The sequence below is a fragment of the Strongylocentrotus purpuratus genome, unplaced genomic scaffold (assembly GCF_000002235.5).
Source record: "Strongylocentrotus purpuratus isolate Spur 01 unplaced genomic scaffold, Spur_5.0 spur5_scaffold_10, whole genome shotgun sequence".
Classification (NCBI taxonomy): domain Eukaryota; kingdom Metazoa; phylum Echinodermata; class Echinoidea; order Camarodonta; family Strongylocentrotidae; genus Strongylocentrotus; species Strongylocentrotus purpuratus.
In genome coordinates this window covers 3,171,401-3,243,489 of record NW_022145595.1, presented here as the reverse complement: position 1 = coordinate 3,243,489, position 72,089 = coordinate 3,171,401, and the positions used below count along the sequence as shown (strand labels likewise).

At 36.6% G+C, this 72,089-nt stretch overlaps 3 protein-coding genes across 3 annotated transcripts; all 3 read left to right on the top strand.

Moving 5' to 3' along the window:
• Positions 1-3,658: 3,658 nt before the first annotated feature.
• Wnt8 (protein) lies at positions 3,659-9,187 on the top strand (the record flags this gene model as incomplete). The annotated part of the gene is given in 9 exon segments (NM_214667.1): positions 3,659-3,985; positions 4,544-4,580; positions 6,105-6,228; positions 6,972-6,976; positions 6,978-6,986; positions 6,988-7,011; positions 7,013-7,097; positions 7,668-7,810; positions 8,467-9,187. Coding segments are annotated over 9 exon segments (1,077 nt in total).
• A 6,368-nt stretch (positions 9,188-15,555) lies between these two features.
• LOC100890071 (cyclic nucleotide-binding domain-containing protein 2) lies at positions 15,556-52,127 on the top strand. Its single transcript, XM_030980049.1, has 12 exons — positions 15,556-15,878; positions 17,428-17,486; positions 41,611-41,728; positions 43,993-44,067; positions 44,849-44,937; positions 45,640-45,713; positions 46,281-46,453; positions 47,351-47,418; positions 48,265-48,342; positions 48,918-48,978; positions 50,954-51,083; positions 51,994-52,127. Exons 1-12 carry the CDS (start codon positions 15,858-15,860, stop codon positions 52,125-52,127), a joined length of 1,080 nt encoding a protein of 359 aa, XP_030835909.1. The 5' UTR covers positions 15,556-15,857.
• Positions 52,128-52,866: 739 nt separating this feature from the next.
• Positions 52,867-55,210, top strand: LOC115921559. Its single transcript, XM_030979103.1, has 3 exons — positions 52,867-52,925; positions 53,575-53,637; positions 54,748-55,210. Exons 1-3 carry the CDS (start codon positions 52,902-52,904, stop codon positions 55,093-55,095), a joined length of 435 nt encoding a protein of 144 aa, XP_030834963.1. The 5' UTR covers positions 52,867-52,901; the 3' UTR covers positions 55,096-55,210.
• Positions 55,211-72,089: the final 16,879 nt, after the last annotated feature.

Sequence of the window (72,089 nt, the reverse complement as noted above, 5' to 3'; positions counted from 1 at the left end):
ACGTGTCCATAGTGTCCATTTTCTGTACGGAATCGTTTCAATTGCGATCTTTTTCTGACGCACTGAGAAAATGCGTCTCAAAATAAATGTTATAGTATAAGAACAAAAACACCGTTTCTTCAAATCGGTTTTAAATGGTTTAATAACATGCAACAAAACTTTGGGCACTATATTTCGAAAAGGGAAGCAAAACAAACGAAATATAAGATAATCGGTTTTCATTTCTACTTTTATATTAGAGTTTGGCCTTTTCTCATCAAAACAAGGAATATACTATAATGAAACATGTTACGATTTTACTCCCGCCACCTATCCTCTCCAACCGGCGCTATAGTTCTCCTTAGAACTATAAGCTAAGATAAGAAATAGTCTTTTTCAAGACTACACCAACAGTCCTTTTCAGGACTACACACACTCAAGACAGAAAGTTTATCGAGAGTCCTTTTCAAGACTTTCCAATCCTCCGTCTCTCTCACATTGTGCAACCACAAGCCTACTGCATATTTACGTATTTATGTTTTTTTTTTCTTCATTTGTTAGAGAAAAAAAAAGAAGACGTGTGCTATATTTCAATGATTGTCGTGCATAGAGTTTCAGCCCCTCCCAGCTTTTGTTCGAAAAAAAAAATAGAAGAAAAAAAAGACGAGTGCTATAATGTGTCATGCATAGAGTTTTCAGCCCTACCACCCCCTTAATTAGCTGTCTATCCCAGCTCCCATTCTTACCCCGATTATATACACAGTCATGGCAGCCTCGCTATTGGTGCGGTCTTTACAAAGTTCCCTTTCACTTATGCTAAATTGACGACATCAAACACATGCGATGGTCTATTGTTCAGATACCTACCGGACCTGACAGGCTTGAACTTGAAAAGATGCAATTTTCTTACTAATTAAGTTAAAGGATGACTCATGCTCTTGATATTCATCAACACGTGTGCGATGGCAAATAGAACCCATGTTCTCCATATCATAAACATGTAGACAAAACATGTTTACGTTTACAATACAGTTTTTAAATATCACGAGATTATTGTTAGCGAAGAATAAAACTTGTTAACACGAATATAATGTTAATTTGTATTGCATGATAATTATGTACAATTTGTATGATTATTTTGAAAATGGTAATGATTCTTATGAACAAAATATCGAATACATGAAATATGTAAATTAATTAAAGACTGATAAGTTAGATTAGTAAAAGAAACTACGTACAGGTGCTAGAAGGCAAAGGAAAACAAACATTATATTCAAATTTCATCATGAATTATACTCTACCAAAGTCTTTCTGCAGAGGTTTGGTATGAGTCTTAAAGTCAAACTTCTCCATTATCATGATTATTCATGTCATTTCTCAAGGATTGCAATATTTCGGTAGGTATCAACATTCTATAATGGCTGTAACAAGATTGTGAAGTTGTAATTAAACTTTTTGAAAATGAAAGTGAATTTTGGTATCTAATTGCAATAAAAATGTAAAAGTAATTAACGATAGCGAGGGAGGGAGGGGATCAATCAGACAAAAATAAACACAAACAAATAACATCGAATATACGTTTGCAGCATTTGGGCTGTTTTTAAACATTATATTAAACGTAATGTACAGTGATGACAAATTACTGAAAGGCTTAAAAAGTTGTACAGTTGTACATTATAAAACAACGAACGAGATATTATGGCATTGCCAATTTATTGGTTATCACGCAAAAGAATGACATGTAGGGTGTTCCTCGAGTATCACCTGGAAGTTCTATGCTTATGCTATTTCGATTCGAGAATTGTACAATACATTTGCGTTTACTTATTAACATTCAACTTTATTTGACATGTTTATTTGGAAGTTATGGTGCTGTATCAATTATTGCATGAATATCTGGACAGCTTCTTTTTAAGACCACACAAAAAGAATCGAAACAAGTCGCTGTTACATACAAAATATTTGTGTACTCATAATACATGCTGTGTCTTTCTTTGAATGAAATATTGGTCACAAATCTAAATTGTATGAAAATATTGGTCGATATGGTCATTCATTCCAATAAGAGGAAAGAATAACATCCGTACAAAAGTCATATTTTCAAATTCCACTTTATTATTCACGCGCTCTGTATATATTATACAATAATGCCAGTGAAAGTTTATATATATGCCTATACTTAAATAGGCCTAACTTTACAATAATTAGTTGAATTTTAAAATGCTTTGGGATAATCGGTCTGGTATTTTTGCAACGATTCCCTTCTATATATTTCAATATTATTCTTATCCTGCTTGTTTTTATGTATTGACAAATCAGTTATGATTTTCTACCTGCCTTCACGGCCAACTTCTTAAAAATATGTATACTTTATATTCTTCATATTCTAACATTACGATTTTACTTCCATTAATGCGAGTTTTTTGTTATACGATTATACAATACGGTATACACAATAGCACTTATACACTTAATATTTAAAACCATGTGAAATTTCGTCATTAATAATTTTGTAATCATTATCCCATCATACCAACAATATTCTTTTTCTTCTAGCTGAGAGACAGCTTCATGAATAAATATGTTTAAACTGAAATTTCACTGAATTCCAACAACAAATCTTTCTCAAACTGTTGAATTGTCCATAGAACGATCATAACGGGGACATTTAACGGGATACGATGCAACTCGAATAAAATGATGACGAATATGGCACATTATCAATAGGCGCGTATACAAACTTTGTAGTATGGATGCAGTTATGAATAAACAAAATGTGGATTGAGGAACTATGATTACAAAAATGGGCACCGTGTTATACACCTACAAGTCTTAATATTAAGTCTCTCATATCGATAAGTTTACGAATAGCACAGCACACGATGAACACAAGTGTCAAGCAGGCCTTCATCAATAAATTCCTCTTACAATATTCAACCGAGCAGAGTAAGATATCGACAAATTACCCTTTTTACAAATGGTAATTTGTAAAGGAGTGTTTTCTTATCGGACAATAAAGCGTCCCATTTGCTGTGAAAGAAACGGAGGTATTAGATACTTAGAAAGCTCTTAATCGTACACTCCAAGTCTTTTAACTGCATACAACTCTCGTCAGAAAGCTCTATCCAGAGTTTAATCTTTAATCTTAAACTATTATTAGTGATTGAATATCTGTCTAAATGCATGCTCTTACGCTTCATCATCTTTTTGTTCGCTTACTCCTTCCTTTTCAAACCAGCTACCGCCTCGAGGTCACTTTAGGTTCCAGTTTGAAAAAAGGAAGTTTAAAGAAACGCTACCCAAACTTTGAGAAAGCCTGAAATCCCCTTTTGTTCCTGCAAATTGAAAGCTCGGTGGGCGATCTATTCTTCTCTTGCTCACGAGAGCGCGTCCTTGCAAAGAGCAGACGATGCGAACAAAAGTGCCCCCAATTTAGCCGCCAAAACAATAGCGATGCGCCTATTGCTTTGATCATCCCACGGATCTATTCATGCGAACATGAGCTGCATTCTCATTGGACCACTCATGCCTTATTATGCTCGCCGCTCCAATGGCAAGCCGTCATCCAGCTGTCATGTCAAGGTATCATTTATGCTCTTTTTTGATGAGGAGACAAGTCAAAGGTGTGTCGATGTAATTTATAAGAGCTACAACTCTGATAAACTTCATTAGCTTTTGAGAAGTTCGAATCGTCAACAAGTGTCTGGTCAGCTCTCAACTTTTGTTAGCCTCACAGCAGGAGATAGTAATTGATACACATCTTCTGTAAACACCATCTCGCATCTTATCCTTAACCCTTATCGTGTTTGAAATACATCACCATTTATTTTCTTTTGGACTGTACGTGAAATATTCGGGATTTTAGTTAAGTTTTCGAGACGCAATTTAAAGTTTTGATTTCTTCTATTGGAGTGTACATCATGGATGTTTTTACGGAATTTGTTCGTCATCTTCTTCTGATCGTCGTCCTCCTCGCCAACGTGCCCGTCTTTCAAGCAATCATATGGTAAGTTTGTCTCTTCTTTAAATTTACTTATCTTATCATATGTACGTTGAGAGAGCATTCGGTCCTGAAAAGCGCTATATAAGAACTAGCTATTATTATTACTATTATTCATTCAAACTGATACAACTATAACAAAATAAAACAAAACACGTTTTGTGAACTATTACCGTCGCAAGCATCATCATCATGAAAGTATTCTTTTGCAAACAAGTTTACCATTTCAGGCGATAATGTCTTTTTTTTTAAAGGACACCATGTTAATTGTCAGTGTCATCTCATTTGTTTAGAATAAAAAACTGATTTGCAGAAACATTTTATTTATAATCTTATATTTTGATCGCAAAAGTAATAGCATGTTTAAATTGGGATAATACAATAAATTTATGTCTTTGTCTTTATGTATGGATAGTGAAATAAATATATTTTTTTTTTTTTTTTTTTTTTTGGGGGGGGGGGGGGGGGGTGTGAAAGTGATACAGGTCAACTAAAAGGTAGTGTAACGAAAGTTGGGGTTACACATTAATCTGACCGATAAGTTTTGTCACCCTTTTTTAACAGGTCACCAGCAAGCAACGTTCTTCTAGCGGGATCCAAGGTAAGAAAAACACTTTACTTTGCAAATCGTTCAATATCACCCCTTTTAATTACTCGGTAATTTGGGATTTCTAAAAAGTAATAAAGCTGAAAGTTTCTTTCTCTTTCGATTTTCATGCGGAAATAGGGTTTCCTGTCAGTGTTTGCAATCCCCTCCCATGATGACGTCAAGGCTTTCAAAAGCACAACATTCTGATTCATCTTAAGATAACTTGTTCAAGCACGTATCATCCCTTACTGCTTTTTACTCTCCCTCTTAATTAAAAACCGTAATGGGCCTTTAGAACCCGAGTATCAATATAATCAGACCACAAACTCTCAACTTTAATTAGCCGGTGACTCTAAGAAACAACTTTGCTTTTTAGTTACCGTGTTGTCCCCGCGATTAGCCGGCTTGTGTTAAGAGGTTTACGCTTTTAGAAGGAGGATCTTGTCTATTGCACCTCTTTCACGCACCCATGTGAACCCCTTTTGTACCCCTCTCCTGCACACCGTAATCTTCCTGCGTACAAAGGCTATAGTTTAGGAAATCAATAGAAGTTCCATTAAGGTCTCCTAAATCCAAAGGTCTGTTTGGAAGAGCGACAAAATCGTGGTTAAAATGAACCTTTCTTTTCGGAATGGAATTACTCGTGGGAAAAAAGCTGCTTTGTGTAGAGTTAGTATTTAACACCGTGATATGGAATTCCAAGTGGGGGGTTCCTCCTAAGGAAATCACATTCTTCTAAAAATGTCAGTAATACGTTTGCCTGCTATATAGTTACAAGCCTTGGTTCGAATTAATATGTAGTTAATGACAAACTTGAACGTGTTTTTAAAGCAAATTTTGTCAGAGTTTGTGTATGCATAGGAAGGGACCTTTTTTGTTAATACGGCCTTTACAAATCTGGAATGGATATTTAAGCGACGAAACCAGGTAGTACATACAGAAAGAGAGAATAGTGTCTGCAAAATTGTGGAAGAAAATAAGTCAGCCAGACCTTACTAATATAGGAGAACAAATGTTATTAGACCTACATTGTGTTCATGTCTATTGATATTAGGCACGATGTATTCTCAGTTTACTAAGAGTGCATTTAAGATACTCTTCTTGAGCCTTCTCAAAAGCGCAGTAATAATCTACGCCCCTGCTGGGAATATCGAAATTTCTCCTAAAAGACAATCTTCTGTTTTCTGTTTAATGTTGACTTTATGTTTAATTTCCGGTCTATGACAGTTTACTCCTTTTCTTCTTTTCCCTCTTATATGGAGGCTTATATATTTTTGTTTGCGTATACTCTGTATTCGTTGGAATCGTTTGCTACATTTTTGGGTGATATCTCACTATCAGAAATGTCCTATTTAAAAAAAGAAGTAAAACAAATCCAGGCTATTTGGTAAAAGAATGACAAATATCGTAATCATTCTATATAACACTTATATAATATCTTAATCAATTATCGAGGAACGTGGATACATTGTTTGAAACTTTAAGTAATGACATACATGCTGACCTTTAAATCTCTTTCTTTTTCTCCCTTTGCAGAGGCACATCACATATATCGACAGCGTGTCTGCTGGTATCCAGAATGCTGTAAAGGAGTGTCAGTTCCAGTTCAAATGGGATAAGTGGAATTGTCCTGAAGTCTCCGTCTTCACAAACACTCAAGGTATATATTCTGTTTTTATTATTTTTAATAAGTGATTTAAGTGGGCCCATCCACTCCCATTTAATTATTTATTAATTTATGTGATTATTCATATTTGTTTATTCATCTATTAACATGGTAGATAATCCAACTTAATATGATTCGTCACCAGTGGAGCCCTGTATTGTACAGTCTCAATAAAGAATACAAATAACCATGGTATTGCTTCGTAATTTTATCATTGTTCCCCTTTCGAATTCAGGCGCAAAAGTCACGTTGATTTCCTCATTATCGAAATTGTGTGCCCTTTGTCCCTGATCATGATTCCGCCCCTGAAAAATAAAATATGATGTTAATTCAGATGGGGGGGGGGGGGGTATTTTCACTTCGGAGATCGAGCACACGATGTTCAACAACAATGACCTATTAAAGTTTTATATTTCATTGTGTAATTTTCTAAATAATTATAGGTTATCTTTAAAATTCAGAGGTAGGTATGTATGAAATAGGAATGCGTACAGCGGATGTTAAAATGTTAAAAAGTCCTACAGAAATATGCAAGTCTAAACGAAATATGACAAAATAGTTCGCATCAACTTGTTATAAAAGAAAATATTTATGAATGTAATATATGGTATTGTGAATATTGATATGAATACACTGCAATTCTGTTTTTATCTAGTATGTTTAACTTTATCGAGTTATCCCCCGCCATGACTGAGTTGCATATAATTTAACCCTGTGTTTTCTTTCTCTTCTTTCAGCTAATCGTGAGATGTCGTTCATTCAAGCCATCGCGTCTGCTGGGGTCATGTATTCACTTACTAAGAACTGCAGTCAGGGGGCTTTTGATGACTGCGGATGTGATAAGAGACGAAACGGAAATAGTGGTACGTTTTTTTTTTTTGGAGAGGTTTTTTAAAGATTTTTTTTCAATTGTTTAAATTATAAATGAATAATCAACACATCAATGGCGATTCCGATATCGTACTGTATGTCTCATAGCATCATGTTCGGATAACGTAATAATTGCGTCATTGTAATGTTCGCTAAATACAAAACGTGACCCAGTGCGAGGTTATTGAAAATTCCTCAGGTTGATTTTTCGTAAATAGTTGTGATCGTGTTAATCCTTATTATCATTATTATTATCATCTATGGATAACAGATCAGTCATTTATTAAGAAACCCCTTCATTTTCGACAATCAGTCCATACTTTGTGGTATATAATTAGCACAGTCGTTTTTTATTCACAGTCCTGAAAATATACTAAATACACGACTAGAAAGGTCGAGAATTTCTGCACCCACTGCATCGATTTTTTGTTTCACAAACTCGATTGTGTTTGATGCAAGGAATATATTTGTTGTTCAATACTTTTGTTTGCTTAATGATTAGCGTTGTTAATTCAGCTTCAAGTTCAATCTATAACTTATTTAATTTCTGTGATATTTTTCAGGTGGTGAGGGCTGGACTTGGGGCGGCTGCAGCGACAATGTACGATTCGGTGAACGAATGGCGAGCGATATCATGGACGACGCAGAGAGTTCACAGGGCGCCATCTCCGTTATGACTCTACATAACAACGAGGCTGGCAGAAAGGTGAGTACCAAAAGTGACGTCGAAGTGCAATTCTTATTCCCAGGATATCGAATCACCAGTGGTCTATTTCTCTCTTCTTAAAAAAAAGAAGTTAATTCAACTGTTAGCATAACTTCATGAAATTCATTCTCAAAATTGTCCAAGAGTGAAGCATTTTCACAAATATCAAGTGATAACTCGTTTTTAATTTTGAAATGGTAAGACTTTATGAAAGTCAGACTCTCAAAGTGCATAATTACCAGCCAATTCATACTATTTGCGTATAACCTTTTTTTTCTTTATTAAAATAACCATAATTTTAGTTGTTTTATGAATTATGTATTGTTCATTTCTTCTAAATTTATTTTGCCGAGTAAATCTGTGATGTTTAAAAAATTGCAATTTGTAACTTATATATATATATATAAATGTATGTTCTTATCATATTTTGAATGGCCAAGAATATCATTTTTAAATTCTGCATGTGTATATCTTTCCTTGTATACATTGTGAGCGACATTGTTTAATAAAGGAACCTTGTGGAATGGGGGAAAAAGGGGGGAATATGTTTACTGTTGCTAGTTAAACAAAAATCTTAGTCTTAGTTTATTGACGCTTAATGATGTATAATTCGTATTCAATTTGACTAACTGTTTATTTCTTCTTATTGTTGACAGGCTGTCAAACAGACCCTCCAACGAACCTGTAAGTGTCATGGCGTCTCCGGCTCCTGCTCTCTACAGACCTGCTGGAACCACGTCGCAAACTTCCGTGTCATCGGGGACGAGATCAAGCGCAAGTACTTCCAGGCCGTACGCGTCGACTTCGTTCGTGGGAAACTCATCGACGGCAACAGCGCTGAAGATCGCTTCCCTCAAGCCGTAGTGAGCGCATCGCACAACCGTCGCGACCTCGTTTTCCTGGACCAGTCCCCCGACTACTGCCGTGCCAACCTCACCATCGGTGTCACCGGGACTGCGGGCAGGGAGTGCATGGTGCGAGAGGATGTCACCGAGGTATCATCATCGTCATCATTGACCAAGGATTCGACGTCGCCTTCATCGTTCCGATGGGTGAAGCAGAGCTGTAGCAGACTGTGTAGGAGCTGCGGGATGGTGATCCGTAAGACTCAAGTCGTCATTACGTCCAGCTGCAACTGCAACTTCGTTTGGTGTTGTCAGGTGAAGTGCGACACCTGTCGGCGAACTGTGACCAGGCGGACGTGCCAGCCCGTTGGATCGAGGCTGTAGGTCCCAAATATCTTTGAACTCTGAGGAAGATGAACTTTTTAATGTCCACTAAGTTGGATGCTTTGTCTATGCTATGACTACTCACATTAAGACTGTGTACAGAACACCAGCCTTGTATAAATACAGTCTCTCTCTCTTTTAAAAGGACTCTCTAACTTACTTTGTAATAGAAACTGGATGATTATAATATTCTTAAGCTTTATGTTGATTTATATACGGGACAACTAAACTTGCACTAATCTACCCAAAATACGTGTTTTTATTATCAATAAAGTTGACAAAATTAATGTGATCATAATGGGTTATTTGAGGGCAATGTTATTTTCATAATATTTTTGTCGAGATTCTGTATGGCGAATTTGATATAGATGTATGTATTTTTGTATATATTGTAATTAATATTATTGACTTTTTTGTAATATCCAATTGGTATTCGGAGTGAATTGTTATTGTTAACAATTTTCACTTTTTTATTTTTCTAATCAATTTGTTGAAACTTGCCAGGTATGTTCATGTGAATTTTAAGGAAAATACATTTGAACGCAGAAAATGTAAAAACAAAATTTATCCAGTGTCAAGTATTCTTTGTTTTCAGTTTTCACTCGTGTATGAGATACAGTTTGTGAGTCGTATATAATTTAAACAAATTGATGCAGTAATAGTTATGTAAAGAAGAGTAAGCAAGAGAGAGAGAGAGTAAGATATAGAGATAAAGAGCGGGGGCAACATAATGAGTCATACAGAGAGAGAAGTGGAGACAGGGGAGAGGGGGAGTTAGACAGAGAAAGACAGTGAGAGAGAGCGACATAAATGAGACATATTACAGAGAGAGAAGTGGAGACAGGGGAGAGGGTGAGTTAGACAGAGAAAGACAGTGAGAGAGAGCGACATAAATGAGACATATTACAGAGAGAAGTGGAGACAGGGGAGAGAGTGAGTTAGACAGAGAAAGACAGTGAGAGAGAGCGACATAAATGAGACATATTACAGAGAGAGAAGTGGAGACAGGGGAGAGGGTGAGTTAGACAGAGAAACCCATAGGAAAGAAATGAGCCTGCCGCATACTCCTGCGGCAGACTTGCCGCAGATCTGCAGCAGACCTGCCGCAGACAGTCATCTTTTTCACATGCAAATTAGTTTTGCCGCAGTCTTGCCGCAGACTTGCCGCATACTCTTTCAGTATGATGAAGAGTCTGCGGCAGGTCTGCCGCAGACTTGCTGCAGACTTGCCGCCTACTCTTTCAGTATGATGAAGATGCAGGTCTGCCGCAGACTTGCTGCAGACCTGCCGCAGACTCTTCGTCATGAATATTCATATCTCTTATAGACCTGCTGCAGACCTGCCGCATACTCTTTCATATCCAGTACGTGGCAATAAAGTATGCATGTAGAAGAACCAGTGATAAACTGATTGATACTTCATAATCGATATTGGCAATATCGATATTATCAATTAGGTAATACCAATATATATCAATATTACCAATTAGGTATATTCTATTCTTAATTGTATTAACTTCATCACATTGATCATTTGAAGTGTATTCAAGAGTAACATTTAAAGTGACACAGGCTCATACACATATATATATATACTAAATATGTATATTGTTTCTTGGTTAGTAATCATAGTTTCTTGGTTAGTAATCAATATATCTATTGCTTAAACGTGAATGTAATTGTAACATGATCAGACAAAATAATCTATTGGTTAATAATGGCAAAAGGAAAATAGAAATCACAAAAATGATGTGCATTGTCTTAATTTGCTTAACAAATCATGATAAATGTACTTTTCTGTCACACGTGTAAAGTAATAATGAATATGCATGAGATGATTGGTTTCAATTGGCCCTATTAGACTTTAATGGGATTTCCTGTGGCAGACCTGCCGCAGACTGTTCCTGTGGCGTACTGGTATGCGGCAAGTCTGGAGCAAAGTTTCGCCCTGCCGCAGATCTGCCGCAGACTGTTCCTGTGGCATACTAGTATGCGGCAAGTCTGGAGCAAAGTTTTATCCTGCCGCAGATCTGCCGCAGACTGTTCCTGTGGCATACTAGTATGCGGCAAGTCTGCAGCAAAATTTCATCCTGCCGCAGATCTGCCGCAGACTGTTCCTGTGGCATACTAGTATGCGGCAAGTCTGGAGCAAAGTTTCATCCTGCCGCAGATCTGCCGCAGACTGTTCCTGTGGCATACTACACTGTTGGTCATAATGATGGAATATTTATTTTTACCCCAGTTTAGGGAAGGATTTGAAAAAATTATTTATTTCTAATAGATCTAGATAATGGCATACATTCTCAGATTTTATTGAATATTAATTTGCGAGTGTTTGTTTTGCGTGACTGCTTAATCATATGTGTTCTTCTATGCTAATCAGATAAGGGACCTACGTCCTTAAGTCATAATTGACAGTAATGAGGATTAGTGCCTCACAAAAGGGCACTAATATATAGCTGATCGACACGATTTTTATCCTGGGGCCTCACAGTAACGAGGCCATTGCTTAGCCCCTGAATCATGACTGTACGCAGTGTTTGCTAGGGTACGCGGCCCCTTCCACAAATCCCCCAAAACGAAGAAAATGCAATAAATTGTCAAAAATTCATTGCATTTCCCCCGGCCCCCAACAGAAAATAATATTCGGTAGGGCCGTGCATTATGGTTCAAGGCATGGCCACATAGAGGAATTTTTCCTGTTGGGGGCCGGGGGGAAATGCAATGAATTTTTGACAATTTATTGCATTTTCTTCGTTTGGGGGGATTTGTGGAAGGGGCCGCGTACCCTAGCAAACACTGCGTAAAGTCATGATTCAGGGGCTAAGCAATGGCCTTGTTACTGTGAGGCCCCAGGATAAAAAATCGTGTCGATCAGCTATATTAGTGCCCTTTTGTGAGGCATTAATCCTCATTACTGTCAATTATGATTTAAGGACGTAGGTTCCCTAGCTGATTAGCATAGTAGCACACATATGATTTAGCAGTCACGCAAAAACAAACACTCGCAAATTAATATTCAATAAAATCTGAGAATGTATGCCATTATCTAGATCTATTAGAAATAAATAATTTTTTCAAATCCTTCCCTAAACTGGGGTAAAAATAAATATTCCATCATTATGACCAACAGTGTAGTATGCGGCAAGTCTGCAGCTAAATTTCATCCTGCCGCAGATCTGCCGCAGACTGTTCCTGTGGCATACTGGTATGCGGCAAGTCTGCAGCAAAATTTCTTTCTGCCGCATACTTCGGCATACTCTTTGCCGCAGACTAAAAGTCTGCGGCAGGTCTGCGGCAGATCTGCGGCAGGTCTGCGGCATACTTTTCACTTTCCTATGGGAAGACAGTGAGAGAGAGCGACATAAATGAGACATATTACAGAGAGAGAAGTGGAGACAGGGGAGAGGGTGAGTTAGACAGAGAAAGACAGTGAGAGAGAGAGCGACATAAATGAGACATATTACAGAGAGAGAAGTGGAGACAGGGGAGAGGGTGAGTTAGACAGAGAAAGACAGTGAGAGAGAGCGACATAAATGAGACATATTACAGAGAGAGAAGTGGAGACAAGGGAGAGGGTGAGTTAGACAGAGAAAGACAGTGAGAGAGAGAGAGCGACATAAATGAGACATATTATAGAGAGAGAAGTGGAGACAGGGGAGAGGGTGAGTTAGACAGAGAAAGACAGTGAGAGAGAGAGCAACATAAATGAGACATATTACAGAGAGAGAAGTGGAGACAGGGGAGAGGATGAGTTAGACAGAGAAAGACGGTGAGAGAGAGCGACATAAATGAGACATATTACAGAGAGAGAGAAGTGGAGACAGGGGAGAGGGTGAGTTAGACAGAGAAAGACAATGAGAGAGAGAGAGAGCGACATAAATGAGACATATTACAGAGAGAGAAGTGGAGACAGGGGAGAGGGTGAGAGAGGGTGAGTCAGACAGTGAGAGAGAGCGACATAGCGGAAAGAAATGAGACATACAGAGATATAGAAGGGGGCGGGTTGGGGTGTCACACTTATTGTTGTGTTAATCAGTTGAACTTAAGCTTATAGCATCTTCATTCATTATATCTCTTCTCTCTCAAAAAAAATGGTATCCCGAGAAGTTTACAAGAAGTGATCTGATCCTTTTCAGTAGAAGCACCTTTCAGGGTGTCAACCAGTAAACATTGTTTCCCTATAAAAAGACACACCAAGCTCAAGAACCTTACAGTCAACATGCCAGTGGCAGAACGTCCTTTAAAGCGGTCTTACTCTTTATAGACTCGAAAACAGCATTTTCTTGTCGAACAAAAGACTGACTCGGTTAACCAAAAGCCTGAATATACATTAGACCAACAAAACAGTAAAAGACGATTGTACTTTTACCAATGACAAATACACCTTTTTTAATAGGAAATAATTTAATCCTTAATCCCTAGTTACTAACAACATGTTTTAGATTCACTTGCTATACATAATGAGATTTCTATAGATGTAATTCCCTTTGCATACACTAACTGTTGCTATGTTTGGCAAGCTTTTGTGTTGTCAAGGGAAACTTTTCTTCGAGAAGTTTGCATAAAAAGTAGTAAACAGGTCTACTGTGCATGTTAAAAGGCTTGCACCTTTCATAAACGAGACCAAAAAAGAAAACTGTTTAATTTCATTCCGATCGCTTAGAATGTGGTATGAATAACTGGAATGGAATCTATTTTCGTCTATACATAATACACTATATACACATCATTACCCGGACGACAAAAGAGAAAGAGAGGATGAAGACTCAGCTAGTATTAGGATCTATCTGATATACCGTGTGAGTCAAAACAAAGTTTACACCTAGAAAATTGCTAATTATTTTTAAAATCATCTATGAACAGTAAATTATTATTATGAAAGAGTGTTTTATCACAAATCATTTGGTATCATTTTTGTGTGGTATGTGTTCGCGCTTGGATGGCATTGTTCGCAACCAGTGCGATTATCTTCATCACCTTGAAGCTGCACTTAACTGGAAGAAGAAGAATAAGAAGAAGAAGAGTGCTAAAATCGACTTGCGCCAAAGTAATGCCTACAGTATGTATTATTATATGTTGGGATTAGCGGAGTGAGAGAATGAATTGAATGTATCAACTGAAATGTATTGCATATGCTTTTTGCAGAAGCAAAGTCACACTCATGCACACACGCGCACAAATGTTTGTTGATATTTGATATTCATATTTGATATGTGTGGCATTGTTGATTTTGTTAGGGATGTTATTTGGATCTGTAAAGACCGAATTAATACCCAAATCCCCATTGTTTTATTCAAACATCAGATAAGCAACTTTAGCGCAAGTCGATTTTTACACTCTCTCTCGTAAACAATGCCTCCTACATTCATCCAAGCGTGAACACGAACCACACAAAATGATACTAAATGATTCGGGATAAAACACTCTTTCATAAGATGTGTAATAATTTACTGTTCATAGATGATTTTAAAAATAATTACCAATTTTCTAGTGTGTACTTTTTTTTGGACTCACGCGGTATTATGTCTGTGTTATTTGCCATGATGGTATTTTTCTTGATATATTCTTGCAGATGGTTCGACCAGGTCCCCAGAACCCATTTAAAATCGATCGCATATAAGTAATATATTTCAAAATAATTGACGATGTTATTCTGCATCATCAATGGTAATTGCTAAATCAACACCATTTGCTTTTAGTCCGCCACCACCACTTAAAATGTGTATTTAACATTGAGTATCCTACACCTGCTGACTGGTACAGAGTGCTAATGAGAGGGAAGAAAGTACACTACTGGTGATCACCGTTATATTCGAGTTAGGAGGATGATATCTGATCACTGCTGCATAGCGGGTGCAGCTTAGGACCAAAGTAAGCCTACATCTGTACATAGTGCGAGGTATATAGGGTATCGACCCCGGGTATCGACAATGTCAATGCACCTTTTAGTGCTCTTTAATTATAACCCATGTGACGAAACGAAATAATGCTTGGTCCAAATCTTAGCCCCTGTCTTAGCCTTGAAGATGTTGATTGAACGCCGTTATGTAGTCGTACACTATAAAACACCACGTCTGCTAAATGTCAAGAGACAACGTACGCGGTGGAATTTCTGGACCCACTGATAGAAAATGAATTAAATGAAGACACCTTTACGCCTTTTGCACATAAATTGGTCATCGGGGTTTGTCGTAATTACATCACGAGCGATTATATTTATAAAGGGAACGGTTATTGGAATATGACAGTTTTCAATAACATGTACCGTGTTATTACCTGTATGGCCAGTTATTTATAGATGAAGACATATTACTACGCGTCCACCAGAATCCCATTGTCATTAAGGATATAATACCTCAGGGTATCTATTAAAGCTAAGCTCTAGCTCGGACGTTGTCAAAGAGGCTTAAGCAACGAGGATAAGACTACACGACGAATATCAACAGACCACACGAATTATTTCATCTTGAGCTATCTACATCAGTCATACCAACGAGACCGACAGACAACAGGCCGAACACATTATCCGCAATGGTCCCCCAAATCGGTCGATTTGGAGTCGGTATGAAGTCGGTTTAACGGTGTGACTGAGGCGGAAAGCGAAAGCCGATTTCTCCTTTATAGTTTAGGTGTGGAAGACATAATTTTTAAAGTTCTGAGCGGATAAGAAACGGTGCGAAATCAACAACAGAAAGGCAACAATAATTAACTGGACCATCTTGCAGTGGACTGAACTATTTCGAACTGAACTTCTTTTGTAAAAACGCTCTCGTTGGAGGTGCACATAATAATTTTATGTATATATCGGAGACGTGATGAATTTATCACCGAAAGAGGTAAGATTATTCTATTTGTAGGTGTTCAGATTTTGTTTGAGCTTTGTCTGAAAGGGTAATGCAATTTAAACCGAGAGTAGATTTCACGCGGAGGTGTAGATAATGGTCATGGTCGTTGGCGCGCAACAATCAAGAGGCACCACTTTTCGTGAAAGCATTCAAAAATGGGCAGATTTGTCGACATATTATTTTTGCAGATGTATTACATGTATTAAGCGCTTCTGGTTGTAGGCTTTACCTAGGGTTGCGGGGCGGATGCAACATAGAAATGCCCGAATTTGAACTTAGCTTATACCCTATGCAGACAATATCTACAAAGCGATACTGCTATCTTGTCCCTAAATCAGTTTTGTGCATCATGAAATAAAATGATTACTTTTGACATGTATGCAATGAAATGCCTTCATAGTGCCTTCTTTATCATCTAGCTGTTGTTTCATGTTTTGACGCGTACCCCATCAAACAATTATGGCCGGCCATTATAGATTTATTTCTAGAGTATTACAAATATATCGACATAGGCGGCGAGATTCATGAGAAAACGAAAACCATTCCCCCATGTGCTAGATTGAGAGGGGGCTGTTTGCCGAATATTGGCAGTTTCAAAAGGAAAATCGACAGGTCATTGAAATGTATTCATCTATTCATTCATTTAATTAAATAATTAATTAAGGGGGTGAATCACTTGATAAAGCTTCAAATTATATTTTGATGATTAGTTTTTCTAAGAACCAATAGACAGTAATACACTGCACAGTTAGTCATTTAGCGGCGGCAAAATCAACATTATCCTCACAGCAGTAACTATTTGTCTTCACGAATAATTTGGCATGTCTAATTTGATGTTTCATCTTCTCTATTACTTCCGGATTAACACTGATATTTGCAGAACAACACAGTTAGAAAGCGTACAGATTGTACATTGGTATCGAGTTTACATGCATGCTGAACGGTCTGAACCTATATTTTTGTTTTTCTATTTATCTTATTATTATCATTATTTTCCTTCTAATACTTGCCCCTAATTCTCCTTTGTAATAAGTGCCCCCTTTCCGTTCTTATAAGTGCCTTTTTCTCATCTATTGAGTGCCCCTTATCAGGTGCGATAGTGCCCCATTTTCGTCTCTGATAATTCCTCTTTTCAATTTGACACGTGCTCTTTTTCTTTTTTTCTTTTGGATATGTGCCCCTTTGTCCTTTCACCTTAAAATGTGGTCATAAATTAAATCAACTAAGAGCAATAATTTTCCATTAATCTTGCCCAAAGCTCGTTCGCATTTAAAGTTGATATGATAATCAGGCACGTAGCCACGGGTGGGGGGGGGGGGGGGGGCACGCCCCCCTAAAATAATGCATCTTATTGAATATCTTGTCAGTCTTTCATGATTAGATTGTGCTTAAAACCCCATCAGAATTGTTTTTGTTTTTGTTTTATAACAGGTCGTATATTCTTGTCCAATTCATCTTGGCATGTTACATTTTCATCTTGTCATGATTGATTTTTCTGCTTCACTTATCTGATAATTCTACTTTCGTCTTTTTATCCTAGGCAAGATGGAAGTTTATCCGGGCCGTCCGGATGATCATCATGCAAAATGCAATGAACAAGTAAGTCACGTGATCTAGTTTTAAAAGTGAACTAATCTGAAACATTTTAAGTGACAAGTAAAGGTGGTTTATCATAATTTTAAGGGCTCGACAAGATTTTCAGATAGCCTCTTAATTGTCATATTCTTCAGTAGTTTCCTTACAATGCGTTTCGGAAACATACGAGGAAAGTATAATATAATCAAATGTTTTTTTTATAACTTTTGTTTATTCATTTCAATATTCATTCTTTTATTCAATTGATTAGAAAAGAATTTATTTTTTATTTTATTTATTAAATCCTGTGGATTGCCTAAAGAATTGGTAATCCTGTCGAGAGGCTCTCCTTACCGGTTGGTGCCGAACATAAACATAAATACAAAATTACTTTTTGATTAAAGATCATTAAATAATGATACAATATTAGTAATAATTTGTTACGAGGCAGATTATTCTTACAGAGCACATAAAAACATATTTCAAATATAAATTTCAAATTTATACTTCTTTTTATAGTGTGTTCCTAACATGGTGATGAAGTATTTCGTCTTTAGCCTCCACAATGTTCATGGTATTCAAAATACATATATACCTTACTTTAAAGGTACTATGTCCTATTTGCAGGCCCAAAAAATGAAAAAGTACTTTAAAGGTACTATGTTCCATTTGTAGCCAACATCAATTTCTGTAGAATTTTGCAGGACTTATGAATATGTCACGTATGTCCTATCTGTAAAATTTAAACTTTAGCAGTGTCCTAGTATTCAATTATGCAATGAAAACCATTTTCTTTCTAAACATCACTGTCAGACACTATTGAGTGAATAACTGATTTTTTTTCCTTTGGTAATAACAATATACATAAATAAGCTGTAACGAGTACATGGGCATTTTTCTACATCAATAACCCACTTATTGTAATGACCAAAATTAAACTGATTGGATCTTTGCGTAGCACAACACCTACAACCATTCGGTACAAGGGTCTGAAAATCAGACTATTACTAAAAGGATTGTAATCCCTAAAGTCGATTCGACAACTAACGGTCGTTTTTCCCCACTAATAGACATTTTCAAGCCCTTTCGTTTTGAGGGAAGTTCTAAATTAGTATTATCTTTCAAATGCCGGTGGAATTTAACGTATCCATTTTAGGCCTGCAATGTGACATAATACCTTTAAATTGACAATCGACAAGTTGGTTCGTTTTGTTATCAGACCTGAGATACACTTAGCAAGGGGGTGAAGAGAGAGAGAGAGAGAGAGAGAGAGAGAGAGAGAGATAGGAAAGATATATACAGATGGATAGACACAGAGAGATAGTGAGAGAGGTCCAACAACCTGCCACCGTTGTGCATGAACCATTTTATTTCCAGACGATTTAAAGATCATGCATTTATTAAACATAACAACTAATCTAAAGTCTTATGGACGTAGATGACTAATTTGCATGAGAGCCCCGTCTTATAAAGAGTTGATATCAATCGCAACTATATACATAAGAGATAGGGGACTACAAACCTGCGATTGGTTGATTGGAGGACTTGCGATTGGTTTGGATCAATCGCAACTCATTGTAAGACGGGGCCCTAGTATCTACATTCGCCTGTTTTATAATTATGTCACATTTTGTTGGTTATAGAAATCTAGTTCGTCTTTAAAGGTACTATGCTGTAGAACTTTGCAGGAATTATGAATATGTCATGTTTGTTCTATCTGTGAAATTTAAACGTTAGCAGTGTCCTCATATTCAAATTATGCAAGGAAACCCGTTTACTTGCTAGACTTCACTGTCAGACACTATTGAGTGACTGACTGGCCTTTTTCTCCTTTGGTAATAACATACATGAAAAGAGTTGTAGAGGGTACATGAGCATTTGTCTACATCAATAACCCACTTCTTGTGATGGCCAAGATTAAACTGATTGAATCTTTGCGCAGCATAAAACGTATGACCATTCGGTACAATTGTCTGAAAATCAAGACTATTACTTTTGGGCTCTATAGCCCTAAAGTCGATTTGACAACTAATAGTCATTATTTTCCCACTTGAAGACATTTTCAAGCCCCAACTTTTTTAGGGAAGTTCTAAATAACATTTATCTTTCAAATGCAGTTGGAATTTAACTTTTTCATTTTTTTTGGCCTGCAAATGGGACATAGTACCTTTAAGATGTTTCGCCTTATGCCACCACCGCATTCGAAACACTACAGTGTTCACAGCATCTCCCTCCAACTTTCTCCTTGTGTATGTGACTACCTGTAGTGAGGTTAGAAAGTATTTTAATTCGTTTACGTTTGTATACGTGCTTCTTTATAAGGAGGGACGATACTACGTGGAGGTTGATATGATTAGGAAACCCTTCAAGTTCTCCCGCAGGCATTCCTTTCTCGCTGCTCATCATCTTTACATAATGTAAGATAATTGATCACTATCTCCATTCGTTTGAAGGAATGTTTCGACAAGGGCGTACACGCAATTGATTTTATTTTAATTTTAATTCAATTTGGCTTATAATTCCAGAAACAAGCACGATTGTTGATTTTGAATGATAATTCATTTTTCGTCTCTCGTGCACTTCAAGGTTCAAGGTTCATTTTATTTCTTTCTTTCACAACATTTTTACATATAATAATAGAACAAAAAACAGCATAAGAAAAAACAATTTAAGGTATTATATACCAGATTGGATCCTCCAATGCGGATAGGCGACTCAAGAATCGTTGCTTTAATCATAACTTAAATTCATATCAATTTAGTAATTTGTAAAATATAAAAACTGTTGGGAATGTGTATTTTGTAAATTGTTCAAGTTACTCATTATGGCACTAGTATAATTTACATTAGCTCATTAGCAGGAGAATAGAGACGACAAATAAATTCTCATTCGGGGGGGGGGGGCGGATATCCCGGCAGAAGTCCATCTGGTTTACCATAAGTACACAACAACACAAACAACAACAACAACAACAACAACGACATGATTGTGTCCCTGTAGCAATTTTCGACCCTTAGGTACCTATAGAACAAAAATGTGATAACCTTTTCTTCGACTTGTGCATCCGAACCCCTCCTTTTGTCAGAGAATCCTGTATCTGCTATTGGTAACAATATAACTTTATTTCTCACTTGCTTCAGTAAAACTTGTAAAATTAAAGACAAGAATATATAAGACGTGACTAATGTTATATCTCAGTCACCCCGCCAACTCATCTACAAACCGATCGATTTTGGGCGATTGGTCAAATCATTCATTCTTTGGTTCGCATTGTTATTGGTCTGATGTCAGTCTCGTTGGTGTGTCTGGGGTCGTTGAAGAGAAAGTCATCTCGGAGGCATTATTCTGAATGTCCGTATAAAAAACGCACTGTATTTGCATATTCTGGTTATCGGTTTCTTTCCTATTTGTTCAGATGTCTATGATAGGAGATGGCCGTTGCAAAACTCTTTGTTTAGGGTCTGCGCATTGTACGTGTAGCACTAAGGTGTCAAATTCAGCCGAGATTTGTGTTTGGAGTAAACAAGAGAGAGAGAGACAGACACAGAGAGAGAGAGAGAGAGAGAGAGAGGGAGAGAGAAAGAGAGAGAGAGAGAGAGAGGGGAGAGAGAGAGAGAAAGAGAGAGAGAGGGAAATAGAGAGAGAGAGAGAGAGAGAGAGAGGAGGGGGCAAGGTGAGAGAAGTAGAGGGACAGAAAGAAAAAGTAAAAAAAAAACCCAGGAAAACAATTATGAGACTTATTGAGTTGACAAAATCCGATGGGAAAATAGAAAAACAATCTTGTATTGAGTGAATACTAATTAGGACTTATTTTTCTTTATTACCAAGCAACAGTACACAAATTGTCTAAGATTTAAATAATTAAAGTCTTTTTTTTGTTGGTGTTATTATGCGATAATAAATAAGCAACTTGAGGTGAATACAATTACAATCATGTTATTATAATAAATACGGTCCAACTATTAAAAGAAAAAAAAATCATTTTCATTTACACTACAGTAGTTTAATCTTATCAACCAACTAATATTAAATAATTATTGATTGATTAGATTATGTTGATGACATTTTGACTGTTCACTTTGACGTGTTAAAAGTGCACTATTATCAAAACACAGTTAGTATTATCAATTAGATAACTAAATATTTAAATAAACACATAGCTGACCAAACATTTGAAAATTTGAAAAATACGGCAGACAGCCATCTTAGGCTAGAGTTTTGATTGTGATGGCGGCCTCGTGTAAGGAACCTATATGAAGACGACCAAACTATAATATACAATCAAACATTAATCAATTATACAACAGCCACATAAATAATGAAGAAAAATCATTTTTAAGGCAAAACATGAAATGCGTTAAGTTTAAATGTGTACATTAGTTAAGAGTATGTCTTTGTGAAACGTGTAGTAAAAGTTTTCTTGCTTATGTATGTGTTGGCATCGTTGAGTCACTGACTGCAGAAAGGGACATTCTATTTCATATTTTTCCATTCGTTGAATTAAACTGCCAGCATTAATATGTTCTGTCAAGGCTGCCATGAAGCGTACATTATTATCAGCATACACGACATAATTTGATAAGCACTCCTAAGCAGAAGCTCTCGCCCGCTCACTTGCACATATATGTTCCCTTCCCGAGGCCGCCATCACATTCAAAACTCAACCATCACAATGTTACCGAGTACCTTTAAGATGGCTGTCGTCAACTATGTGTATATAGAAATCATTGATTCATCTTGTATACTATAAAATATAACATAAATGTACCTAGTTTGCAAATTACTTTTTATAATGGTGAAAAGAGCAGAAATTGAAACAAACAAATATTTTTTTCTTTTTTTGTCTTATACTGTATTGTGAATGTAAAAATTAGATTAAAAAAGAAGAAAAAACAGAAATAATCGTGTACAATTGGCAAAAGTGATCGCAATAATTGTGGAACACCAATTCAATTCATTGACGAAAGAAAGATTCTATTACTATGCAGATTTAAGAAAAATAAGAGCAAGTAAGAGAAAGAAAGAGAGAGCGAGAGAGAGAGAAGTGAGAGAGAGAGAGAGAGAGAGAGAGAGAAGGGTGAAGTAGAGAGAGAGAGAGAGAGAGATACATAAGGACAACAATATAGAAACATAAGCACAAAAGACACCCACTCAGATAAAGCAAGAATGAGAAAAAGAGGTAAAGAGTGTGAAAACAGAACTTAAAACATGCACGGTATCATTGTACCCATGAAATGTTTTTATCTCCACATTTTATATAAAGAGACATGTCAAGTATTGATATCATGAAATATTTTGTTTTCCATTTCACATTACATTGTTTGACTTCGTGCTCAACGTGAAACGTTATATATTCGTTGCTTAACTAACAACATTTGTTCTTATAATTAATACAGTTGCGACATCTCGAAATATCGTATATCACCTAGGTAATATTAAACATAAAAAGTCACATCGTGCAACAAACAAATGCACTGTGCACTGCTATAGATTTTCATTATTTTTGTCTGAAATTTCTATGACAATTTGACAATTTAAGCATTAATTTTGAAGGCGAATTACATCAAATATTCATTTCCTTCGTTAGCAGACCACTTTAAACAACGTACGTGTCGTTATTTCTTTTCTCTCCGGAAACAATCAGACTTTAACCTTATTACACAAGCCTGCATGAATGCATTCATGACAAAATAATCGTTGAAGCAGTAAGACAAAGTGATTGAATCTTCGGGCTATCTACAAACACTGATAAAGAAGAACATCACATATAGTGATAACAAAAGAATAACTGTCGGGAAAACTATAACATTACAATAGCAGAGTTATAATAAAAAAGACAAAAGCAAATTGGTGAGAGGAAATTCAAACAATGTAGTAGTTACACTTGGTGAATAAAAAAATTATGCGAATAAAGCGCGCGTCATTTATCGGGGGGGGGGGGGAGTATATTTTTACAAAATTATATTCTTTGTGTAAAATATGGTTTCATTTTGTATTGGTTAAATTAAAATAAAATCGAATATGAAACTGTTTTAGTTCCTTTGAGTATATACAGTTCCTTGTTCTTCAAGGTCAAACACAAAACTTGAATGTCGTTATATTCGAGCTATGTAAATGTATAAGGAAAACAACACAGAATACAAAAATATTCCGAAATTATAGCAAACAATTTTCAAAGTTATTGAAGAGGACGTACACAAATTTAGTGATATAATTTCAAACAAAATGGTAGTCACTATTAATTATTACACCAATTAGACGCATGTCGGTTATCTGTTGGAAACATAACTCGCCCATATTATTTTCTTTGTAATGATTAATGATTAGTTATTATTACATAACCTTGAATATTTAACTGTTTCAGTTTACCTATACAGTTTTGTCGTTTTTAAAGGACAAATATAACGAAATCTAAAGCTTCATGACGCAATTTATTTCATGAAAAGTTGTTTTGAACAAAGCAAGCAAGGTCGATTGTTAGGTCCAAGGTATAACTTGACTATCATATATTTTATTGTTTTCATGATTATACTATTTAGACAAACCCCTTTGAATTGTTTTATATGATCAATGAGAAATGTAAACCAATGAAATTTTTCTACTATGTATTTCTATGAAGAAGAAAAAACAGTTACTAGTACGTGGAAATTAGAATGAATGTGAGGATACGTGATGGGTTCTGTTCTTCCAAATTCTCACACTTTTCCCTTTCCCCTTCACGCAAGCTTCCTAGTTATTTGACCCCCTCTCCTTACCCTTACCCGCGATATGTCACTGCTCCACGGCCTTCAAAGTCCAGGATTCAGGAGATAGGACTGGGAAAATATTATGAATAGAACAAAACAATTAAATCTTTGTTAAATAACTATAAAAAGGCAGACAACAACAAATTATCATATCCCCCCCCCCCAATTTTTGTTTTAAGGGGGGGGGGGTCGTCCCCCTGGAAAATTTGAAAAAGTGCAAACCAATAAATGTTTAGCAAATACTGACTAAAGATTGAAACACACTTTTAAAGTTTTAGGCTCTAGAAGGCCCAAGAGTGCCGCGTTTAAACTAATACAAATGCAAAAATCTTTTTGCTCGGTCGCTATACGCTCCCTCGCATTATCGTTTAAAAGTAAAAACTATAAACAATCTCGCATTTCGTCCCCCAGTCATGAAAATAACTACTACTACTACTACTAATAAAGACAGGCGAATATTTTTCCGTTCACTTTTAATCATAGCAATGCGCTACATTCGGAGAGAATTTTTTCTTCACTACGTACCACCGTACCGATTCATTTGTTAGATGTCTGATATCGGTTAGTTTCGCTCGAAAGAGATGCGCCGCTGTTTCTCCTATCCAAAAAGCAGTATGAAACGAAAGATGAGTTTAACGTTTTGGGCACTATTTGCAGACAAAGTGAATCAAAATCCCGTTGAAATGTTTGAGGGAGGCAATTCCACAAAAAAGAAAGAATTTGTTTGCGAGGGGCAGATCGAGAGGCAGGCAATCACAGCAACAAAAACTTTATAATGTGTAATTTTTTTCGCTCAAAAAAGATGAACCGTCTTATTTCCTTTCCAAAAAACAGTATGACACGAAAGATGATTATAAAGTGTCGAGCACTATTTGCAGATTCAATGAATCAAAGTCGATGAAAAACCTTTCCGAGAATGGAATTAGCAATGAGTATAGTCATGAAAATTTCGAACAATAGATCGAGAGGCAGGCAATCATGGCAACAAAAAGATATGGGGAAAAAGGAAAAAGTATTTTTTTTAAAGAAATGAGACCCTTCTGTTACTAATGGTTATATTCCATTTTCAAACACTCATGGTCACGCAAAGATGAAAGAAAAATTAAAATACATCAACAACGTTTTCTTCACTTTCCTTTGATCGGTACCACGGGGTTAATTAGAAAGTTTTTCAAAAAGTTAAAATTCTTTTGAACTAAAAAAACATGATAAAAGTCATTCACTAGCGGATGACACGAGACCTAAATCAAATTATGGTCTGGCATTATGTATCTTTCATTTTATTCAGCTGCATTTCTGTTACAATACCCTTACTTTTTCCTTATGCTAAAACTGAGTATTCAAAGGAATTTAAATATATTTTAAATTCCCTTCTGATCGAGCTCAATACCATTTATGTACCTAGCTTTTTATCCATCTGGACCCGAATTAAACGACTTCCTTTCCAAAAAATTGCTGATTATTTGATTAGAAAGCACTCTTCGTTCAGCTGCTTTTCGGGCTTTTCTACACGAACAATTGTTTTGTTTTACCATGGTTTTACAAAGCCCTTTTTTCCATTTAATAATTTAAATTGATAAAGCTCGGCCTTTCTTCGATTCACTGCGTCCATGAATTATGTTTATTTTAACCACTTTGTATATTTTGTATAATGCTTCCAAGATTTGGCCTTCGTTTTGTTTGACCACCAAGGGCGCCGTACACGGGGACGTAGGACAAGTCGGAACTATGTATATACATGATTGTGAATTAAAGGTACTACAGTAGCTGACATTTTGTCAGTAAACAAAAAAATATTTATAAAAAAAGGGGGGGGGGTGATTGAATTGTACATCAAATCTGCTTAAAAGCGCTTCTAGGTTTTAAGTTTGACTCAAAACGTTTTCTTCAGTTGTGCTGAAAGAAGTTTTCTGCCGTTTATTATTTTCTGGGTGCGTTTAGGAACTGCGAGAACTCAAGAATCGCTGACAAATCTTCAAGTAGTCCCAAACACCTTGATTGGATATTGCGTCTTAGTAAGAACTACACAAACAAATCATAATAACAAAAGCCCACGAAAGTTTGGTTCAGAAGGATCGACCCTCATTCTTGTATTTTTTTTTAGTTAACGTCCATGCATGTGCTGAGGCAGTTAGGAATTTGATTACATTCGTCACATTATTTTCTTGAATCGTAACAATTTAGGCCAATTCTAGACGGGCAAGCTGAACATAATATTTTGGATCGGCTTTCTGAACAGTAGATGGTTGGAAATCTCAGTAAATAATTGGGCCGGCAGGACATAATTGAATATGGTCCTACGGAACATAGGTTTGGGAAGCCACCTACGTAAGTAAGTGCAGTCTGTTCATACCAGCCTCTCATGTACTGCTAGTACATGAGAGGCTGGGTAGAACAGACTGCATCTCCTTGGGGCTGAGGGTTTTGCAGGTTGTTGTTTGCAGTCTTTCTATAACTGGCTGGGCAGAAAGGAGTGCTTTAGAATGGTCTAAGATGAAACTTATGCAGCCTTGACAGTGCCTGTGTGGCTAACAGAACACATTGAAGGTGGTCCTGTGGAACTAAGTTTAAGAGTTCTGCAAGTTACAAATGGGATTGTTTACAATCCCAGCATCTATTGGTAGGCTGGCAGAACATAGTTATGGGTGGATAATTATTATGAATATAGGTTGAGAGGGAACGAAGGCAATCTCAGCAGTATTGGCGTGGGTGGCAGAACATATTGACGATGGTCCTGCGGAACAGAGGTTGAGAGGCCACGTAGCAGAGTGGGTTGAAGAAGCTGTTGGCGAACCTCAACCAGTTGAAGAACTGTCTGAGAGGTCGCGGTAGGATTGGTGTGAGGATCAAGCTGGGTTCGATAGCGTACAGGAGGTAGATCACGTTGTTAGGTAGCCAGGCAATGATAAAGGAGAGGACTATGTAGGATAGGGTTCGGGTAGCCTTCTGCGTCTCATTCGATGACTCGCGGTTGGAGGTGCGCTCCTTGTCATCCACCTGTAATGGATGATGATAATAGTATAATGATGAAGATAATAGTATAAGGATGATGATAATAGTAAAGTGATGAAGATAATAGTATAATGATGGAGATAATAGTACAGTGATGAAGATAATAGTATAAGGATGATGATAATAGTACAGTGATGAAGATAATAGTATAAGGATGATGATAATAGTATAATGATGAAGATAATAGTACAGTGATGAAGATAATAGTATAAGGATGATGATAATAGTACAGTGATGAAGATAATAGTATAAGGATGATGATAATAGTATAAGGATGATGATAATAGTATAATGATGAAGATAATAGTACAGTGATGAAGATAATAGTATAAGGATGATGATAATAGTATAATGATGAAGATAATAGTACAGTGATGAAGATAATAGTATAAGGATGATGATAATAGTACAGTGATGAAGATAATAGTATAAGGATGATGATAATAGTATAAGGATGATGATAATAGTATAAGGATGATGATAATAGTATAATGATGAAGATAATAGTATAATGATGAAGATAATAGTATAAGGATGATGATAATAGTATAATGATAATAGTAATAGTATAATGATGGAGATAATAGTATAATGATGAAGATAATAGTACAGTGATAATGATAATAGTATAATGATGAAGATAATAGTACAGTGATGATGATAATAGTATAAGGATAATAGTAATATTGTAATGGTGATGGTAATAGTGTGATGATGATGATGATGATATAATAATAAAACTAGGTCAATTGATATAGCGCAGCTACTATACGAATATACTCTACTGCGCTTAATACAATTAATTATATTATTAGCCCAGCTGTAGCTGAGCTGCCAAAATAAGGCGCTAAAGCATTCAAGGAATGTCTTCCTACCGGGTACCCATTTACTTCACCTGGGTGGAGAGTGTCAAATGTAGATTAAGTGTCGCGGCGGGACGGGAACTGCGAACCATGGGATCCGCTATATAGACCCCGATACCTACTAGTATAATGATGATGATATTAGTATAACGTTCGTATGATACACACCATAATTCTACAGAGTGTATTAACAAAAAATTGGAAAGATTCATGAGACAGAAAAGTGTCATCTGTTCATTTGTGGATGGAAATCAGAACATGTAGGTTAGGCTTTTACCAACCTTATAATTTTAGTCTAAAGAATCACTTAACTTGATAATATCCACATGAGTATAGATGAAAGCTTGACTACTAAATGTTAAGGTTGGTAAAAGCCTAAAATACATGCTGATTCAGAAAGGTTCTCCAAAATGAATTTGTTTATAATATCTTGATAATTTTTCTTGATGGGTAAGGATTTATTTGATCAGATGACGCTGTGAGGCTTTATACGCTTGACTGAGCACTGGCTATTTTGTGACTGTTCATGTTTTTGGGGGATACCCTCTGAAGATCTTTCGTGAAGTTTGTGTAAAATTTATCCAAAGCAACCACCCAAGAGAAAAAAAAATCTTTTATTTATTTTAGGATATTGGGCAAAGTTCTTTTGTAATGGACATGGGTATTTTCATTCTAACTTTTCAGTACCATTTCTTTATTAAAATAAAGATTATTAATCATTAGTCTTGATCTCATCTTCAGCTTGTGCTTTTGAAATACCTCATTACAATGTTCATCAGAGTATTCAACTTTTCTCATAAATAAATAAGAAAGTACCCCAGCACAATATTTTGTAATCTGCCTTATATAGCGTTTTAGGTATTTGTGTGAGTAAATGATGTTATATGTATTATGTTAAGGACTACGCATATTTTTCTTCTTAACCAATTTTTCCATCGTTTCTACTAATGCCATAACAATTTATGTAATTTTCGACCATCAATCACGTAAATTATTCTTTTCAACTTATAAGGACGTTTCTTCTTATTTTTTTTATCATTTTGATTGTAAATTTTGAACAACTTTATGTGCACCGCATGATGTTTAAAAAAAAAAAAATTTTTAATTGAACTGGATTGCACTTAGCAATGTAAAAACAGAACGAGTTCGGGCTTCCACCCATAAAGCATAGCTAGTAAGTGAAGTTAGCAGACCATTTTTTTTTATATCTCAGTCATGTCAGTCAGAAAGCTTGTCTACTTGGCTTTGTACTTTCTTTCACCTTTGACATACATGTAATAATAGGATGTACATGTACAGGTATTGTTTCTATTTCGAAAAAAATCCACCTCTCTTTACCATCAAAATAACGCCATAATAAACACAAATAAAAGCCCTACTCCAGAGGCTATATAGCTTGTAAAAACTACCTGATCACTCTCCAAAAGAGACAAGTGCACTCCCTTTATACATCTTACCGTTCTTGTATGCCTAATAGTACCTATAAGTATAAGCTGATTATCTATACGGTCTTCGCAGTTTTTAAAAGTACATTGACAGCATCTCATTCACATGTCATCTATGGGCACTGCTACCACATCATTATACACACTGTTACCTTTCCCTGACTTACATAAACCCATTCATATAACACATGTCGTTTGCAATATCTGGTATACCCCTTGAATGATATGCGGATTTCTAATCTATTTTAAAGTAGACTTAAACAATGAGTATAAGACAATTGTTATATTGTGTAGTATGCATTATTATATTGATTTTGTTAGCAATTCATGTAGGACATGTACATGTATACAAATAATCACATTATTTTGTACAGCACTTAATAACAACGTTTCTTCACGCTTTACATTGTAATTATTAACACCTTGGCAATTGATAGTGCACACACTCTGCTTCTTGGGGAGTTATTCCGGTTAGGTGGCATTTTACAAGCGCACAGTATCCATTTAACACCTGGGCGGAGATGGCAAATGTAGATTGATGTCTTGCTATAGTAAATTAGTGCCACAGCGGAACTCGAACAGCGAATAAGTGATCTACAGTCCGGCGACGAACCCACTACAGTGGTTTATGTTATTTTTTTTACATCTGTGACTTTGAATAAAAACCTTCACCCACATTTCAATTATTGTAGATTAGTTGAACATCTCATTGATTTACTTAATATCCAGGTAGGGATTATGTTAATTGAATATTCAAATATGGTTTGTTGAAAAAAGAAATTAATTTCCAAGATGTCGGCTACTTATTCTTCAGGTAAATGGTAACTAAAATGTGGGGTGAAGGTTTTTTATTCAATGTCACAGATGTAAAAAAAAAATAACAGTTTGTAACATGGAAATTACAACGTGTACCATCACCCCATCCTGACTCCCATGAACACACCACCGAGTCTACCATGGACAGTAATACAATGCTACAATAAAAAAATGCAATTCCTGTTCACTCATGCATACAAGTTTGGTTTAATAAACCATGAAATTCGCTGAGCAAATCATGAATGTATCATATCACCATCAATTTTGTAAGCTCCAAAGGATTTACCTCTCACAAATTGGAAGGCTAATTCCTGCGCAACCTAATTTTCATACCCTTAACAAAAGTGAGCAGCGCTCACCCAATTAAGCATGAATTATTTTCGGACTTTTTGGTGCAGTAGCGTACCTGAGGGGGGGGGGGCAGGGGGGCAGAGTGCCCCCCCCCCTGACGGGCTCCAGGGAAAAAAGGAAAAAGGGGGAAGGGGAAAGGGGGAAGGGGAAAGGAAAAAAAAAGGGGGAAAGAGAAAAAAAGAGGAAAGAAAAGAAAAGAAAGGAGGGGAAAGAAAAAGAAAAAGGAAAAAGGGAAGGAAAGGAAAGGAAGTAGGGGAAAGAAAAAGAAAAAAGGAAAAGGAGAGAAAAAAAAAACGTGTAACAAACATGCTCGCCCCATCCTAAACAAAATTACCAGTTAATAGTTATGTACCAAACGTTATTCAAAGAAAATTTGGTTTGCTCGCTGGCTACGCTCCCTCGCCAAAATGGAATTAACATCACCTTAAACATGATTGTGTAAGCCCCAATCTGCAACAACAACAAACTGAAAATTATGTACCAATCAGCATCATTAACTTTTTTTTGCTCGCTCGCTAAAATAGAAGTAACATCGATTTTACTATAAATCACGCTTGTGCCCACCCCCGACATGGAGCAATAAAACCAATTGTATGTACCATGTTCTCACTAAACGAGAAGTGATTTTTTTTTTCGCTCACTCGCCGAAGTGGAATTATGCTTACATTACTAACAAAATTTAATGTTCCCGCCGCTGATCTGCTACAATATCTTTTTTTTTGCCTGCCCGCCAAAATGGGATTGACATTGGCTTAAACACGATTGTACCCAGCCCCGACCTGCAACAATGATTCAAAGTTTATGTACCAATTCATTGAGGACATTATTGAACCAAGTTTTATTGGCAATTATTAAAAAAAGAAGCGATTAATTTTTTTATTGCTCGCTACGCTCGCTCGCCAAAACGGAATTAATATCAGCTTAGACATGATTGTGTGAGCCCTGACCTGCAACAAAAAAAACTGAAATTTATGAACCAATTATCATTACAAAAATTTTGCTCGCTCGCTACGCTCGCTCGCCAAAATAGAAATAACATCGCTCTTAATAATCACGTCCCTGACATGGAACAATGAAACCAAGTTTATGTACCATGTTCTCACTAAAAGAGAAGTGATTTTTTTTTTCGCTCGCTCGCTAGTGCCCACCACTGACCTGCTACAATATCATTAAAAAGAGAAATGTGGAATTTTTTGCCTGCCCGCCAAAATGGGATTGACAGTGCCTTAAACACGATTGTGGCCGCCCCCGACCTGCAACAATGAAACAAATTTTAAATAGCAATTCATTGAGGAAAGATGTATTTTCGCTCGCTAGCTATAATGGGTATAAAATCACTCTAAATACAATATTATTCCCACACCCGGCATGGGACAATTGAACCAAGTTTAAGTGGCAATTATTAAAAAAGAAGTGATTTTTTCTTGCTAGCTACGCTTACTTGCAAAAATGAAATTAACGTCACTAGTAAATGAATGTGCCCACCCCTGACTTGCAACAATACCAGTATATATACCAAACCGTTACTTAAAGATATTTTTTGCTCGCTCGATCGCCAGAAGTGAAAATTAGCATCGCCTTTTGTTTTTGTTTCGGTCGCTTGCCCCCCTGACGGAGTACCCAGGTACGCCACTGTTTTGGTGTCATATGAAAGTTGAGCTGATGAGCTTTCCATACATATAAAACTTTTCCTCCAGAATCATATATATTTTTTTATTCGGCAGCCATTCAAAAGTGTATAGTTTTTTTTGGGACGACATCTCAATCCGGAAGCGGGATTGCACGTTTTATATATTTCGTTTGAATGTGACCACTCCACTATACAAATAATTTCACACGTGTTAACGAATTAGGTTTATCAAACATTGCCATTTCAGATTTAGCTTTTGCAAGGTAATTTCCAGTACGCTATAAACATGATTAAAATTTACAATGAAGCTCGGTAACCCAAATTAAAAGTACTGTTCAAAGGTACTATTCAGCCTCTTACAGGTACGATTCAACATTTAGAACATTTATTGAAATCAGTCTATTAGTTGAAATGACTGCTATGTTTATTATGATATTAGCTTGATTAGAATCCTACTTCTTGTAGTTTTATCCTTTATAGTGAAGATTGATTTTGCCATATTGATTTTTTTTTTCCTTTCTCAGAACTCTCAGGGATTTTCTTTCATTTAGGAAAAACCTTACAAAGGAATCAATTATCGCCATGATTTTATCAAAAAGTGATGTACTATAAAAGTGTCTTTAAATGTTGAAAAACTATTTCGCGATTTATAGGAGGCAGCAAATTGATGGCGGCTTTCTGGATCGGTTTTAATTACTTCTCTGAGTTTTGTTAAAATATATTTATTTACATATACACACATTCACATGGCATTATTTGAACATAATATTTATTGAAAATAAACACATTTCCCCTTTTCATTACATAATTTTATATTTATGTAAAAATTGTAAGTACCTTCTAAATATCCAATATAGGTCTATATTGTTTAACAGCAGAAGGAGAATTATCTCTCTACAACTTACGAATTTGGCTTGAACTTGTCAAAAGTATTCAGTATCTTAAAAGGGCGTTACATGGATTTGCCCGATTAAAATCTCAAAACTTGCAAAGGACCATGAATTTGTAAAAATCGTAACATTGAAAACTTCCCTTTACAAGTATGGTGACAAAATATTGTTATTAGTAAAATTGCAGTCACTTTTCTATTCAAATTTGAATTTTGCGACTGGCAGTGTTTTATTTACCCCATTTGTTGTGTGCAAAATAAAAATAGGGCTTCAACTTTCACTCATAGAGAGAAAACCACATAATATCCTTTTGACTTGTTGATCTAAAAATACTTACATACATGCACATACTGTCATAAACTCATCCTGCTGCTACAGATCAATTTCGAGAGGGTTTGCAAATCCCAGATCAGGGGCGGATCTAGCTTTTTGCCAAGGGGGGGGGGGGGGGGGGGTTGACCCTGTGGCGGATCCAGGATTTTCCAAAAATCGCGCCGTTTTACTCTTTTACTTTTTTTCCTTCTTTTTTCTTCCCCCACCCTTTTTTCCACTAGGCCATCCAAGGGGGGGGGGGGTGGAGGGTTAAAACCGCTGAACCCCCCTAGATCCGCCCCTGCAGATAGGGGCTTTTAATGTGACTTGGTAACATTGTTGAAGTTTGATGGAAAAAAAAATTGTATGAAATGTTACTTATTATATTCCTTCTACTGTACTAACCCTCTAGCATGCAAACATTCCTGAAAAATTCTAAAAACACAAAGATATTTACGGTTTTGTTTGAAGACGTCACTGTGCGACAACCTCTAACAGTAAATTCTCCCAACCTTTCAACACTTAAATGTCTGGAATGGTATATAGAGCCAATTCATTGCTTTGTGACGAATTCAATTCACCTAAAATATAACTAAATTTTAATAATCGATCAGATCAGTTCCTCAATTTCTCATTAATATGGTCTGTTTTCACTCAAGCTTTCAGATATCTTTAATTGTACATCAAGCATTGGAGTTACTACCATCATGTTCTCTCATCTGAACAATGTTACCAAGTCCCTTTAAGGGGATATTTACGATAGATCTACGAGCATTATTGAACCACTGTCATGTTAACCAGAAAATTATAGAGGCTAACTATTATCCATCATTTATCCATGAGAGAATCACATTGTACGTGTTCTTCTAAAGCATGTCAAATATTTGTATCACGATACAATTCATCCTTCGTACATGAAAGAGTTCTCTACAAATATCATCATATCAGAGGGCTGAATATATCCTTGTTTTGTTCTCGAAGGCTATTACTTTGATGGACGGTTTATGTATACTCCTTTGAAATGAAGTAGGAATACTCTAATCTGTTTTTAAAAAAATCCTCAATCGTGATTTTTCTTGTACTTAAATAAATGTAGCATCTCATGAAGGTGTTGACCTTTAGATTTTCTCCGCCTTATATCTTCTTTGCCTTTTTCTGTTTCGTAGTTGTCCCGTCAGCATGTTTTATATTAGCCTTTAGGACTAAGTGTACATTTCATTAAATATACTCTTCTTTTCCTAATGTTGATTAAACCCTGCAAATTCTTGAAAAATGCTGCTTGACTCGTTTGGACATTTTGTATCATCGCGTCAAAGAGCCGACCTTTTGAATATTGTGCGCCCTTTCCCCTTTTCTGTTTACTAGTTGTTCCGTCAGCCTGTTCCTAGCAATCCATGTATATTCCATTAATTATATATTCACCTTCCCATGTGTTGAATTATTAAAGAGATTAAATCCCGCCAAATCTCGGCAAAGGTCGATTGATCGGAATTTAAACCCGAATTCAACCAACTTCAAGAAAAAATAAAATCAGACCAGCTCACTTCCGCATGAGCAACCTTAGACGACTGGGCAACCAACCATCCATGCTTTAAATCTGAGGCCTGCTTTTTATTGGAGCAGTGAGTTATTCAAGCACTGGTAAAGTGTACCAATCATCCAAAAATGTTTTTCTCTTGATGTAAGGGGCTACATGTCGTTGTACCGAATTCAAAATATGAGTAGTACGTGACACGGAACCAAAGTCGGAGTTGGGTTCCGCGCGCTGAGCTTTATCTTATCCTTCATTTTCTTTATACTCCTCAATGATAATAATAACAATAACTTGTTCATTTTTATAGCGCATGCTACTTTATGAGTACTGCAAAGTATCGAGAACTGTACCGCATAGAGCTGTATATAATAACTCTATGCTGAACCCTCATCTTGATGCTGAACAGGCGTTGATGAGTATTACCATAGAAGTAGAAGTAGAATCACGTTATTACCCAAGCTGTAGCTGAGCTACCATAATAAGGCGCAAATGCAAATTTCTTCCTACCGGTACCCAATTACTTCATATGGATAGAGAGTGGCAAATGTATGTAGATTAATATGCATGCCAAAGGATATTAGTGCCGCGACGGGGCTTGAACCTCGAACCATGTGATCCACAGTCCAGTGACGTATCCACTAGACCACGACATCTCAATGCCAGGTACATTTATAAGGGTGATTCTATGTATTGTATAATGATACTTAAATAATTGTTTCAGGTGATTGGAACACTTTAAGAAGTCTACGTGTGGGAACACTGTGCCAGGATATTAGAGTAAAGGGCACAATGAATGTTTTTATTATTGATGTATAATCCACCTAATATTGACAGTAAACAAACAAGACCTTCATAAATGTTGATATTTTTCTTCTTCTCCTCGTAACAAAATCAGATATAAACCATGTTGGATCAGTGATTAATTTTGATTGTCTAAAAAACTATTACATTTAATGTTCAGTTGTAGCCTTTAAAGGGGATTCGCTTTAATTACCGTGCTACTATATATTTGTTTCAATGTATGCACAATGCAACATTCATACAAGGAATATTCTTTAAACCTGATATTATTAGAAATGTTTCTTGTTGCCTGTTCGAAGATATTTAAGGTGCATTTTGAGGACAAAGTGGGCAATGGCCTGATTGCAAGATTGCTTTGAACTTCTGAATATATTTCCGCCGCACAAACTCCTGAAAACCGTCTTATGTTTGCCTGACATAGCAATGAAATATATCCCTTTAAAATTTAGTGATATTTCTTTCTGTTTTCTTGATGATACTTGCATAGTTTCCAGAGCGGAATTACCTCCCCGATTGTTTGATAGTGTTTATTAAGTCGGTAATATGTAATAATAATGATACTACTACTACTATTGCTAATACTATTGCTACTACTGCTAGTTCTAATACAACAATTATAACTACAATTAATAACAATTAATTATTTGTAACTTATACGATTATACATCATTTTCGAACATTTTTAGCTGATTTACTATTGCTAATCTCTCGAGGGAGAAGCTTCTCGCAGCAAAGGTCCCCCCCCCCCCCTCTCACCAAGTTGGGCTAGAGATGTACGAAGAGGCACTCGAGACATGATTAGAAAATATGATTATTCGAATCAAAATTATTGATTTGATGGATTAACTCGATTAACTCTGCTAAGCAGTGTCTATTTAAGAACTTACCCCCCCCCCCAATGCAGGCTAATGAAATTAAGCATAAATATATTTCTATCAAATAAAATTAATTTATAGAATAACCTTAATTTAGTTTAGTTGTGTCTGTACTTGTGCATCTGTTTGCTGAAATATTTGTTTTCTTTTAATAATGTCGGACAGAAAAAATAAAAATATGTCGTTTATCATTACATTTGGAGCGTAAACTATACACCACAAATGTCTTTTAAAAAATATGAGTGTATAACCATTGATTCCTTTAAAATCATGTAAAAATGCTTTTGTTTAGTCCTTGATTATTTCTATATGCGCCTTGAGCACTCCACATAGGCCTAGTGGATTTGGCACTATAAAAGTTATATTTATTATTATTATATTGTTTAACTTTTCCGAGTTACTGTTCCTATCCATTCTTTTCTTTAATTTTTCATTTTTAAAGATTTTTTTCTTAGATTAAAAAAAATACTAAAGTAGTAGTAAAGTAAGCACGGTTTTATGTTTTTTTTTCTTCTCGCAATACATGTGTAATGTGTAATCTAGAGGTGTATTATTTATTCTTCTAGAGTGACTGTAACTAAACATTTTCCATAAACGGGTTTATAAAATACAGTCTTTGCTTCTTAGTAGACTTCGCCCCCATTTCTACTTGTCTTGATTTTTATTGTAAATTAAAAGTTCCAGGTTTATTGAATTTCTTTAGTTTTGTCATGATGGAAATAACTTTTACTTTCTTTTATTACCAATGCATAGAGTATGTAAGACGTGTGTCGAATGGAGTTCTGAATAATTGTGTACATTCTGTTTCTTTCCTTTAAATAATTTGTATTAATATTCAAAATGGAGAAAAATATTATATAAATATAAAACAAATAATGGGTACAAATGAAATGAACCTTTGAACGTACACATCGTTGTATTTTAACAACGCCGTGCATTACCTTTGAGTTGAAAATACATGGAGTAAATTATAGAGAAACTTATCTTGACATTGTATCGAGAAAGCGTTGGTTATTATATCAAAAAATATTTCTACTCACCGGGATTCAATGTTATTTACAATACGCTTCAGTGAGGACACCTCAGAATTCGAACGACGAATCAATTAACGTGTCAACCAGGTGATAATGAGGGAATTAAGCAGGTAAAATTCAATAAAGCGAGTTTCGATGTTGGAATTTGATATGTTATATATATAGTTATCTGTATACGTACCTACGGAGGATTGCCTTTAAGATGTTAAATTCACCTTAATTTTGCACGGGTGGTAAACTCCAATTCTTTGCTAGTGCTTACTCTATATTCCCCCCTCTCTGTGCCCATTTTCTCTTTAAAAGTGCATCGGGATGTTGTATTGCGATATGTTCTAGGCAAGATGCTTACTATACATGATTACATCCTTTAATTCTTAGTTTTAAAGTGCAGAGGCACTCTCTCTTTCCTCTTTGTTTCTGTCTTTGTATAATATTACTTTATTATTTTCAAAGCTCATTAGAAGTGCATCGAGAGGTTATATTAAGATGTAATGTTCCACACATGAAGCTGAATATCATTATTATTCCCTCTCTCTTTCTCTGTCTCTCTCTCTCTCTCTCTCTCTCTGTCTCTCTCTCTGTCTCACTCACTCTCTCTATTTCTCGACATTTGTCTGTCCTTTAAGTTTAATTTTGAAGCACAGAGGCACTCTCTCTCTCTCTCTCTCTCTCTCTATGTTCTCTCACTTTTCGTCTCTGTATATTTCTCACATTCTAAAGGTCTATAGAAGTAAATAGGGACATTATATCATTATGCAACATGCTCTATGCAACAAAAAAGCTGAATTTTATATTTCTGCCCCCTCTTTTTGAAACGTATAGGAATCGATAATGTTTCAATTACATGATTTCCAAACAGGAATTCGGTCGATTTTGGAATAAAATAGTTCTTTTTCTCAAAACATTCACTATGCCCTCTATTTTCTCTCTCTGTTCGTCTCTGTATGTCCATTTCTCCCTACGTTCTAAAGGTCTATAGAAGTAAATAGAGACATTATATCATAATGCATTTTGCTTTATGCAACAAAAAAACTGAATTTTTTATTTCTGCCCCCTCATGTCTATCCCTTCATTTTGAAACTTATAAAAATCGATTATGTTTCAATTAAATGATTTTCAAACAGGAATTCGGTCGAAGTTTGGATGAAATAGTTCTTTTTCTCAAAGTATGCATTAGATCCTTTGTATCTTCATGTAATGTATTTTATATATATCATATGTCATATTTTGTTGGTTGTATTTTTGTTGGGTATGGTATACGTGCTGTTAGGACAGACAATGTCTGATATAGAGTTTATATTCTTACTTTAATTGTTTTTTTGGGTTGTTGAAATCTAGCCTTCAATTTATTGTGTGTTGTTTGCTGCCAAAGAACCTTTCTTTTGTAAGGTACCTTTTAAAAAAAAACTGTCTTAGTTGTAAAATATCTTTGTACCATTTATCTGCATTTCTTCCATGCCCCATATAGGGCCGTTTAAGAAAAGAAGAACAACTTTAAACCTCTCAAACCTTTCAACATTTAACGCTCTCTTTATTTTCTGTTGAAGTACTTTGCTCACAACGCACGCTTTCTCTCCCCCCCCTCTCTCTCTCTCTCTCTTTCTCTCTGTGCCCATCCATATGCTTATCATACATAGCACATTATTATTATTGTCTACATATTGTTTATGTTTTATACTTTTAGATGAATAATAATAATGATGATAACAATTATATTAAAAGTTTGAAACATAATTATCTTATGCATTGAATTGTATACTGATTGTGGTGCGACAAAATAAAGGAACAATTGCCCAACTTTGATAATATTAGAGTTTCGATTATAAATTACTTAAAAAACGAAAAGTATATTGCAAATTCGAATTGTAGAAATAATAAATTCACAAGAAAATGGTTTCAATTCAGGAATTCGTTTACTTAAAATGATATTTTTTCTGTATTTGTTTTTCTTTCCATGAGTGTCAGAAATGAATTATTGATTTGTTTGTTTTCTGTCAACTCAACAGTTCAACAATACTTGTATCTTGAAAAGCCAATTTTATTTATGTTATAAATGTAAATTACCTTAAATATATATTTGTTAATTTGTTTCAATTGGAAATCAATAAAATCCCTGTTGAGGAAATGTGGGAAAAAAATAAAAATAATTATCTTACCTTTCCGAGTTTACTGCCAGCAGTGCCAGTTGCCTTTGCTTCTGGACTAGGATTCTTCATTTCTATCTTCCCATCTGATGTGAGTTCACTGACGATCGTTGCATTGCTGGTAGAAAGACCCTCTGCACCAATACTTCCTTTGGGCTTCTCAAACTTCTTGTTGACACTCTTACCACCGACGGTCTCCTTGATCTTAAGGAAGATCCGCAGGTAGAGGACGGTGATGAGCACGAGGGGGACGAAGAACGAGAGGATATTCTGGGTGATGTTTCCGATGGTCGACCTGGAGAATGCGCCCACGCAATGTCGGCCTGTGTCGTGGTCGACGGCGAAGTCCCAGCCGGTAGTGAACGGCATCCAGAACCCGAAGGCGATCAGCCACGTAAGCGCATTCAGCTTCATAGCTTTGGCCTTGCTGCGTGACATGTAGTGATTAATGGGGTCGTAGGTCGCACGATGTCGATCGATGCAGATGATGACCACGCCGACCACGGAGATGGAAAACGTCGCATTCCGGAGACCGATGTAAATGCTGCAGAGGGTTTTGTTTAAGGGGAAATACCCAATGAAAGTATGCGCGACGCCGACCGTCTGAAGTAAACCTACAAACAGGTCAGCGACGGTGAGGTTGATGATGAAGTAGTTGTTGTACGTTCGAAGACGCTTCTCGATGGCGAATGCGACCAGGCTCACGGAGTTGGCCACGACGATGAGAATGACCACTGTCGTCCCTAGTACAAGGCCCTGATAGTCAGGAGTCCTTGTCGCTGTCGGCCCACCGCCTACGACCTCCGTCGCAGGCATCGTCGTGTTTTCGAACTCGATATCTTCAAAGAAAGGGGTATAGTCTTCGGTGAAAGAAGAAAAGTTCGCCATGCTTATAAGAAAACACAGCTATCAGGCACGATAAGAAGGCAGTTATTGTAGTCAAAACTCAGCTAACTTTCAAACCTGGAATGGAATGTGCTTGGCCCTATGTGCACTCGCGTTTGTGAATATGTTGATATTCTGATGTTGTAAAGCTCTGCGAGGCGAGCGCACCTTAGGTCTGTTTATACCGGGAAAAAAAACATGCACACGCGAATGAAGACACCCCCCCCCTCCTGCGTGTATTATTAGATTCCTCTGTGAGTATTACATTTCTCTTCAAGCATCTGATAGTGATGTAATAACGCGGGTGGAGCTCCGTTGCTATGGATAAAGTTTGTTGCTGAGATTTAAATAAAAAATGAATGCAATTTCATTTATCGGTGTTGAAACAATCGACCCTCCCCCCCCCCCATACACACACACATAAGGGACATAATATTGTATAATGTAGATCTCTCGGATGGGCCATTTTCGTTATAAAAATTAAAACAAATTAAATTTAATAAACAAATATTTGTTAAAGTGCCTCCCCTTAAAGTGCCTTGAAAATATTTAATTCACCTGTTTACGAATAATTGTATTTTAATAGACAGAATGCAAATTGCATACATTACATGTTGTGTTTTTTGTCCTACCTGACAACAATTGAAAACATAATTATATACGAGATAATAAGTATGATAGCCATTGAAAAAAAAATATATAAGAGATAATATTTCATATCATCTCCTCTTATCATTCTATTAAATGTTATGACTTTTTAATTTGTAATGGCTTATTTCATTTCATTCTCCTACCGTTATATACTCAAAGGTCCACGGCTGAGTTGGAGGAAGAAGACCAGACTCTTTCTTTTATTTCCCACACGGATGGATCAGGTCAGGCGGAAGAACTCACCTTCGACAAGAAGTACTTCCGGGCTAAACGAGAGGTAAGACTCAATAGTAGTTTCATACAGAGAATCTTGCAACACGATTGGTCATAATGAGGTCACATGATTGATTGTCTATCATCGGCGGTGTGGCAGTGGAGATTCATTATATAGTATACGTTGGAAAACGATTTTTTTTTTTTTTTTTTACCAGGGCTTGAGAATGATACCATCTCTAAATCCTGCATATTTGAAAGGTCGTCTAGCTGTCTCTGGTGTAAACACTTGCGCGTTTATATATTTACATTTACACATATTTACACATATTTGTAAAGCTATAAGATCATTTTCTTTCATTTGATCCAACTCATTATGATACGTATTTCATGCATGAAGTCTTTCGTCTTCTTTGATGTTAGGGCAGACAGCCAGTGGAACGGATTTCAGAAATTGCAAAAATAACTCTGATTTTCAGAGTGCAACACGAATAATGTTTTTTTTGTTCGATAAACCCATGAATCAAAGCTTACCAGAAAAGATGTAAGATGGATGAACATCATAATCTTGAATGGGCGGTGTTAAGGGATCTTGATATCCAAGGTGATGCGTTCATCCAATTGGTTCTCTTCATATCTTGTTACAGACTGAGCTTATTAAGGTTATATCAAGCGTGTCATGGATTATTTTTGAATCTAGGCCTATACCAAAGGATTGCCACCCAACACTAATATAACTCATGATCGTTATCTCTGTTGAAATCGAGGTTAGGTTCACGTTCATGTAACTAATAAACTCTTTGCTGTGTTTAGCGCCCTTTTCAATTGAAATTAAAGTGCTTATCGGTCTATATTAGATACACAGAATGATAATACTAAACATAGTGCCTGGCTGGAATGGAGTTGACGCTCGGCTTAAAAGTATGTTATCATTATTATTTGAAAAATGGACACTTAAACAATTCTCACAGATGGGATTTATCTTGAACCAAATTAGGCTGAGTGATGTTATCAAATAACTAAACAATATCAGTTTTGTATTTGCCTAAATAAGCCATGAAAACTTCGGTCTATAGATGCACAGAATATAAATTACTAAACATGGTGCCTGGCTATTTGTATAGGTATATTTTGGACTGGGCACTTTACAATGTAACATTAACGGGATATTATCTTGAATTATATTACATTCGTGATGTTATCGGGAAAGAAGGATGGGTTAGGTATTTTTGGAATAAAAGCGGAAACCTATTTCTACAATACACACGATTGTATTTATAAATACTGGGTGTAAAAAAAAGCTGACAATTTTGATCTGTGATAACCTTTTAATTGATAGGCATATTATTATGCGAAAAACTGCAGAAATGAAACTCGTTTAAAGATAAAGACATTTTCAAAAATTAATGATAAATGACATACTTGTTTAGGGTAGGAAAACCTCCTAGAAATACTCGCTCAGGGTATGACTTGGGGCTTCGGTAAAATACTTGCTTAGGGTACGTTTTGGAATTGTATGTACACATTGTAGCGCAAACGCGATGCACACTTGAAAGTTTGTCAAAGTGGAGAAAGGAATCTTGTGGTATGACTAATCAGCTACCGGGAATGACAGGAACAAAATCAACCGCTCAACCACTGTTGTTTATATTCCTGGGAAGCAGGCGCGGATCCACATTGCGATTTTTCCGCCGCCCCCCCCCCCCCTCTCACCACCGGCTGGATCTGCCGCTACCGGGAAGTGCTCCAACTTCTTTCCGTCTTAAACCAGTCTGACTTCCAAATAAAGGGTTTTATTTACCAGCTTTGTTGATGATTTCAACTCTTATTTATCTCACCACCGAGATCCACGCGAATAATTATTGGTTGATGATGTACAATAATACTAGCTTTCGCCAATCAGAGAAGTTCAGCCGGAAAGATCGACGCCCCTTGTAAAGCCTTGATCAAAATTCGAATTTAGAGCGCGTATTTGGTGCTTTATTTATAAAATCTCAGGCACAATTTTACGAAGTTGAAGAAATACAACACCTTTTTTTAGGGGGGGGGGCATACCCTACTGTGTCCCCACCCTTTTGGAGGAGGACGTGTCCCCCTGTCCATTCCCTGATTGATGCCCATGGATGAAGGGAATATATGCATATTCATGTCGCCACTAAACGAGTTGCCAATATAATGCTACCACGATAAGACAAGGTTTCTTCCGGCTAAAATAGAATATGGGATCATTCGTGCTGGTGAATTACTGGAGTCAGCACTTTTTTGTGGAATGATGTCACTTTTCTTCTTCTTGCTGTTCCATCAGTTTTATAATCGTTTTCATTTCAGACTAGAATCACACAAGAAGTAAAGAACGTTTTGAGTTTAGAGGCAGAGGAGAGAACATTTGACCAGCTTAAAGTCGTAAGTAATCCAATATCATTTTATTTTCGAACTGATGTATGAGGTGTCGTGGTCTAGTGGACTCGTCACCGGACTGTGCACTAATGTCCTTTGGCAAGACATTAATGTACATATGAGGTGAGGTAAATGGGTACCTGGCAGGAATTAATTCCTTGAAATGCTAGAGTGCCATAAAGGCAGCCATGCTAAAGCTGAGGTAATAAATTGTGGAGCGCCAGAAGTGTCAATTTTAACAGACATGAGCGCTTTATACAAGAGCCCATTATTATTATTACATATTACATGTCAGATAATTTGTCTCTATAAAGTATGTGCTTTAGAAAAATTACACTTTAGATTTCACAGCTGTATATAAGCGCACGTTTTTTTTTTTTTTTTTTTTTTTTTGGGGGGGGGGGGGGGTTGGGGTTGGGGGGATGGGCATGAAAACGTTAACTTTTTAATAATTACATAACCACTTAAGCAGCTGAGACTGGAAGTACAAAGGCCGTGGGTTCACTTGACATACAACATTATGAAGAAATCTAGCAATTAACCTGTGCTAAGATTTTCCTGCGTGCAGCATCAATAATATCTTTAAAACGCGAAGAGAAGTTATTCCTTATTAGCGCCATTATAGTTCCAGATTTTTATCATTATGATTCCTAGATCTCCATCTCAATTTCTTCTTTCGAAAGTGGGCCAAATATGGAAAATTCTTCGTCTCACAACAAAACGATTTGCTGAAAACATGTTTCATAAGTGCATACAGATTCATCTCGTAATGAACTTTGTCATACAGGCTCTTAGGGGACTTCAATCAATATCATCTTTTGCTGAATATCCTCTGCATATTCAAGAGAAGTTAGTCAGAGTCGCTTATTTTTACAGGTTTGTAGTGCTTTTTCTTTGAAAATTCAGATTTAATTTAAAATGATTTATGTCTCATACGGTTTTTATCATACATCTTTGTTCAACACGATCACATTTACTTTCGAAAACTCAAAATCCCAAGGAAAAAATCGGTCAACGAAGATATTCAAGTTTTATGCATACTTTTTAAACAACGGTTGGTCTTGACATCATGAAAGCTTGTAAAAGAGGTAAATGGGAACCTGGCAGGAATTAAATCCTTGAAATGCTATAGAGCGCTGTATTAAAATGGCAGCTAGGCTAAAGCCAGGGTAATAATTGGTGCGCCTCTGAATAGAATTTCTAGAAGGCGCTATAGAAATGCCTATACAAATATTAATAATAATAACAATAATATAAGATTTCCCGAGGCTTGCTTGACATAGTAAAACAAAACATAATGTATGTAGACTGGATTCCATGTATTGTAGTTCATTCATTAATAACAGGTTAACGGAATAACTCGTCACTAGGTTCCACGGTCTAGCAGCCTTCTGTGTCACATAATTATATTAGAACGTGCGGCGGACATGCGTAATCCGAAAATGATTTTTACGGGATATACAAAAGGGGATCGAAATTGAGATGATTTTTGTTAAAGTCTCTCTAGGGCTCTATTTTCTACGCCACCCCTAACACCGTTACTGGTCTCATTTTCCTATTTTGTCTTCCATTTTAAAGTATTCCAGAAAGGAAGGTCATCATTCGTCAAGGTCATATAGCAGAGAATTTCTACTTCCTTGTAACGGGCGAAGGTCAGTATATAAATCGAGTTTAGCCTAGTCAGATAACTCCTTTTTGCCCTCAAAAAGTATTGATTTTTCAGTACTATTACTCTACCCAATGTTTTATACAAATTCCTTGCTTTATTCTAGGTGTTACAAGATAAATTGACCCCGCACCTCTATAGCGAGGGCCGATGTAACTTAGAAAATGGGAGGGGGGCGTGGGCAATGACGGATTTGATAAACGATCACCTCCCCAAATCCCCCAAATTATTTTAATGGGGGGGGGGGGGGTATTCTGGTATAGTTTCTGGGAAAGATTATATCTGTTAAAGTTGTGCTCTCGCTTCCTTTTGGACAATCCTGGATCCACCTCTCCGGTTACATTTAGTTTTGTCATTTACCACTCCAACAATGGTTCAAAATCTAAGAATAAAAATAATTCAATTAAAACGCCATTATGCAAACACTGCTTGAGCGAAATGGATGAAGCTCTGTGAGAGCAGAAAATGAATGCCCAATAAAATTAATGCTTTTTCTACCTCCACTCCAATTTCTTGGTTCTACTCTCTTCATCAATTTGAATTTGTCTCATAGTATCGGTTGTGCAAACCGAAGCCGACCCGATCACCAGCGATGCCATTTCGACAGAGATCGGAAGATTTCGGAAAGGTGATTGTTTCGGTGAGTTGGAACTGTTGCACGGTGATGCTCGTCCTTGCACGATCACTGCAGAAGTGCCTTGCCAAATCATTGCCATCGAAAAAGAGGTTAGAACAAGTTATATAATTTCTATTATTTTCGAAAAAATATCAATAGGATTGATTATATACTTTAAAATGTATACTTTACTATCAAATGTTTTTGGTCAGTTTGTCTGTTCCTTTTTTTGTTGTAGGGATGGAAGAGGGCCTAGATTGCAAAAGGAAACAAAGATGGTTGGACAGTAACATGAAACAGTAAATCAAACAAATAATTGTTTGAATTTGTAGATCGTTTTAGACAAATTCCTAACTTGTTTATCAAATAAAATAAAATTAATCAACGAAAATCAAAGCTGTCAGAAAATCTTGCAAAGATGTATAAATGCATTTTCAAAATCTTCAAAAAACTGTCATGTACACAACACGTGGATTTAAAAGTAATGTCCTAAAAGGGTATATGCGGATATGGAGGAAGTGAGTGGAGGTGATGAGAAGGGGGAGGGGAGGAGGAGGATGGGAAGGAGGAGGAGAGTGGAGGAGAAGGAGGGGGAATAGGGGGAAGAAGGAGGAGGGGAGAAAGGAGGAGGAGGAGGGTATGACAATTATGAAGCCTTGCAGGATGGTGAAAACTATAGGTGTTCACACCGATGGCCGTATCAAATTAACATGATCAGTTATTATTGTGATTATCATTACATGAATTTCACACACTTCAAACTGATAATGAGTCGGGGAAATTTAGAAGTCGTCATCGTCTTTTACAGATGCATTGAAAGTTTCCTTGCTGAGAACGAGAAAAAAGAAGCTTGAAAATGTGAAAACATTTGAAAAATATCGTCTTAAAAATTCATGTGTGCGTGTGTGAGTGTGGCTGCGTGAGTGCGTCAGTGTTCGTTTTGTATAACATTGCGATGAAATTGATTTCCTTTTTTCTGATTTTTTTCGATTTCGCTCGTGTCACAGGATTTCATGGATATGTTTATGGGAGAAGGAGAAGGAGGAAGAGAGATCGAGCATCTTAAGTTTCTAAGGTAACGTAGGGAGGGAGGGAACACAAAAACAGATTTTTCTTCCTGATTTTTAGCAGAGATAAGCGGTAAGGGAGAAGAAGAACAAAAACCACAATCGATAATTTGGTTACTTAAAAGAGAGAGAGAGAGAAAGAGAGAGAGAGAGAGAGAGAGAGAGAGAGAGAGAGAGAGAGAGAGAGGAAGAGGGGGCGGGGGATTCGGGGGGGGGGGGGGGCGAATTCCCCTCTGGGGCGCTCACCCCTAAAAGTTCCGTGAAGTGACCTATAGTATAGGCGGATCATATATATTTTCCGAAGTGTTCCGAAGCAGAATACGCATTCTAAACTACATATCATGACATGACATATTAGTGTCGCACGTTTGCCTTTCCCCGATTGAATAACACATGTTTAAACAAAATTTGCCGACAAATTTCATGCCTTCTTGGTACAAATGTTCCATTATACTCGAATGTTTGTAAACATATGAATTTTGTTTATAGTCATCAATTAGAGAAGAGGGACATATTTTAAAAGTAATCCTATACATGGTACGGTACCCCTTGATATATAGACAGTTTCATTCTATGCCTTCCTGTAATTGTTAATATGATTGTGTAATTGCAAGCTTGTATGTACTAGCATCATCATGAATAAACTTTAATAATGTTAATTTTTTTAAGACTTCCAAAATGTGTCTTGTTTTGACATACTTTAAATGATTAGTTTAATAATTAATCAGTTCAACTTTGTAGTAAATTAAGTTCGTAATATAAAAATAACTATGCAGTTTTAAAAGAGTACAATTCTGTTTACAAAAATTACCTGCAGTTCCATTTGACTCCATCTTTTCTTCTTTCCTTTTCAGAACTTTACCTTTCCTGAAAGGCTGGCCTGTTCAGAAGCTAAATGAACACCCTCAAATGTGTCTCATTCATTTCTTCAAGTAAGTTCATTTCTATGATGCGCAAACATTAATGTTAAGAGTATCTTTAGCCTAGTACCGTTGGCGTTCGGAGGAGGTCCACCCTTAACATAGGGTGTGATTTTTATCCATAAAAATATACATTAAACATGGGTTAATGTAATGCCTCTCTCATATTTTCCGATAGGAAATATTAAGCAAGAATACAATGATAATGATAACAAAAAGTTACACCTGTTTTGAGAATTTCCTGCAGGAGTGAAAGCAACATCTATCTTTACGTTCTGGCACTGAGCAGACGATATTCAGACGGAGATCATGATCACAGTCCCCACAAGTGTATAAGATGTTTGAGCTGTGATCTAATTTACGTGTTTTAAAACTATTTCATTGAAACATAGGGTCAGTTGAAACGTCGGCATCACTTGCCTTCATTCGCATATGGTTTTTAAATGTAATTGTAAATGTAAATCGTTATTACTATTATTATTATCATTGTCATCATCATCATCATCATCACTCATCACTCACTATTATCATCATTATTGTTGTTATTATCTTAATTATTATAAGTTGTTGTTGTTTTCTTTCATCAGGCGCAGCTCTGTGATAGTGAAGAACAGTAATCGATCTGAATGGCTCTATATTATAAAATCGGTAAATATTTTCTCTGAGTATAATATATAAGATGTAATATATATTATGTATATATATGTTTATATATTATCTATTACCTATTAATAAATGACACATATTTGGAAAGCTTAGATCCTCATCTTTCATTTGATGCAACTCACCTGATGCATGTTTCACGCATTAGTGATTTAAATGAATTTGAAGAGAGGAAACCAAAAAGTCATTTGGCGGACGATATCTGAATTTCAAAGAGAAAAATCACATTTCTAGAAAGTTGAGTTTCTGCCCTGTCATAATATGACACCTCAATCACGAAAAATGAGCAAGGAATGACACAGTTCTGTATGTTTAAAGTAGGGCTTGTGTTTCCATAATTGTATCAAACGAATTCGTTTTCACTGGCTGCCTGCCGTAGCAAAAAACAGAATTGTCAAAAGACTTAACTCCGTTTCGTTGACAATCAGCCATGCATGAAGTCTTTCGTCTACGGCCGATTGTCACCCAAACGAAGTTAAGTCTTTTCTTTTCTTAATTCCGTGTGCTACTCAGGCAGGCAGCCAGTGAAAATGAATTCGTTTGATAAAATTATGGATATGCAAGCACTATTTTAAACATACAGAACTTTGTTATTCCTAGCTCTTTTTTCGTGATTGAGGTGTCATATGAAAGGGTAGAAACTCAACCTTCTGGAAATGTGATTTTCTCTTTGAAATTCAGATACCGTCCGCCAAATGAATTTTTGGTTTCCTCTCTTCAAATTCATCTTAATCACTCATGCGTGAAATATGCATTATAGAAGTTACATCAAATGAAAGAGGAAGATCTCAGCTTTCCACAATTATAATTGTGATTAAGTTATGATCAAACGTCGAAAAATCTCGGTTTCCTTTTTTTCTGGGACGCACTGTATTGAAGGTCTTTCTCTCATCATGCTCACAGCTTCTTTCAAACACATTATATTTAAGGTCTTTCTCTCATCATGCTCACAGCTTCTTTCAAACACCTTATATTTAAGGCCTTTCTCTCATCATGCTCACAGCTTCTTTCAAACACCTTATATTGAAGGTCTTTCTCTCATCATGCTCAGAGCTACTTTCAAACACATTATGTTTAAGGCCTTTCTCTCATCATACTCACAGCTTTTTTCAAACACATTATATTGAAGGTCTTTCTCTCATCATGCTCACAGCTTCTTTCAAACACCTTGAGCACGATCGCAAAAGCTTTCAATCAATCAACCTAGGGCAATACTAAATGCCTTTATTGTGCTGAACTTTTCTACCAGTCAAAATAACAGATTGTGTATGCCTATCCGAACATGCTTCATGGGCTATACAATAGGGTATTGAAAATGGCCTTTTAAATTTTAAATTCACTAAATTAGTGAATTTCTCGAAATTTTTAGGGATTTAATTATTTATTAATTTATTCATTCAAATCACATATTTACATAAAGCAGCCTTTTTAGCTTGCAAACAATTATTACGCAAAAATAATAGAATACATGAATGTACGAATCTCATATGAATACAACTGGTCTTCCACATGATTATGTTCACATTGTTGAAAAGGGAACATACATGAAAGATAACGTATAAAACGTGTATGTTTGACGGCCAAAATTAATGCTAGGCATGACCCCATTTTGTTCGTGTCAGTAGCGATGCCGGCGCATGCGCATGAGCCCATTTGGTTGGCCAGGAAACATGTTGTTTTTATTGTCGGCCATGTTGATGTCGGAAAAATCACGATTGCCCATGACTAACAGCACATCGTATCGAAGATTGTTTGATGTGCTTGCCAACTTTGATGAAATCGACCGTCAAAATAAAAAAATGCGCGCTTGAAAATTAACCCGATAATATCGGTAGGGCTGTGAATATTTAGCCCCTTATACAAGTTATAATTCCACCAAAAGTATGGAGTGAGCTACATTCTTTTAGAGAGATAAAGCATGAAATAATCAGCCAATATTTGTTTGAATCTTTTCCACCAGGGTTCTTGCCAAGTAATCAAGCAATTGAAGGATACCCAATCACTGCCAGTAGCCAGACGGCTCAGCCCGTGCAACACTACTCTGTCGGCCGAGAAGCCAGCTTTTAGCCCAAGAGATGGGTTACATATAGGTGAGACCTCATGGTGGAAAGTCGTCTTTTGACTTGAACTGACTACTATAAATCATCATCAAACCCATTATTTCTTGGCAAGAATAAAATCTACATCGATTTTAAAATAACTCAGAATGCGGTTAGTTGAAACTTTCAAAAGTCTGTCAGATAAGTTGAAGTCTGAACATTTTTGTTTTCATTATCGTTTTATTTGGTGAAAATTTGGTCTTGGTGTAGTTTTAAATTTCGAACAGGGTAAAAAGGAAGAAATCGCAAATATTGTCGAACGATAATATCAACGGGATGTTAATTTCCTAGCACTCAAAATGGGAAGTCCGTAAATATAAATCTTTGTAATTCTGAAAATTGCCCCAAAATAGAGGTTTGCTGGCGGATGCCTAATTCTCGAAAGCGAAGCCCCATTTGTTTATAGAATAAACTATCAGGGGAAATCTACAGAAATGATCATAATAACATGCGGCAAGAGCATGAATAAAGTGTCCTTTGGCCGCTGCTAGAGGGCGGTAGAAGATAAATGTGCCAGTGGGACATTGTTCACAAATATTTTTAGTGGTTTTATTGAGAAAGTATATTATCATTATCATCCTCCTTCTTCTTCTTCTTCTTCTTCTTCTCTCTTCTTCTTCTTCTTCTTCTTCTTCTTCTTTTTCTTCTTCTTCTTCTTCTCTTCTTCTTCTTCTTCTCCTTCTTCTCTTCTTCTTATTAGTGTTATCATTATCTTCATTATCAATATTTGTGTCTCTTTTTAAAAAACTGTGGTTATCCTGATTTTCATTCTATTTATTATATCAAATATCAATATTAATTTTTACAATTACGTAAAATTTGTCTTGATCTTGTTCCCAGAATAAACATTTTCGAAAGTTTATGCACTGATCTCGTCATAATTATTATCTGCCACGCACAGGTTCAAAGGTTGATAGTCGTCGATGGAATTCATCTCTGACGTCAGAGACATCGTCCATCTCGCTCTCTGATACCGCATCATCGCCGAGACAAAGAAAGAAAACCAGTCCTAGAGAAGAGGTCAGTATTGACTAGATAGTATAATCGCTATGTTTTGTTTGGGGATATATTCTGTTATTAAGACTAACGTCTGGCTTCACCGAATCACCGTCGAACAAAGCATCAAAAGTAACAAGACATCCTCCTAATCCTATTAATTATCCTATAAATTGATTTTATTTTCTTTCAAGTTTTAATATTATTATGAGACCTCAAATATTCAAATTAAACTTAAAATGTACATGATTGCATCTGGCTACACCAATAATAATGGGGGGGGGGGTGACCAAATTTACTTGCAAGCCAGACGAACAATCGTTTACCACGCTGTTAATTTAGGGAGAAGCTACCTTAAGACTAGTGTCCTTATCTTTCTGTCTTAAAGACAAAGTTTAGTTCTAGTTATTGCGATTTATTTAAGAAAGAAACTGTGTGGAAGCGATTGGAATATTGTGTATCAACTGTATAATATGAGGTTTGGGATCATACAAAAATGATTAAACAAGCTGGGAAAGTCTTGCTAAAAGTTGCAGGCACTGTACACAAAGAGGTGTATATGGGACTACATAAATATGTGGCATAAGGCTTTGGATCACAGCCCTTTAGCTGTTACTTGTCATAGGCCTATTTCGAATATGAGGGTATTTGACGAGCTATTGTTTTCAGTAGACATTTGTTATATATTACTCTTCCTCATCGATATAATGTGCCATCTTTCCCAGAACTCAACCTTCTCTTTAAACTTGCTCTTCTGTGTTTTCACTCTTTTAGGTCCAAGAGAGTGACAGAGTAGTTTTCGTCCAAGTTGGGATGCTACATTCCAAAGATGTGTTTGTAAGTATTTTCGCTGATAAGGAAAGCCTACGATATTACTGGAGATTAAAAATCTCTCTAAAAAAAATCTGTAAAGTTTTGTATTCATTATTTGATTGTTTATTTTTTTAAAATATTATTAAGTGCTTTCTATATCATATTTTAGAAAACACATATTCATTCAATAATATGACATTGCACCTTTTATCAATACAGTACATGGATAGAAAATGTAAGACATCAATATGTTACATGCTGAATGTATAATCAATGTGAAATAGATTAACATTGGGTCATAGCGCTTAGAGATTTCGGTTGTAAGCGCTTTATAAGTAACGTTTTTATTATTATTATTAAAGAAGTTTTTATATCGTCCATAAGGGCTACTTCTTTACTTGAGAATGGGGAGGGGGGGGGGGGGGTAAACAAAGTGACTGCACGATCGGGACATATGTATTTCTTTATTCAATTGCAATTGACTTTCGGTGGGATTTGACATGATTACGAAGTGAGTAATGTTTATCACAGTCATAACCGATTAAGTTTTACCCGCCATACGTTCATTGCCGTCAGCTATATTATGATAAACTTTTCATCGTTTTTTCATACCCTGTATTCTCCATTATGACCTCTTCATATATTATTTTCCTCATTCAAAATATTGTATCAGGGTTTGCCGATGCTATGTCGGGAAAACGGTATCAGTGATGTAGATCAGCCGAGTTTGAGTCTGGTGAGTACGGACCTGATGCAATCAGGTATAATTATTTTCCGTCTGGGGACCAACCATGAAGAACTTTGCACACAAGGCGTCATTACGATTGCGTCATAATGGCCCTTTCAGATATGACGCGGTAAACCGCCGCAAAAACGCCGGTTTTTTTTTTTTAAGGCGGTAATAAATGGCAACTGCGCGCAACAAAGGTCCCGCGCGTATTCACTGAGCTCTGTGCTATAATATGCAGATAAAATACCTGTATTCCACTTTAAGTCATCGTCATTTTGTTGCGTTGTATCGGAGCGAGGCCTAATCGAAGCTGTGAAGGCAATTACGCCAATTATTCAAAAGGATGCTGGCATGCACTGCTCATTCTGTCTTCATTTCTTGTGTGAGTGTGGTTGTGATACCACTCTCGTACAGTGCGGCAAAGATCACACATTGATTTATTCCACGCAATCCTACGTCAAGCAAAATAATGAACCATCGTGTACCTATTAGGGTTTAACGCCATCATCTCAAAGAGACTAGTCAGGGGAGGATCCTTGACGTTGTATGGAAGTTTGATTCGTAGAAAGTAGCTCTTTCGTATTGCCAAAGTTTAAATCTGATATTCCATCAGTGCAAAAATGAAGAACCCGTTTGTGATTAATACGAGAAATGATGTTTATCATGTTCACATGTTTTAATAACACGATCGCAACGTCTTTCGATAAATCAATCGCATTTGACAATCATGATATATTACGTAGAAGTGTCGTAGTCAAGTGGTTTAAGCACTTGTCTTAACATTCGAAGGTCGTGGTTCGATCCCCGACACGGCACTAATGTCCTTTGGCAAGGCATTGATCTACATTTGCCACACTCGACCCAGGTGAGGTAAATGGGTACCTGGCAGGAATTAATTCCTTGAAATGCTGGAGCGCTGTAATGGCAGCTAGGCTAAAGCCGGGGTAATAATTAAATAGTGCGCCTTGGATTAGGATTTTTAGATAGAGGGCGCTATAGAAATATAACTATTTTCATTATTACGTAATCCGAACATGATTTCCATCAGAAAACGTAGGACAGGGTATTGAAATTGCTCTTGAGATGATTCATTGAAAGTTTCCCACTATTTTTTAGGTGAGCCGTGGAGCAGAGTGCATCATGCTGAACAAGATGTTCTACCTGGAGCAAGCCAGCGAGTTCGTCTACCGTCACCTCAAAGAGATCGTCCGCCCTTACCCTCTGGGCCAAACCCTGCAGGAGCATCTACAACTCCATACCGACTGGTCCTACTACAAGAAGCAGGCCGTTTCGGACGTCCTCTCAAAGTCGACATCGTCGTCGTCTTTGTCGACGTCAGGCACGTCAACACACGACGTCAGTGGTTTATCATCGAGGAGGAAGTCGGTAGATTCATCGAATCTGGCTTTTAAGCCGAGGAGAAGAGATTTACAAGTGGACTTGAAGAAAGGTTTTCCTACCTAGTTATTCTGGATAACGGCTGCCTTAGTCAAACTATAACAAATTTGCTACCAGCCGATGATTACTTTGGTACATAAAAACAGAGAAACAGAGATAGATGTATAAGCGTGGGAGAAATGGAGAGAGAGAGAGAGAGAGGGGGGGGGGGAGGGGGGGGGGGAGAGAACAAGAGAGTGAATGTAAGAAATAATTCAAATCATCAGAAAATGAATACTCAAATCTCCGAGAATAACTTTCCACATTTTAAAACGGTGTAAATAACATACACAATGTTTTAATCCTTTATATTACTATTCGATATAATACAATAAATTACATGTGTGATGAGAAACAGTGCATCTCGTCGTTATTATTCCGTGTTTTGCTTCGTTCACAGTATGATACACTTTTCTTTTCATGAAGATTAATCAAAGAATCTAAAAATAGGAAACATATTCCACAAATAAAACCGGATAATAGAATTAACCACTTTCACAGTCATTTATAGTTAAATTTAGGTGAACGAAATATTTATTTGAATACCATTTCCTAAAATATTCGTTAGATTTCCAAAAGGCCTAGCATGACGATGACTACAATGTCAATACATGTGAAATCTGACCAGGTGATTTAACAAAGCTTGGTTTTTATTATTTTTCAGATTTTAATCTTTAAATATTTTAAACGGGCAAAATAAGAGTATTTGTATATAGTTACCGTGCTACTTGAAAAGTTAAAATTATTTTCGCTTTCCTCAATTCGAATTTCCATGTGCAAATGAGAGTTTTGCTTTAAACAGTATATCTTTTCAAAATGAACGAATTTTTGTTCACTTTTCGTCAAAATGTCATCAAACTGATTCCTTGATTTTTCTTTCACATCTCCACACACTACCACCCAGATTTCTAACTTATCCTCATTGAACTGTGTTAACGAAGATAAATTTATCTTCATTTAACAACTAAATGAGGATAAATTTATCTTCGTTTAACAGCTAAATGAGGATAAATTTATCTTCATTTAACAGCTAAATGAGGATAAATTTATCTTCATTTAACAGCTAAATGAGGATAAATTTATCTTCATTTAACAGCTAAATGAAGATAAATTTATCTTCATTTAACAGCTAAATGAGGATAAATTTATCTTCATTTAACAGCTAAATGAAGATAAATTTATCTTCATTTAACAGCTAAATGAGGATAAATTCATCTTCATTTAACAGCTAAATGAGGATAAATTTATCTTCATTTAACAGCTAAATGAGGATAAATTTATCTTCATTTAACAGCTAAATGAGGATAAATTTATCTTCATTTAGCTGTTAAATGAAGATAAATTTATCCTCATTTAACAGCTAAACGAAGATAAATTTATCTTCATTTAACAGCTAAACGAAGATAAATTTATCCTCATTTAACAGCTAAACGAAGATAAATTTATCCTCATTTAACAGCTAAACGAAGATAAATTTATCTTCATTTAACAGCTAAACGAAGATAAATTTATCCTCATTTAACAGCTAAACGAAGATAAATTTATCTTCATTTAACAGCTAAACAAAGATAAATTTATCTTCATTTAACAGCTAAATGAGGATAAATTTATCTTCATTTAACAGCTAAACGAAGATAAATTTATCTTCGTTTAACAGCTAAATGAGGATAAATTTATCTTCATTTAACAGCTAAACGAAGATAAATTTATCCTCATTTAACAGCTAAACGAAGATAAATTTATCTTCATTTAACAGCTAAACGAAGATAAATTTATCTTCATTTAACAGCTAAATGAGGATAAATTTATCTTCATTTAACAGCTAAACGAAGATAAATTTATCTTCATTTAACAGCTAAATGAGGATTAATTTATCTTCATTTAACAGCTAAACGAAGATAAATTTATCTTAATTTAACAGCTAAATGAGGATTAATTTATCTTCATTTAACAGTTTAACGAAGATAAATTTATCCTCATTTAGCTGTTAAATGAAGATAAATTTAACCTCATTAAACTGTGTAAATGAAGCTACCGAAAAACGAAGGCGACCACGTACGGTGAACTCGTCTTCTTCTTCGTCGTCGTAGCCATTTCGAAGAAAATTCAAAACGCGTACGTTATAAAAGGAAAAATTAACAGATTATGGACAACGTAACCGCGAGTGACGATGTCGAATCGAAGAGTGATCTTAAATCTGGTGCTGGCCGCGCGTGTACCATAATATGTTGTTCGTGCCCACACTTTGTATACTATTAGACAGAGCTCTAGCTGTTTGCAAACAACGGACGCATTGCCCGCGCTCGGCTATTGTTCTCTTTGTACTCTCTTTGGTTATAGCTAGTCTGCAGACACAGACCCTTGACAGCCATTATGAGTAAAAACAATGTCTAAATTTCAAACATGAAAGTACCGAGTTATGTCCTGTAGCTGCTTCTGACACAGTGCAATACTGGAAAAGAAACATAACACATCAAGCAGAATATGATTCTCCTGATTATTTCATGTGGTTTTATTCAAGAGTAAAGTTAAGTCTGTGTTTACAGACTAGGTTTGAGATGGTGAATAGATAGAACTAATAATCCCCGTGCGACCGGCTAACGACGGTCTTGGGAGAATTTGGGTGTATCATCTCTCTGGTGTATCTGTACATGGAGGTAAATGGGTGTATCATATTCGTAAAATGCAGACCTTTTAACAATATAACAGGGTGATTACTTAATTTGCAAAAATTCACCTTTCAGAAAGAAAACGTGCATTTTTGCTAAAATTAGAAGACAAGACACAGGATGGGGCTGCATTGGGCTAAATAGGCCTATATAAATTATAATGTTTAATATTATCAGGGAACCAGCTGTGTGCCCGGCCGCAAAAAATATATGAGCAATATTATCTTTAAAAATGCAAATACATGTATTTCACTTTGACTATTAAGAGCATGAATCGGAGGGAAAGATGAAAACAAACGATATAAAGATGAAAACAAACGATATTAATTTTATGTGCTTGAAAACTTGACTTTTCTGACTTTCGCTGAATATCCGTGTTTAAAAATTGTAAACTTGGCAGAGTTCAGAATGGGCCATTGGACAGCATACGGTCTGGATATGTAATTTCTTTCTTGTTCAAAATCCTAATCGATGTTTTGTGGAGTTCATCGGCATGAGAAACTTTCTTTAGTTACAAACCAAAGCATGATAATTATGATCGATGCCCCATAAGAAGTGCAACTAAATCGTTCGGAAAACCATGCCTAAAGTATAAACCAACTGCAATTATGTACGAACATGTAAAGACATGGCACCTAACCGAAGATAGGCCTATATACTCCTCCTATAGAATGCATTCGATATTATGAACTTCACATGATTGTTGGTAATTTATAGTAGGCCTATATCATTCATAATTTATATAGTAAAAAAAAAAATTAAACACCCATTTGGTTTCATTCAAAATCTATATAAGCCCATAATTGTTATGGGTCACAAGTCCCCTTGAAGTTGACGAGCATGTCATAGAACGTATACCGAGACACACAACTTTGCCTGAGATTCCTTGCAAATTCTGATGGGTATAGGCCAATATAGTTTTCAAGTTTACTGTTCATACAGGATATGCAATTTTCGCCCATTTTGACGCTAAAATACTACACATTTTAAACAAATAATTATAAAAAACGCAAAAATGGCCGTATAATAATAGGTATGGGGTTTGGGGTTTGGCTACGTCAGCGGCCCCCGCCCGCCCCCGTCGTAGGCCTTAATACACATTTCATTTTGTTGTACCAAGGCTATCATGATTTTAGGAATTTTTTTAATTCATGCAGCAAAGGATGGGGGCACGAATGGCGGCCCAAGAAAGATTGACACATTTTCTATGAGCATTTTTCGTCGAGGCAGGGGGGCCGGGGGGGGGGGGGGGCACGGCGGGCTGGTCAATGTCCGGCCCCTGGATCCGCCAAACTTCTTCATGTTTCCCCGAGTCCATGTGATCGCTGCCACCGCAACGCGCCCCTGGTTGACCTTTTTGTGAATTTGTATTCATCTCTGCTTCAGTGTGGGTTTATAATTAATATTTTCAGAGTTAAAGAGCCAAAGAGAGAGAGAGAGAGAGTTCAAAGAGTCGGGTTGGGTTTTGCGGCTTCAGCGGTACATCCCCGTCAGTACCAAATCTGAGTCCCCCCCCCCCCCCCCGGCCCCTCCGGGTCCCCAGCACGGAACCTCATGAGTTACATCTCTTAGGTCAATGGGCTGTATATAATCCTATAATAGTGGAGGTACTATGGGAATTGGAAAAGCACCAGACGGGGGCTGATCAAAGATTTCCCAACAATAATAATTATGAATAAGACGCCTTGAAATGTGAAAATCACGCAAATTCCAGGGATTCCCGATTATTATTATTATTGTTATTATTATTATAACCATTAGAAGGGGTCTAGTAGTAGTATTTTAATAGTAGTAGGAGTCCAAAGGGGCGGTGGTCGGGGGGGGGGGGCGCTCCCTCTCAATTTTCTTTTAGAGGCGGGGGGGGGGGGGTCGCTCCCGCCGGCAATTTTGAAAAAGTGCACACAAGAAGCTCTGGAGGGCCCAAGAATGCAGCGTTTAGACTCAGAATTCAGCGTTTAGACTTATTTGCTATAGTAGCAAATATTGAGTCTAAGCGTTGCATTCTTGGGCCCTCCAGAGCCTAAAAGTGTGTTGCAGTCTTTAGTCAGTATTTGCTATACATTTCATGTGTGCACTTTTTCAAAATTTCAGGCGGGAACGACCCCCCCCCCCCTCTAAAAGAAAATTGAGGGGGAACGTGCGCCCCCAGCCCCCCGGATCGCCGCCCCTCGGACAAGTACTACTAGACCCCTACTAACGATTATGATAATAATAAAAATAATAATAATCGGGGGCTGGAGGGGAGGGGGTGGCTCTGTAAATGGAAATAATAATTCGGGCTAACTCATATGTAGGGACAACTCAGCCCGACGACTCCTACTTGGGCATGCATGATGTATAAAGGTGACCACATTTTGTTGGGGGCCCTCTAAAATTTGAAAATGTGCACCCCTCTTGAGCGACAGGGGGAGGGGGGGGGGCATCTCCCCAAAAAGGTAAAATTAACGTGTTTTTACACGTTTTTTTCCCGGGGGGGGGGGGCGGGGGAGGCGGGCCCCCGGATCCGCCACTGGCGATTTAGTGGATGTACACACCCTGATAGCTGGAGTATTACTGTTTATGATTATTGTCACTTAATTCTGCTTCGGAAGCGGCCGCTCGCGCAAATTGGAGGGAATTAATCCCTGGAATTTGCGTGACATTCAAATTTCAGGGCGTCTTATTCATAATTATTATTGTTGGGAAATCTTTGATCAGCCCCCGTCGGGTGTTATTCCAATTTCCATAGTACCTCCACTATTATATATACAGCCTATTGACCTAAGAAATGCTCATGAGGTTCCGTGATGGGGACCCGGAGGGGGGGGGGGGGGAGGTGTACTCAGATTTGGTTTATACTTTCTATTAAATATAGGCATGGTTGCCCGAACGATTTAGTTGCACTTCCTATTGGGCATCGATCATATCATGCTTGGGTTTGTAACTAAAGAAAATGGCTCATCCCGATGAAATCCACAAAACATCGATTAGGATTTTGAACAAGAAAGAAATTACATATCCAGACCGTATGCCGGTGTGCCGGCTGTTCAAAGGCCCATTCTGAACTGAGTGAACTCTAGCTGCCAAGTTTACAAATTTTAGACACGGATATTCAGCGAAAGTCAGAAAAGTCAAGTTTTCAAGCACTATAATATCGTTTGTTTTCAACTTTCCCTCCGATTCATGCTCTTAATAGTCAAAGTGAAATATGTATTGGCATTTTTAAAGATATTATTGCTCATATATTTTGCGGCCGGGCACACAGCTGGTTCCCTGATAATAATTATTAAACATTATAATTTATATAGGCCTATTTAGCCCAGCAGCCCCGTCCTGTGTCTTGCCTTCTATTTTTAGCAAAAATGCACGTTTTCTTTCTGAAAGGTGAATTTTTGCAAATTAAGTAACCACCCTGATAGATTGTTAAAAGGTCTGCATGTTACGATTATGATACACCCATTTACCCCCATGTACAGATACACCAGAGAGATGATAAACCCATATTCTCCCCAGACCGTCGTTAGCCGGTCGCACGGGGATTATCAGTTCTATCTATTCACCATCTCAAACCTAGTCTGTAAACACAGACTCAACTTTACTCTTGAATAACACCACATGAAATAATCAGGACTATCAGATTCTGCTTAAGGTGTTATGTTTCTTTTCCAGTATTGCACGGTGTCAGAAGCAGCTACATGACATAACTCAGTACTTTCATGTTTGAAATTTAGACATTGTTTTTACTCATAATGGATGTCAAGGGTCTGTGTCTGCAGACTAGCTATAACCAAAGAGAGAACAAAGAGAACAATAGCCGAGCGCGGGCAATGCGTCCGTTGTTTGTAAACAGCTAGAGCTCTGTCTAATAGTATACAAAGTCTGGGCACGAACAACATATTATGGTACACGCGCGGCCAGCACCAGATTTAAGATCACTCTTCGATTCGACATCGTCACTCGCGGTTACGTTGTCCATAATCTGTTAATTTTTCCTTTTATAACGTACGCGTTTTGAATTTTCTTCGAAATGGCTACGACGACGAAGAAGAAGACGAGTTCACCGTACGTGGTCGCCTTTGTTTTTCGGTAGCTTCATTTACACAGTTTAATGAGGTTAAATTTATCTTCATTTAACAGCTAAATGAGGATAAATTTATCTTCGTTTAGCTGTTAAATGAAGATAAATTTATCCTCATTTAGCTGTTAAATGAAGATAAATTTATCTTCGTTTAGCTGTTAAATGAAGATAAATTCATCTTCGTTTAGCTGTTAAATGAGGATAAATTTATCTTCGTTTAGCTGTTAAATGAAGATAAATTTATCTTCGTTTAGCTGTTAAATGAAGATAAATTTATCTTCGTTTAGCTGTTAAATGAAGATAAATTTATCCTCATTTAGCTGTTAAATGAAGATAAATTTATCTTCGTTTAGCTGTTAAATGAAGATAAATTCATCTTCGTTTAGCTGTTAAATGAGGATAAATTTATCTTCGTTTAGCTGTTAAATGAAGATAAATTTATCTTCGTTTAGCTGTTAAATGAAGATAAATTTATCCTCATTTAGCTGCTAAATGAAGATAAATTTATCTTCGTTAACACAGTTTAATGAGGATAAGTTAGAAATGTGGGTGGTAGTGTGTGGAGATGTGAAAGAAAAATCAAGGAATCAGTTTGATGACATTTTGACGAAAAGTGAACAAAAATTCGTTCATTTTGAAAAGATATACTGTTTTTAATTGAATGTGAATTACAAGAGGTTTTCTGTAGTTGCTACATATTTGTTTGGGTTCAACCGACCTGACCCACTTCATGATAAGTAATTACGAATTCAGACAGATCATCATGAAACGCACTTCCACTGTTAGAAGTCAAGAATAACCTTTTAAATTTGGTTCCTGCCTTGGTGGCGAGCGTACTTCCCTGCGCTTTGAATCAGAAACAATGACAAATCGATGCCTAGGCGCATAAAAGCTATTTATGAAAATATGAAATCGATACATCACTCAATGTCATCCGCAGGTCGCTTTTAAACTGCTGTATGAGGAGAATGACAATCAATTTGCAATTAATAGTTCTTAGACGTTGTCACAAGACTATGATGTCTTGAGGATAATGTAGTGTATAACAGGATAACAGTAGTGTAACAAGCTCTTTCATACTGCATATATAGGAGCGGTTTGACAGCTACAGCGTAATTGTGTTTAAAGAAATTGATCTGGGCCGACTAAATCAAATACAATCGCATGAAACATATTACTTTGAAGGTCATCCCAGTAGACCAGCATCCCGCGAAACCTACAGTTGAACACGGGCCACAATCCCCGAGACCGAAGAAGAACAAAAAAACCGAACAAACAAAACATTCGAAACTATGGAAACCAGAAAATTATTTTAAAAAAGGTAAAAGAAGACCGACAGCCGACTAGACAGGCAATCCTCAAGACCGAAAAAACATAGAAAAACTAAATCGGAAGATGTCGGTCGGGCGTATCCCGTGAAGATAAAGAGGGGGGGGGGGGGGGGGAGGGGCGACCTCTTTTACTGAATCAAGGTCATGTAAGAAAATAAAAGTGTCTGACGTATTGTACTAGTTTATTGACCGAATATAATTGAATACGTTTGTTATATTGATCGACTCGGCACAACAATTGGGCATCGTTGATAATCTGATCCGCCGCATTGATGACGGGAGCTCGATTTACAGACAATGAATAATTATGACAAGAACGGTGACCTAGTTATTCAAATTGATTGATTTTGAATCCTTGAAAGCTATCATATTCATACGTCACTAAGCAATACGATATAGGCTCTGTAAAAGCTTGGCTTGTTAGAACTCTTGTGAGTAATGTGCCGCGGGATTCCATATCCTCAAACTGCTGGCGAACAGAGCAACAAGACCAAGCTCTGTAATTCTTAGGATCTCTGTCCAGTAGTGCCGTGTTTGTGCCATCGAACTGGATCGACCAAAATCAATTGATTCATAATAATATTTTTTCCCGTAACATGAGAGTAATTTTAATAGTTTCATACTATTAATTTAATGTAATATTAATTGTTATTGTATAATTGTTTGAAATGGGGGCACGCTACAAGAGTCCTATCTCGCACCCCGGGGCAACGTGTCTGACACGGCCGGTTGTATCAACTACTCCGAAGATCAAGATTACATTAATCTTGATCTAAGGAGACACGAACGAAGCATATAATGTCATAAAAGTATACATGTTTTCGGAATGCATAAGATTTATACATTTTATCCTATGACAGTGACACATTTTGACAATACTGATTATGCGACAAGATGTAAAGCATATTGCAATGACGAACTATTACATTTACTGGAACGTAAATTGCAAATATTACATCTTTGTTCTTTCAGTCAACCATCATTGCGGGTTTAACACTATACATTATGTCTCTACACACTGCAGGGAGGGGGGGGGGGGGGGCGGCAACGTACCCCTCCTGATCGACAAAAATATCAAGTACAGGCACATTCCTAACATGCTCAAAATACGTGCCCGTTTCCCCCCAATTTAGTAATTTTGGGTAATGTGTGCCTCCTACAGGTCTTGATACACCGCTGGCCATAAATATTGTACATCTCACTGTTAGAAGTACCATAGACCTACCACCAACCCATTCAATGTTCAATTCCTGAATCCAGCAGTTCAATGTTTTCTTAGGGTCTGGGTCTAACGTAATCAGCTTTTTTCTTCTTCCTCAAATAGGTAACAATTATTTGATTGTTCCACTCTTTCATAGTTCAAAGAAAAAAAAGTTGCGTAATGAATGAAATGTTGTGAAAGAAATTTATGAAAAATCAAAAAGATGGTGATTTTACCCTGCATAGCCAATATAGAAACATTGATGATCAGTGCTCGATAAAACTATTATTGATGAACGACACAACTCATTGCAACAGTAACTTACTCAAATTTTCCAGTGATTTTTGTACTCTCTGCTGATGTACAATTTGTAATTAAAAGCGTGCTGGATCATCAGATAAAAGAAAACACCACTCAAAGGCTATGGGTTAATAATCTATCTAATGTTAAAGATAAACGTGAGTACTGGTAAATATAGAAAATAAATTCTCACAGAATCCAACGAAATTTACACTGAATGTTCAAGATTACAAATAAATGACATGCCCAAACAGTTTTGGTAGAAAATGTATAGTGGCTGAGTAATGAGCATAAGTAGGCCTGACACCATGTGCTTAACATAGGTCACTATGTGCAAATGGGAGTTGTGGTTTTTATTGTTTTTATTTCACTGGTTCAAGCAACCAATCTTCTACAGGATAAACAACGCAGAATAAATCATAGCTATCAAAATACGATTTCCATGACCAGGGGGGTGTTTCACAAAGATCCTAAGTTGAACTTATAAATTAGATTTAACAGTTATGGACCATTAGCATCCTGGAACATATTTTGTAAAAGTTATTTAAAAAGGCATCAAATCATTCATATTTTCTATCATTGGAGATTTCATGTTCTTGATGTGGAATTTATGAAATAAAATACTTGAATTTTTGCTTTTGAATATATTTCATTATAAGGCTACAAATGGCTCTCCATAATATTTAAGTTCAACTTAGAGTTAAGATCGACTTAGAATCTTTGTGAAACACCCCCAGAGCTCAAGATTAGCTTTAAAAAATGAGGATCCTTACCAAGATCTCGTACAGAAAGGAAAACACATTTTAAATAACCCTAACATATCCTTGATACCAAACAACTCCCTATATATATTTGATATAAAAACAAGAAACATGCCAAAGGGAGAGGTCCGTCATAACCTATGATAGACTCTCCTCCATTTTGAATAGTAAAGAAAATTAGTAAGAGGTAAAAACAAATTTTCCACAGGCCAGGAATTCATCTCTTGATAGACATGATTTAAGGGTTGGTGCCTCAATATGCTTTCAGACTGAGTTTTAAACCTGATTATAAATACTCCTCGGTTCGAAATAACTGCAAGCATGTAAGTATTGAAAGTAGCTTGAATTTACCTCGTGTCGAGTTATGGAGTTTAAATAACAAGAATAATATCGGTAGTTGAAAGAATGACAACCATAGGTGCGCAGACAGGAAACTGAGCACCCCATTCTTGTCGTGCCGTAGAGTGTGAGTAGATTGTGACCGATTAAACAGTGGCTATCGATTAAATGTCGTCTGTAGACCGTTGTCTTCTCAGCGAAATCAAACGCTACGAAAGAAAAATAAATAAAAAGATACATTTCAGGGGCGGATCTAGGGGTGGTTTCGGCGGTTTAACCGCCCCCCCCCCCCTTGGGCGGCCAAGTGAAGAAAAAATGGGGGGGGGAAAAGAAGAAAAAAAGGGGGAAGGGGAAAGAAGGAAAAAAGTAAAACAGTAAAACGGCGCAATTTTTGGAAAATCCTGGATCCGCCACTGGGTCAACCCCCCCCCCCCCCCTCTTGGCAATAAGAAAGATCCGCCTTTGAATTTATATAATATATAGGATTTAAAACTAAACTGAACAAAAAAATTAAAATGTATCTAAAGATAGCCAACAAGAGATAGGTGCCAATGAAGTAATATGCTGTCAATATTAGATGTTGCGCTAGGTCAGGCGAATCTAGAGAAATGACAGGCACCGCCTGTACAGTCTATCCGCAGCGCGTAAGCTAATGAGGCTTCCAGTGACTATTTATTCAGCATCTCGTTTGCGAACTTGACTGATTTGCGTGCGCAGAACTGAGCATTATTTTCAGAGTGATTTTGTTGTGTCGCGCTTTCGTAACAATAGGGAATATTATCTTCAGTTGTCACGGCAGAATGCTCGTAACTTTGCTCTTCATTTCAATGATTACTTTCAATATTTAATTATATACATTATACATAACATCTACAACATTGTTTTCAGTGCATAAAGTGAGCTGGAAAATAGGAATAACTTATAAAAAACCCATTATCAAACTGTATAGTATGCTTACCTGGCTGGAAACAGACGACATTTGCTGTTGTGTTTGGATTGGCTACATTCCATTTCCCAGACTGCACTGCGATGGCGGTTACATTCTTATTGGTTGGTTCGCTCAGTGGCGTCATCGGAGGCTCATTAACATCCCAATCTAACCCAGTAAGAAGTAAATATCAGCAAAAATCAACAAAACAAATAAAAACAGAAGTATATCAATCAACTGATAATAATTATACAACAGTTTTTAAAACAATTATAAACGATGACAGGAAAATCACAAGGATACATTCAAATGGAATAGTTGTATGAAGGAAAATATTGATGTACTGGTTTATGAGCAAACGTAGTGAATGGAAGCATTATTGTTTGATGCCGTCGATTTTCCACATACACGAATCTTGTAACACGATTGGGCTCAATGAGGGCCCTTGTAAATGATAGAAGAGTCCAACTTTCTGTGAGATTTATTGCCAGAGAGCGAGAGAACGAGAACGAGAGAGAGAGAGAGAGAGGGGGGGGGGGGGGGTAATAATGATATTCAGCTTCTTGTGTAGAACATATACATCTTAATATAACCTCCCGATGCACTTTTAATGAGCTTTGGAAATTATAAAGGTAAATGGACACGGATTATACAAAGACAGCTATAAAAGCAATTCCCTCGCCATCACCCGGTTATCGGTGTGTACGTTGTTCGTCATTCAATGATTGAGGTGTTTTAAATCCTTATGAAATATCATTGAACTCCGGTGCGAAGAAATATTTTTGCATATAATAACGAATGCTTTCTCAATTCAATGTCAAGATAAACTTCTCTATAATTTACTCCTTATTTACTCCTGTTCTATGTACTTGTATATACCTTTGGAATATAGGGAGAACTGGCGATACATAGACGGACAGAGAGAGAAAAGAGAGAGTGCCGCTGTGCTTAAAAATTAAACTTAAAGGTACTATGTCCCATTTGCAGGCATAAAAAATGAAAAGGTTAAATTCCAACGGCATTTGAAAGATAATACTAATTGAGAACTTCCCTAAAAAAGTTGGGGCTTGAAAATGTCTTCAAGTGGGAAAATAACGACTATTAGTTGTCAAATCGACTTAGGAGCTATAGAGCCAATAAGTAATAGTCTTGATTTTCAGACCATTGTACCGAATGGTCATACGTTTTATGCTGCGCAAAGATTCAATCAGTTTAATTTTGGCCATCAGAAGAAGTGGGTTATTGATGTAGACAAATGCTCATGTAGCCTTTACAGAATATGTTTGTTACTGTATTACCAAAGAAGAAGAAAAGCCAGTCAGTCACTCAATAGTGTCTGACAGTGAAGTCTAGCAAGTAAACGGGTTTCCTTGCATAATTTGAACATTAGGACACTGCTAACGTTTAAATTTCAGAGAGAGAGAGAGAGAAAAAGAGGAGGGGGGGGGGGGAGGTATGTCGACAAGCCTTACCAGAATATTTCATATGAAACCCGTCGTTGCAAGTGAAAACGGTCTCTGACATTTCATCACTATGGCAACCGTTCCAGACGAGCGTCCCGTCATCAGTCGAGACATTGCGGCGGATCAGATTATCAACGATGTCCCATTCTTCTACGGAACGGACAACGACCACTCGACCCCCGAGGTCGTTGCATACCTCGCATCCAATTTGCCAAGTTAGAGCTCCAAAGTCGGCTTGGAATTGATAACAACCTCCTCTCCAAAAATCCCAGCCGAGTGGACATGATGATGCTATCCAAAAAGAGATTGAGTAAGAGTTCTTGCATTGATAGTTTTTTGGTTGATTTTATCAAAAGGAAAAACTAAGATCAATTCGAAAAATAATTAGGCACTTAATTGTATTATTTTTAAAGTGTAATCAATGCTAAAGGCCTACAAATAATTGTTTAAAAGGGGCGGCATAAACGTTTGTATCGGTGAAAGCTAATATTTTTGTGAGGTAGTGTAGTAGTGGCGGAACATTTGATTGAACATTTTGATTAAAAGGGTTTGCAGGGAGGTATAGGAGAACACCCGAAATATGCTTTGGTATTTACCCCCCCCCCCCCGCCCCGACCATTGTGGCTACGTCGCTGGAAGAATAAGTTATGTAGGGGTGCAAGAAGAGTTACTCAACGATTAAGAGAAGAAAGGTTGTCAAAAAGGAGAGATTAACAAAAATTCACTCAAAGAAAATACATGATTTATTATGTTTACATTACTACGAAGTGTACTTTTAATTTACGTAGAACAAAAATCGGAACTTTAAGGTACTTTAAGTTTAAAGTGATATCAAATTATTTTATTACAACCATTGGGTGATAGTTAGGATTTAATTAGACAGAAAATGACGCCTCCCCCCCCCCCCAAAGGACTCGGTGAAGCCAGGCATAGTCTCAGTGGAAAATACCCCCGAACGTAATGTACTGATTTTTCGTGTTGGGTCATAATGTACTATTTGGGAGTACAATCAGACAATTAAAATTTACTCACCGATGGTCTGATAATGCAGCTTGAAACACAAAATAAGGCATGACGCAATCATCCTATAAACCATTTTAAAGAGACGAGAATGAATAAATCCCATTTTATATCTCTAGTAATGCGCAGGGGTGCGAAATTCACCTGTGCGTCTACTCCTGACTTTGAATGAAAATGATATTTAAGATTATTATATTGCCTTCTTTCCTCGACGACCTGAAAGCTGTACGGTTTTTGACGATGATGGCGGCACAGTTGAAAAAAGAACTGCATTTTATAAGTACCAAAGAATCATTTGTATACTTATGCTTATTTCTTATTTTTTTGTTGTTGAAGGTTTTCATATTTGAAGAGAAATTTCAATTAGGTTAGACTATTTAGCTTATAACCTATGCCAGAGAATTAAATAGATTGTAATCCCAAAGTGAGTTATAACAAATGGATTTAATCGTCAAAAAACGCAAAATGTGAAGTCTGTTTTTATTCTTCTGAATTACTCGATTTAAATTTAAAGGGAAACTAGCCCCACGGAATAACTTTGGTTGTTTTTAGAGATTTATTGCATTTTTTGACATCATCTACATGATTCCCATCCAAAGTATATGAGAAAAGGCACAAAGCAAGACTAAAGTACAGTTTCTCAGCAAGACACGGGCATCGCAAAATTTTCTCGACTGCATGACGTACAATGCGGAGTCGTTTATCAACTAAATGTATTCAAATTTATGGATGCTTCCTTCCCATGTGTTTGTGGTGTTGAAGCATTTCATTCACCCCCAATTGCCAGACCGCTAATTGCATAAATAAGTTGGTGCTGTTCTGGGGTGAAGGGTTTCGAATAAATGAAATAGATTTTTCAATCACTATATTTTAGTATTTTTAAATAAGTGAGTTACATTACCTATTATATATTTTTCACCAAATGTAATTTTTACCTTCTCGGCTATTATTTTCCCTCATTCAAAAGTAAACGTTTTATTATTGAATTCAAAAGTCTTTCCAATTAAAGCTTGGTGCATGACAGCATGGATACATGTACAACTCCAACTGGTTCATCACATTTTCAAGAAAATGACTGCGCCCATGTCATGCTAAAAGGCATAACATCATGCCAAGAAATCTTCATGTATACATCTATTGTACACGTTCGTAAGATTTATTGTACATCAAAAGGCAGGAATTCATCTCGTTTGACAGAATATCTACACTTATTCATTGGGGGTTAGTTCCCCTTAAAGGTTCTCAACCAAAATACATGGTCATTTGAGGTGCTGCTTGTGGAAACAAATCTTGACATTTATTCGAAATCGTTACATTGGTAGAGGGGGGGGGGGGGGGGGTCTAGATCAGGCTTGTCCGTCTAGATAACTGTAATGCATGTTGTACATGAGACGCTGAAGACTACGTCAGTGATTAGCGAATTCAAAACAAACAGTGCCAACATTGCCCTCTTTTAATGGCATTAATTACCTTCATAGGTTTCGTTATTGAATTCAAATTACCCCATTAAAAAAGCCAGGTCAATCCCATTGCCTTATAATGATTATGCATTTGAAGTTGTTGCACAATGTAAAGACCTTGGCATTGTTTTGAATAATAAAATTACCAGGTCAAATCATGTGGATTATATAGTATCAAGGGCTAACCGAATGTTAGGTTTCATCGTCAGTGTAGCAAAAATCTGTCAAGTGACTCTCTGCTGTGTTTGTACATTTTCCTCTTTTTTGTTGGAGGGGAGTTTTTATTTAAATAATTTTTTGTATAAAATAAATTTATCTTGTCAATGATTATTATTGTTGATTAAACAGTGATTCATAATTGTTATGCCTCACCACTTTATTGTTACCATTTCTCTAGAGTAAGATGGATTGGAAAAAAGACGGGATTACAGTTATTTAGTTAATCTTTTTCTTTTCCCGGCATCCATGTGACTCTTTTCCAAATGTACTCTTGTTTTGTATTGAATGATTTACTTTGTTTTTGCCGAATAAATAATAATAATGATAATAATTAATGCATGTAATAGCGCAATCGAAATGTGCAACAATCATAACCGAACTATGTTATGGAGGTCGCAGCTAAAAAGTGAATGGTTCTAATAACTGAGACATTATAGATTTAGCTGGTATTGCGAATAACTATAGTGTATGTTTGTTTAAAATTCCTCAAATTTGAATATTTACATTTATTGTATTTATTAAAGTGCAAAATACCTAATGGACAGTGATGAGTTAAACATTGGTATATGGTAAATGATTGTGATGTCATGGATGACGTCTTTTTCAGTCTGGAAAGGCAAGCAAAAACACACCTTTGGCTCTGCTTTGTGCCGCGTCACTATCCATTCCATCATACTATATAGTACCATTTCCATTATCACACAGTTATTATTATCCATCATCTACATCATCATCACCATCATCATCATCACCATAATCAACATCATCACCACTGTAATCATCATCATCATCATCATCATCATCATCACCATAATCAACATCATCACCACTTTAATCACCATCGTTATCATCATCATCACCGTCGTCTCCTTCTTCTTTCTTCATCTTCCTTCTTCTTCTTCTTACTTTTTTTCCTTCAGTTTCGTCTTCATCATCCCAATCATCATCATCATCATCCCCATCACCATCACCGTTACCATCACCGTCATCATCATCAGAAGCTCCTCATCACTATCTACATGCATTCAAAATCTTACAGGCTTAAAACAATCGACACACTGATGTATCTTACACAGGTCAAACTGGTCAAATTGTCCTCTTTGGGTAGTAATGATATAGTTGCTATGTCAAGCAAGCTCTGGAAATGGGATGTCAACATTTTAAAATAAAAATGAATAAGAGGGTTAAATTGATTATGATAGCACGAGTTAAGTGCTAGGTTTCTTATCTTTATTTTCTTCTTGTTTTCTTCTTCTTTGCGTTTTCATCCTCC

What these genes read in the sequence shown, in the direction of transcription:
- LOC115921559 (XM_030979103.1), top strand. Translation starts at nt 52,902, where the DNA reads ATGCTACATTCCAAAGATGTGTTT. An exon ending in TACATTCCAAAGATGTGTTT is followed by an intron (nt 52,926 to 53,574) that starts GTAAGTATTTTC and finishes ATATTGTATCAG; the next exon opens with GGTTTGCCGATGCTATGTCG. An exon ending in ATCAGCCGAGTTTGAGTCTG is followed by an intron (nt 53,638 to 54,747) that starts GTGAGTACGGAC and finishes ACTATTTTTTAG; the next exon opens with GTGAGCCGTGGAGCAGAGTG.
- LOC100890071 (XM_030980049.1), top strand. Translation starts at nt 15,858, where the DNA reads ATGAATTTATCACCGAAAGAG. An exon ending in ATGCAAAATGCAATGAACAA is followed by an intron (nt 17,487 to 41,610) that starts GTAAGTCACGTG and finishes ATATACTCAAAG; the next exon opens with GTCCACGGCTGAGTTGGAGG. An exon ending in TGTCTCATTCATTTCTTCAA is followed by an intron (nt 48,343 to 48,917) that starts GTAAGTTCATTT and finishes TTCTTTCATCAG; the next exon opens with GCGCAGCTCTGTGATAGTGA.